General features: G+C 42.5%; 2 long non-coding RNA genes across 3 annotated transcripts; both read left to right on the forward strand.

Moving 5' to 3' along the window:
- The first annotated feature begins 11015 nt into the window (after positions 1-11015).
- On the forward strand, positions 11016-14589 carry LOC135319871 (uncharacterized). Its single transcript, XR_010378863.1, has 4 exons — positions 11016-11103; positions 11394-11440; positions 13996-14124; positions 14468-14589. It is a non-coding gene; the product is annotated as an uncharacterized LOC135319871 (long non-coding RNA).
- A 2666-nt stretch (positions 14590-17255) lies between these two features.
- Positions 17256-37404, forward strand: LOC116151481 (uncharacterized). Of its 2 annotated transcripts, XR_010378864.1 has the most exons (4): positions 17256-17404; positions 18804-19360; positions 22443-22567; positions 37355-37404. It is a non-coding gene; the product is annotated as an uncharacterized LOC116151481 (long non-coding RNA). The 2 variants fall into 2 exon arrangements; XR_010378865.1 differs by lacking the exons at positions 22443-22567; positions 37355-37404 and adding an exon at positions 19911-20143.
- Positions 37405-72089: the final 34685 nt, after the last annotated feature.

Consider the following 72089-nt stretch of genomic DNA (forward strand, 5'->3'; position numbering starts at 1 on the left):
TGTCCTAACCTTTAAAGTGGAACTCACAGTGGTGCCAACTCATTGGATTGTCGTGAACACTGCGTTCCTGGAACAGCAGGACAGAGTTCTGTAAGGGTTTGCTATTGCTTTGGTTACTATTATTATCACCAAGTGAACCCTGAAATGAAGAACAAAGGCAGCAAGAATTTTTATTTTAAAGGATTTTAAAATCCTCTGATGAATACTTCATTTCATCTATTCAAGATTGCACTTGACCCTTATTAACAACTACACAATGGATGACTTTTGAGGAAATGTTGCTTCATGTCTTTAATTCTCACTAATGACACAGGCTATTTAACAGGCAGCAGTTTCTTTTCCAGGAAGTGGGACAAAAAGTTAAAAATGACTCAGTGCCTCTCGGTCCCCAGTGAGTTGGTTGTGACCTGTCAATCCAGCTTTGGGGAAGTGCCCGCTCCCCCTGGTTCCGCTGAGCTGCCCCGCAGCCTCCAGGGGGATCTGTACCCCTACACGAATCCAGTCTCTTTGTTCCTATCTTTGCTTCAGATCCTTCAAGGACTGCCCATGCCCCAGGGCCCCATCTGCCCCGCCAGCCTTGGCTGCTGGACTCCAGGACACTATCCTGGGTCTCAACCATACTCTGTTCCTATGACCACCCCACTACTCTACATTTTGTCCTTCAAGTGTGGGCTTCTGTGGCTCGCCACACAGCAGGGCTCTCCCCGTCCCCCACCTTGGGTAACTGCATTGTCCTGCACAGTGCCTAGCGAAACCGTGTGGAGGCAGAAAGAATACAGAATAACAGGTGCTCAGAGGGGCTGCCTTTCCCACTGCAGGGGCCCTAGAGAGCTTTCTCCCGGCTGGTTATTCACAGGCGCTGAAACTGTGGAATCTCGATCTCACCAATTTAAAGGGCATTATCACTAATTACAAAAGCAATCATTTCTTCAGTAGCAAAAGGAGAAAAGACTTTGTGTTCCCCACCTCCAACTTTTTTCCTCCACCTTCAGATGTTTCTCATCTCTGGACAAGGGTAGAAAGCAACTCACAGAATATTATTTTTCAATGTTTTTTCCCACTCTGAAGATTGCTTTCCCAGAACCGATGAAGGCTAGAATGGTTTAGCTTTCCTGGACTGAGTATTCAGAGGCCTGGGGGTTGAGGGGAAGGGTGGAGGTGAGATAACTCAGGAATATTTAACCTAACAGAGACATTAAAATGTTCTATTCTAAACAGAAAGGAAGCAGGATGCTATAGAAACAGGAAAACCATAGTTGGAAGTGCAATAACGAGTTACAAGAGAATAAACATAAAGATGTAAAAATGAAAAAGGACATCAAAATAAAAAAAGGTGGGAATGGGAGAGGGGAGCAAGAAAATAAAGACTTTTTTCTTTCTTTTTTTTTCTTCGTTATACTTAGGATGTGTTCGAGCCTACGTGTTTATAAGTCTAAAGGAAATAGATATAGTAATGGGTTGATATATTTGAAGAATAAGGTAACCACAAATCAAAAGCATACAATAGAGTTGCAAAAAACCCAAAAAGAAACAAACTCAAAATGGCTTAAAGACTTAAATATTAGACAAGACACTATAAACTTCTCACAAGAAAACATAGGCAATACATTATTTGACATACATCTCAGCTATGGTTTCCTAGGGCAATCCAAGCAACCCAAGCAACAGAAATAAAAGCCAAAATAAATAAATTAGACCTAATTAAACTTATAAACTTTTGCACAGCAATAGAAACCATAAGTAAAACAAAAAGACAACCTATGGAATGGGAGAAAATATTTGCAAAAGATGAGACTGACCATGGCTTAATTTCCAGACTATATAAATAGTTCATACAACTTAATAAGAAAAAAGATAAACAACCAAATCCAAAAATGGGCAGAACACCTAAACAAGCAATTCTCCAATGAAGACACACAAATGGCCAATAGGCATATAAAAAAATGCTCAATATCGCTCAATTATCAGAGAAATGTAGCTCAAAACTACAATGTTATCATCTCACACCAGTCAGAATGGCCATCATTCAAAAGTCCACAAACCATAAATGCCGGAGAGGCTGTGGAGAAAAGGAAACCCTCCTACATTGTTGGTGGGAATGTAGTTAGGTGCAGCCACTGTGGAAAACAGTATGGAGAGTCCTCAAAAGACAAAAAAAAAACAAAACAAAACAAAAAAAACTTATCACCTAATCCAGCAATCCCACTCCTGGGCATATATCCAGAGGGAACCTTAATTCCAAAAGATACCTGCACCTCAATGTTCACAGAAGCACTGTTTACAATGGCCAAGACATAGAAGCAACCTAAACGTCCACTGAAAGATGACTGGATAAAGATGTGGTATTTAGATATAACAGAATATTACTCAGTCATAACAAAGAAGGAAATAAGGCCATTTACAGCAATTTGCATGGAACTGGAGATTATCTCACTAAGTGAAATAAGTCAGACAAAGACAAGTATCATATGATATAATTTATATGTGGAAATTTAAAAAAATGATACAAATGAACTTATTTATAAAACAAAAACAGACTCACAGACTTATAAACAAAACTCAGGAGTTGGGATTAACAGATACAAATTACTATATGTAAAACAGACAAACGACAAGGATTCACTGTAGAACACAGGGAAAATATTCAGTATCTTGCAACCAATAATGGAAAAGAACCTGAAAAAGAATAGACTATGTATATGTACAACTGAATCACTATGCTGTATACCTGAAACTAATAAAAAAGCTATATATCTGAAACTAACAAAACATTGTAAATCAACCACATTTCAATTTAAAAAAAAATTGATAAGCTCTGAATACATTTCTTCAAAGAAAATCTTGAACACTTCCCTCTTACAAAACTTAAAATGGGTAGCTTGAGCAGAACCAAATTATACTGGATGGGCAGTTACATACCTTCTCCAGCACGTGGCCCATGCTACACACACATCGTATTTTCCTACAGGTAAGAACAGCCCTGACTGCACAGGGAGTGAGTCCTTCTGGGACAAGACCTCTGTGGCAGTGGCCTCCTTGTCACTGCTCCATCCCACCAGGAGGCCAGGGTTTTCAGAGGGGAGAGGACATAGAGCTCATACACTTCAAATTAATTTCCTGAAAAAACTATGGAAAAACCAAATTCACCTGCAGTTTGGGAAACATGAGCAGGGCCCCTAAGCAGACCGACAAGCCCGTTGTTCAGATCGGAACCAGAACAACGACCACCTGGCCCCAGTTAAATGACCACCACCTCACCTGCAATGAACTGCTCATACTCAATGTCAGGGATGTTTCTGTTGAGACTTGGGAGGTCAAAGGAGTCAGACCAGGGAATCCAGACCTGGTTGATGTTGGGGCTCTGCCAGTGGTAGGGGTGGCCCCAAGGGGATAGCACCAGTACCGGCTCCTCCATCTTCAGCAGGGTCTTCAGGAGGAAGGCAATGTGGATGCAGACGTTCCTACGGAGGCTGAAGCCCTCTGGAGGGTTGAAGTCACACAGAAGTTACCTGGCAGGGAGCAAAGGAGAGCGGGTCTTCAGGGCCAGGCCTCTGCACAGGAATCCCATCTTAGATAGAACAGATACAACGGGAATCCCTGCACAGCCCATGGCCTAGACTCCAGACACATTCAGCAGCTTCTGGTTTGTAAAGTGGAGGCACTGCCCACCCATTTCCATGTGGCCAATTACTTCAAGTCCGGGAGCAGTTGCGGAAGACATCTTGGCATCCGTCTAACACCGCTAAGCACCTGACTAGCACCTGAGCACAGTTCTCCAGGGGCTCTCAAACTTCTTGTTCTACAGAACCCTATACACTCTTAACAATTACTGAGAACTCCAAAAGGCTGCTATTTATGTGAGTTAAATCTATCAATATTTCCTGTGTTAGAAGTTGAATAAGAAGTTAGAAAAAGTGTATGAATTCACTTAAAAATAGTAACAATCTACTATATGTTACCATTAATACTCTTAAACAAAATATAATTCTATTTTTCAAAACAAAAATCATTAGTGAGAAGAATAGCAGTGATTTTAACTTCTGCAAATCTCTTTTGGACTGGTGAGAGCTGAATTCTCCTATCTGTCTCTGCATTCCCTGTTTTGTGATATCACAGGCCAGGTTTTCCCTGGAAAACCCCACAGGAACTCGGGAGTGCAAGAGAGTGCAAAAGGCAGGTGACATACAGGCTTTTCTATGAAAATGGTCTTACACCTCAGGGGCCTTGGATACACTTTGATAATTGCTGCCCTATCCTAGGTGAGACTCTTCTACACTAGAGCCAGGCAAGGGTCCTGGATTCTGTAATGAGTTACCGCCACCACACCCCTCCCTTCTCTGTGTGTTTCTCACAACCTCCATTATTGCAAATGAGGATGTAATCCTCAGCTGGGGCTTCTAATACCAGAATACTGCTAACTTCAAGAGAGAGGGTCCCATCTACCATCCCTACACCCCGCATAAATTATTTTGAGTCAAGCCCTAGATAACTGCTTATCGGCACTGACCCTTGTGTCTTATTCCTGAGGTTGACTGAAGGAAACAACATTTGGATGGAACTGAAATTTCCCTGCAGATAAACAAGGCTGATAAACCACCCCATTCCAACATCTGATTCTGGGGCTCTTCAAAACCCGGGTAAGGCCCCGCTTCATCTAAGATGGGTCCTCCGCCTGCCCTTCCCGGGGGGTTCTGGGAGGCCGCGGCCACCAAGGGCGACCCAGACTCGCGGCCCCAGCCCCAGGGCCTGAGGGGGAGGAAAGCTTGAGTCTGTGCCCAAGCCCTGCCCCGCCCCACCCCAACACGCTTCCCGGCACCACAGCCCTCCCCGGCCACCACCCCAACCCCGATCCCACCCCGGTTCATGTCCACCGGCCCCGACGACAGCGCGGACGTACGTTTACCATTTGTGGGACGCCGCCCCAGACAGGATGTTCTGACCAAGCCAGAACTAGTCGCCCTGCCGAGCAAGCCGCCATCCCCCGCAGCAAGCACCGCCATGGTCCCTGGAAGCTACACACTTCCGGAGCCCGCTACCCGCCCCAGAAGCGCACGCCGGCCCGCGCTGAGCGCGGCGACTGTAACCATGGCAATGCCGCGGGGCCCTCCCCTAGCAATTGCGTCTGCGTCCTCCCGAGACTAGATGTGCTAGGGCAGAACTTGCGGAGCCAATGGGAGCCAGGGCGCAGCCAGGACGGGGGTGAGGGGAGGTTTAATGGGCAGCTGGGCGGGGCCGGGGAGGGCGGGGCCGCGCAGAAGTCCTGACCTGCAGGTGGCGCCGGCCGGAGGCTGGGGCGGTGCTGCCACCAGTGGGCGGGGCGGCGGGGCAGCGAGGCAGCGGGGCGGGAGCACCCTCACCTGTCCGTGTGTGGGGATCAGCCTGGACTCCGCGGCCTCCTCTTGCACCGGACGTGGACCCAGGCTGCCGGTGTGCAAGATAGAGGACTGAGCCCAGGCACGCACGGCTGGCCAGGTAGGGCACCTGAAGTGCAGATCCGCCAGGCCTGCTGCCGGCCTTGGGTTTGCTCTGTTGGGCAGTTTCCAAGAAGACAGTGTCTGTCCCAAGAGGGGAGGTAGGGCAGGGGTGCCAGATGCCGGGTTAGGTGCGGTCTCACAGGAGAGCCACGGTGAGAGGGTGCAGAGGGGCTCCTGTATTGGCGGGGCTAAGAGTTTGGGGTATAGGGTGGGGGTGGTGTGTGCCTTGCTCTGTGGTCTCCCCAAGAACCCACACTCCAGAGCAAGGGGCTCTGCTCCCCCCACCCCTCACTGCACTCCCTGCCTTCCCCAGCACCACCTGGTGTGTGGTTATGTCAGGGCAGGGAAGGCCCAGGGAAGGGGCTCATTCAAGGGCAGGGGCCACTCTGCAGGGATGCTGGACCTGACAGCAATGTGGTGCTTCGAAACTCCCCTGGGCAGTGTTTCTAATCAGTGGTATGGAAGGGCCTCTCCTTCCTCGGGTGTGGGGGGGGGGAACTAGATCCTTCATGAATGTCAGCCCTGAAAATGGAGGCTGCGCTACATCCATTCCTGGAAAGAAATATGAGGCCCCTCCAGCCCAGGTGACTCAGAAAGTCATTCAGCAATGTTCGGGGTCCCCACTTTAGGCTTTGAATTAGAGCTGAGTGGCTCAGGATGCCAGATCCCTGTCCGTGGCTCCAGGAGTAGGCTTTCTGCTGGGGGACAGGATCCTCACAAACACCTGTGTCTTTGTGGGTCACTCCCCTCTGACAAGCTGGGAGGCAGGATGCAGTTGTGGCAAATCGTGTTTCCATGAGGAGAGGGCCACCAAGTGGTGGGGGCACAGGAGACAGTGAGAATGAATCCCGCAGCCTTTCTGGAATCAAAAAACTGGCAAATGTGAAAAAAGTGCATAATTTGTTTTATTGAACAGGCTGCTTATGTAAGTTTGGAGGGTCAGGTTCAAGGACACTGCATCCCTCCATTAAAATAGCCTCAAGAGAAGAACAGACAGAGCAGGAGGAGATGTGGGGTTTCTCCCAGGAATGAGGTAGAACAGGGATTTCTGCAGATTTGCAAGGAGACCCCGACCGCTGAGCACGGGGTTACAACCCCACGTGACCCCTGTCGTGTTTGGCTTGGGCTCTGGGTCTGGCCTGATCATGTATTCATCCAGCTGAGTTCCAGAAATTCAGAGGGTAGACTTAGAGAGGCTGCTTTTGGAACCCGGTGTGGAGACGGAGGGTCGTTTATCCTGAGTCCCCTCAGCCTAATCACTGTAGCTGAGTTCCAACACCACCCAGGCCCCCAGGGTGGCCTTGGAGGGAAAACAAGCCTGGCAGGTGACCCAGGGATCCCAATGCTGTTCTCCTCCCTTATCTTTGTTCCCTTTCACCCCGGAAGGTGTGATTGTCTCATGTCATGGTGACAAACCATCTCTCTTCTCTGTCAGGTGGGGTCCCCACCCCCACTCAGCCATCTCTCTGCATGGATGCTGAAGGACCAGGCTCACTTGAAGTTCTGAGCTTGAGCAGTAAGGTGGAAACAAAGAAACCAATGGAAACAAAGAAACAAGTCATTGTGGCAAAGCTCCCCACCACAGAGAAGCTGCCCTGAGTGGAAGGGAGGGTTTGGGCATGCCCATTTGTTTCGTGTCTCCCAGTTCTCTTCGCTTTCTTATTGCAGACCTGCATGGTTACAACAAAATGATCTGCAAAACTGAAAATATTTACTCTCTGGCTTTTACAGAAAAGGTTACCAGCCTCTGGTTCCCGTACCGGTCAAGTGATTGGAGTACCTTTCCAGTTTGGAAACATCTGGGCAGGCCCAGGTTTGCAAAATTCTTTAAGAGTAGTTATGGAGTTTTGCTTCTAAACATTTTTACGGCTGTATACTTCTGAGCTGAGGTTGTGCTGTGTAATTCTGAGCCGGGATTTTCTCAAACTCTTTCTCATTTCTTATATCAGACACCCATAAATTCCAAGGGGCATGGGATGTTAAGGAAGCCATGGAGTTTAGGAAAAAGATACAGATTTCATTTCCATTTAAGCATCAATGTATCTCCATCCTAGGCAGTATCGGTTCTGTGGTATTGATAGGAGAACTAAATAGCAACCAAATTTATAGAAAATATTGGGTCATTGGGTACACAAGTTCTTCTTTTCAACATTTTTGTAATGTTTGCAGTTTAAGATGACCATTCCTGAGAATCAGGCAGCCTCTTAGAATGAAATAGCATTTTCCCTGAACCATACTCAATTTTTATTTCATAGACAGCAGTAAGGGCAATCAAACATCCAACAATTGGGGACCTCAAAGATAAAATATAACTTTCTGAGAGCACACTCCCCCTGTCTCCCCCTGCTCTTTTCATTGTCTCATTGTCCCTGAAGGCTCTTTCGTATCTTCTGCTCATGACTCCAATAACTCTTCCTCCTCGTTCCTCAGCTGGTAAGTTTACTTTTCTACTTTGACCAAACAAACTGAAGCCAACAGAAGAGAACTTTCACCAGCAACTCCTAGCACATCCGCTCGCCTTCTGATGCCTGTGACCTCACTCTCGCTGCCCCACCTCTTATTACAGGTGACATCGAAAGCCAGATCATCCAAAAGTCGCCAGGGGGGCCATCCATCCAATCTTCTCTGGGCTGTCACTCCCACATCCATCCTCTCTGTCACTACCTCATCTATTTTGTTCTCCTGCTAGTTGGCTCCCATCAGTATATAAAAGTCCATCCTCTTAAAAGAAACAAACAGCACTCCTTTACCCTAATTCGTCCCCACAAATTGCCACCCCATGTCTTTGCAGCAAATCTTTAATGAGAAGTTTAAACTCACTGTCTGCATATTCTCTTGAGCCATCCCCTTTTGCACCCACTCTGGCTTTTCCCCTGATCCCTCGCTCTATGGAAACTGCTCTGTCAAGGCCATCAGTGACCCCATGTTGCTAAATTTAGTGGTCAGTTTTTAGGCTTCATCATGCGTGGCCCTTTGGCAGCATTTGACCCAGCTCTTCCATCCCTCCTCCCCCGTGTTCCTGCTTTACTTGGCCCCCAGCCCATCGCTCTGCTTTCGATTCACTGGCTGGTCTTTTACCAACGTCTCCTCTTTTTTCCAAACATTTACTGCGAATGTGCCCCGGAGTTGGGTCTTTGGTCTCTCCTGTATCTCTCTGCTATACTTCTGGTGGAAGCAACCAGACTTGGAAATTGACATGCCATGAATTTCTCGATTTGTCCAATCTCCCTGATTTGCCCTTTCCATTTGGAACTCTCTCCCTGATACTCATATTCTTTTTCTTTCATTCATCTTGCTTTCACATTCATACATATGTTCTACTGTGTAAAGTACTTTTCCAAATTTTGAATCAGTCCATACATATCATGTAAAATGCTCAGATCTCTATTATTTCCACTAAGATGCTTATTCTACCTTAGAACCTTTCTGCATTTCTGTATTTATGTCAATAAAGTGAATAGTATTTCTACAAGCCTCATAGATAAACAGTGTGTTTGTTTGGGGCTACTATATAATATGAAATAATGATACATCAACATAGTCTTTTTCATTTATTTTTATGTAACACCGAAATGAGGTTTTCACACTGAAGACTGGTTTTATTGAAATTTTACCTACGTTATGGACAGTCAGTTTATGTGAAAGCCCTCATTTCTCCCCTTTTCTGATACATTTTCCACTTGGCTATTATAACATATGCATTGGCATGAAATAAAATTCCAAATTCATTCACATAATAAAATTAATACATTTAAATTGTATTTTTTAATGTTAAAAAGAAAGGAAAAAAACCCAGACTCCTCTAATTATTAGGCATTTCTGTGGCAATATCTAATAGAATCCTTAACCATGACATTAAAGAACTGAGCTGATTCCAGCCCCTTTCCACCTGCTCAGCCCCACCTTTTCCCATCCCCTCTGGATGGAGAGGACATTCATCCCATTTTCCAGGTCCAGATGTTGGAACAATGTTCTTTCTCTCTCTTTCTCTTACACACACACACACACACACACACACAGCAAATCCAGCTTGTTAGAAAATTCTGGCTACTCTGTCTTCATTAACCACCTACTCCCTGTTCCCCACCCTCCTAGAAGCCACCTTCAGCCCCTTCTTGGACACCAAATAGCCTCCTTCTTCCATCTTTGCTTTTCTACAACCTCATCCACACAGAGTCAGAGGGAGCCTATAAAAGCATACATTGAGGGGGTGGGTGTAGCTCAGTGATAGAGCGCATGCTTAGCATGCATGAGATCCTGGGTTCAAACCACAGCACCTTCACTAAAATAAATAAATTACCCTCCCCCCAAAAATAACCAAAACAAAAGCATAAATTGGACATCACCCATCCCATCAAAACTCACTAAAAGGGTCAACATTTCATTAGGAGCCAAAGTCGTCCCAAAGTCTTCCAGGACCCGGCGTGCTCTGCCTCTCCGCGGACACTTTCCCCATCACTCTGGAGGCCTCTGGCTCTGGCTCTTCCTTCTTCCTCCGGATCTATGCTGCTTCAAGTTCATTACTCTGTGAGATCTCCCAGGATTGCCTTATTCCCTCCTACCTGCCTTGCACCCCACCACCATCACCTGAGTTTGCTCATATCACTCTTATTTTCCCCAAGCTCTTGCTACCCCCAACATGCTGCCTGTTTCCTCTGCTAAAACTCTGAGCCCCCAGTGATGGGGAGTCGTGTCTATTTTGTTGACTAATAAAGCCCAAGACCCTTGGGAATGGGTATAGTTACTAGATTCCCATAAGTAGTAGGAGCTTATACAGATTTGCTGAATGAATGCAGAGGTCCTGGTCCAATCCGATGGAGCACTTCTGTGTCCTGCTGAAAGAATAACTCTCCTTTCCTCCTGAGAGTGGGTGACCACTTCCTTGGTGATCAAAGGCAAGATCTATTTTCTTTATGCTGTTAACCTTAGGTGGGGAGACTGGGGGATCTTCATTTATATTTTAAAATTTGATTCACTCTGCAGTTTGTCTTCTGTCTATGTATCCTTTTGAGAAACCATTTATGAGTGATCATTCTTCCATCAGATTGAACAGGATCCAGGGGGAAATACCAAGCCTGTCCCATCGGCCATTCTGTGTGTCATGTCCTGTGACCCAGTGGATGCTCAGCACGTAAGTGAACAGACAGGAGTGAGTGAAGAGATGGGAGCATCATTATTGTGGCTGCACTCTGTCCAATGCCTTGAGATTTGGGGGTTTACAAGTGCGGAGGGGAGAGGCCAGGTCCTCTGTGCTCTTCCTGAGTCCCCTGGCCTTACCCATTCCCCCAGCCCCCTCTGGGCAGCCAAGCCCAGGAGCTGGGCCACCAGCGATTGTGCTGATCAATAATCCACCTCACACAAATTCCGGGGGTAGGAGCGGCCAGCACTACTGGTTGTAGACTCTGGAGTCATGTCCTTGGAGGAATTCCTCACTGAACGATACTTTGGACATTTTATTTTTCTCTATAGCCTCCAGCTGAAGAAACAGCTTGCCTTAGATACATGAAAGGTGAGGACACCTACTATCCCCATGGAGCCCAGGTGGGGTGGGAGTCTGCCTTTTGTACAGCCGGTGGTATCGTGTTGCTTTGGGCATCCCTGTGGCTGAATTCCTGCAGTACACTCGGTGGTAAGAACCGGAGTGCCTAGCAGGGAGGGAAGAGGGCCAGGAGACTGCACAGCTGGGGAGACGTTACCCTGGGGTGAGCGGGAGCCGGCTGATGCATGGAATCTCGGTGCAGGGAACTCTCCACACTCAGAGATGTTCCCACTCACGCAGGGTCCCTTTGATCAGGGTGCTGGGCTGTCAGGAAAGCAGGGTTCCTGTGAGGATCATGGTGCCTTCAGGAAGTGGGAAGTGAGGGGTCCAGTGGCACTTAAATTAACTGTGCACCCGAAACAAACCCCCGTCTCTTTCAGCCTGTTTCCTAATCTGCAGAACTGGAATGATGTTAACCATCCCGCAGGTTCGTTGATGGGCTGGGACACACTAGACAGCCAGGAGCTGGAATTCCTCTTTCCCCTGATTTTTATCCTTCCTTTCCACTATTTGCTCTCACAAGCTCAGTCTCTCTGTCTCTCTCTCATTCACTTGTAACTTTCTCTCCTGCTCTGGTTTCATTTGATTCCCACCCTCCTCCCAATCCCCAGATGAGTGAAATTAATTTCTGTGTGTCAGTTCCAAATTCCCGGGAAAGATGCTCTGTCCCCTCTGGATTGGTTGTCCAACCCATCAGTTGCAGTCAGAGGAGTGAGTCCCTCTGTGACCAGCGGAGGGGCTCTGCCCAGCCCCCCAGCCACCACTGTGGGAGCACATAGCTCTCCGAGGAGTGGGTACTGGCTGTGACTTGGTGTCACTAAGTGTGAATTTATGTCTCCTCTTGCCCCACCTTCATCCTCCTAAACAAAGATGAAAATTAAACACTCCCGAGATTTGTGTCATGGAACCCTCAGGGTGGGGGCTAATAGGGCTGGATTCCCTGCTGAGTGTAAGGGGCTACAGTGACTCCCCAACGAGAGCCTGTAAAGGGAACAGAACAGGCCCCACTGGACACTTAGAGCGTTGAGTCTGAGTGACATTGAGCCAGGCTTCTGACCACAGCTCAGGGGTCTGGTCCGACCGGTTAGTCTTTGAAACCAATCAGCTTTGGATTTCTCAAACCCTCCCTGAGGTTTTACCTGAACCACCAGCTTCTGTATCTCTGAAGACAGATGTTGAGGACCCTTCACGTAAGCCGTTTGCACAGACCTGTGCGGGAATTTGTGCTGCATGGTCTGCCAGGCGAGCTGACCGAATTTGGTATTTTACTGATCTTAGAAATAGTCTGGCTTCCTGATGCACTGTTTCACTGAACAAGCAACAGAAGCCACCTCTGGCTGATAAAAGCAAAAAGGGACTTAGTGAAAACATACTGGGAGGGTGCATGGAGTGGCCCGGACCAGAGCTGACCCTGGGGCCGTAGGCGATTTTGAGGAGCACCAGGCACAAAGCTAGGCAGGGTGCTACCGGGCCCCCTGCTGCCCCAGCAGGGACCCCCCTCCTCCTGACCATCCACGTCACTGAAGGTTCATGTCCCAGCAGGGCCAGGTCACACTGAAGCCACCAGCACACACCTCAATGGGGGAGTTGGCCCCGTCTCAGCTGGGAGCGTGCCTGGTGTGGGGAGAGGCCCAGGTAGAGGAAGGTGGGTCCCCTACTTTTCCGAGTTAATGTGCAAGTCAGTGCCCGTCACTCAGGAGAGCCAGGCTGGACAGACCTCATTGTGGTGACTAGGCCGTCTGAGTTCACTTATTACTTTTTAGGTTGGAAGGCCCAAGAGGGAGAAAAAGTGGAGGTTCTAGTACTTATTTTATATTTCCCATGTACCAGGTGCGGTAAGCAAGCCACTTTAGACAAGGCCCAGAGCAACCACGTTAATAGGCCACGGAGAAAGTCTTGCAGTCAGGCCTCTGCAGCCCCGAAACCCGTGTCCTCATCAGCTCCGTAGTTACCAGTGGAAGTTGTAGGGATTTATGGGACTGTGTGCTCCTGTAGGGGCTGGGATGTGTATGTTTAAATCCACATCTTCAGAAACTCGGCTAGAACCACAGCCACTGATTGTCTGCACGGAGGCAGAGGAAAGGAAGCTTCCAGCCTCTGGTCCAGCTTGTGAGGAGCTCAGCAGTTGCTCCTTCTGTCCTGAAAACAATACCAAAGCTGAGGGAGCTGAAAACCCACTGCTCTTCTTAGATCCACAAGAAAGCTGAGGGGGAAAGCTGCTCCCAACCCAGAGAGGCAGCCAGGCAGGCTTGGAGAGTCACAGCTCCCAGGGCAGAACCCGCTTTTGTAAGAACCCCGGGGGCAGGCAGATTTAACAGGTCCCTGAGGCCAGCTGGAGGCTCAGCGAGGGGAAACCTGAGTGTGACAACTCCAGGGGGCCAGTCAGATGGGCCCCATGCTCTTTTTCATGCATTTTACCTCCAGGACCGTGCCCTGTTCTCAGAGTGAAGATCATAGGAAAACTCCTCATGCTTCCTGCCAGGAAAGGAAATAATAGCTCTATTGAAATACACCCAGAACATTCTCTTCCATTGTGGGGGTTTGTGTTTAGTTTTGTTTTGTTTTGTTTAATGAGAAAATATTTTACCAGAGCCTAACCTACCTGGGGGAAGGGAAATACCTTCTGTGTCACCCAAATTGGGGTGGGGGAAAGAGACACACTTGTGGAGGTCACAGCTCAGGGCACAGGCTCAATGAGAATTAATCACAGGACTGCAGATGCCCTAATCTGTCGCGCTCCCCCAACACCTCACCTCCATGTCAGTAGGGCCCCTGTGTAATAACAGGAATAAAATTAAAAGAAGTAAATGTCTCAGGAGTGTCTAGGGGAAACCCAAAGACAGCGGGGAGATGAAAACAAGGACACACGGGTGGCTTTAGCCTCTCGCATGAATAGCTGTAGCAAACTACACACAGCCCAGCCCCAGTAGATAAACAGAAAACCTCACAGAAGAAACTATTTATTTTGGTTCTCTTACCCAGTGCATTCCATGCTGCATCCTCGCCTAGAATTGAGTGGAAGCAAGTCCATCTCAGAAGGGACATACCTGAAGAGAAATGGCTTTCCAGACTCTGAAGGGCAGAGAAAGCACCAGCCTGGGTTAGAGAAAGGTGAGGGGTGGGGTAGGGGGTGGGCTGCCTTCTTCCCCAAATAAGGAACCTTCCTGAGGCCAGCACAGTGGGAGGGAGGGCCATGGGGTGGAAGCAGCCAGACTTCTTCCTGAGAAGTGATAGGATGCCTCCAAGGGGCCATTCAGGTGCCCAAACTTGGCCCTGAGGGTGGGAGCCAGTCGTTCTGCCTCAGAGCCCAGGACTGAGGTGGGCGCACAGCAGGCCGGTCTTACTTGGCCGTATCCATTTCACTTCTCCGAAGCCCTGTGTAAAACATGAAGCGTGGACGGCCTGGTGAGCACAGCTCTGCCCTCAAGACCGGTTTCAACTCCTCTCTTCCCAGAGAACAGCATCTCTGAGCCCATCCTGGGTGACCTCACAGAGATCACCCTAGTGGCCCAGGCTAGTGACAGGGAACATGTACCTTCCTGCAGCCAACCCCAGACGTCCACTGATGTATCATATACTGACAAAGATGTGAGTCGCTGTGCATTGGTCTAACAGCAGAGAGTCTGCCACAGGCCCAAGAGGTGGTGTGTGGGACAAGCAGGGGTGCATGAGTGTACGCAGTGCAAAGGTGTAAGTGGTGGCAGGGGTGCAGGGGCTTTGGGGGGTGCAGGCAGTTCAGGGGATGCGTGGGTGCAGGCAGTGCAGAAGTGCAGAGAGTGGCAGGGTTGCAGAGGTACAGGGAGTGTAGGGGTGCAGGGAGGTTCTCAGGCACGTGGCCAGGATCAGAAGGCAAGTGCACATCCTCGCAGTCAGCCTTACCCCGGGAGGCTTGTGCAATGGTTTGGGGCGGCGGAGGTGGCGGCGGCGGCGGCGGCAGTTGGTGGGAGGCTGCCCGGGCAAGCCGGTCGATTTCTTCTCTTCCCTGCAGCCTGGCCTGCGGGGTCCTTGGCAGCCAGAGATTCGCCAGATGTACTCCAGGTAAGCTTGCTCCTGGGAGGTGGGTCGGTTAGGTCAGGGGGCGGCGACAGCGGCAGGGGGGCGGAGCGGGGCTGCCCCTGGCGAACTGGTGGAATAGCTGCCTTGTCCCGGCTGCCAGGCCTGGGAGCGGCCTCTGCTGCCCCAGGTCGCCGGACACACCTGTCCCACTCAGCTTGCTGAGTGGGGAGTGGACGCGGTGTCATTTAGGTGCGGGGCCCACGGGGGTAAGGGGGCTGTCGCGGGGGAGCCGGTCAATTTGCTCCGCTCTCCCCTGCGGTGGAGCCTGGGGGCGGTCTCCGCTGCCCTAGAGGCGGGACGCCGTTCCCCAGGTGAGCTTGCTCCTGGGAGGCGGGGGCGGCGGCGGCAGGGGGAGGGGGGCCGTTCCAGGCAGCTGCTCCATTTCTTCTCTCCCCCTCGGCCTGGCCTGGGGGCGACCTCTGCCGCCGGAGATTTGCCTGAGGTCCGACTCCAGGTGATCTTGCTCCTGGGAGATGGATGCGGTGCGGTCAGGGACCTGGTAAGATGGTGGCTGCGGGGAAAGGGATGCTGCTCTGGGGTAGCTTGTGGATTAGCTCCATGTCTGCACCGCATGGCCTGCAGGCGGCCTCTGCTGCCCCAGGTTCCGGGACACCCCTGTCCCACTTAGCTAACTGGGGGCAGGAGGCAGGGTAGTCAAGGTGCAGTGGTGGCAGTTGTCGGGGTCCTGCAGCGGGGAAGAGGGACCATTTGCTCCCATCTTCCCCGCGGCTTGTCCTGGGGTTGGTCTCTGTTGCCATGGGTTACGGGACACGTGTATCCTAGTCAGCCTGACCCTGGGAGGTGGGCGTGGTACGTTGGGGGTGGTGGAAGCAGCGGCGGGTTTTCCCATGAAGCTGGTCCATTTGCTCCCATTTCCCCTCATGGTTTTCCCTGGGGCAGTCCCTGTTGCCCCAAGTTCGCCGGACGTCCATCTCCAGGTCAGCCTGCTCCCTAGAGGCGGCCACCGTGAGGTCAGGGGGCAGGAGCGGTGGCTGATGCGGGGGGATGGGGATGCCTTGGGGAGTTGGTGGATTGGCTCCCGTCTCCCCGATGGCCTGGTGTGGGAGTGGACTCTCCTGCCCCAGATCACCAGACACACCTGTCCCATTCAGCCTGCTGGGGAGGGGCGCCCTGGGCGGTGCCTTTAAAGTGCGAGGGTTGCGACGGCGGGGGTAGAGGACCTGCACCGCGGAGCTTGTCAATTTGCTCCCCTCTTCCCCATGGCCAAACCTGGGGGCGTCCTCTGCTGCCCAAGAAGCCAGATGCCCGTCTCCAGGTCAGCTTGCCCCTGGGAGGTGCACGCGATGAGGTCGAGGGGCAGGGGCAGCCGGCCGTCGCAGCTGCCTAATGAGGCCACTTCTTCTCCTTTCCCCTGACCTGGCCTGGGGACGGCCTCTCCCGCCCAAGATTCGCCTGACACACTACACCAGGTCAGGTTGCTCCTGGGAGGTGGGCACGGTGAGATCAGGGGGTGGGAAGGAGAGGGGTGCTGCCTATTGTGAGCTGGAGGATAACCTCCCATCTCTGGAGGCCTGACATAGGGGCGGCCTCTGCCACCCCTCGTTCCCAGGTCACAATTCTCAGGGTCATATTGCCCCTGGGGTGTGTTAAGGTGTGGAGGTGGCAGGGTGATGTCAAAGGTATGGAGACTGCAACTTGGGAGCTGGTGGTTTAGCTCCCATCTCCCCAGCAGCTTGGCCTGGGGGCAGCCTCTGTTGCCCCAGGTCGCAAAGCACAGTTTCCCTGACAGCTTAGCCACCTGAGATGGGCAGGATGTGCTGAGGGGGCGGAGGCAGCCGCCAAGGCAGCGACGGAGGGGGCTGTCCCAGGCCAGCTGGTCTATTTGTTCCCATCTCTACCTTTGCTGCCCTAGTTTCACAGGATGTCCTTCTCCAGTTTATCCTTCTCCTGGGAGGTGGGCACAGTGCATGCAGCCCAAGTTCTGGGCTCTCCCCTGGGGAGGGGAAGAACTCTCTTGTTCTCCTTTGTCTTTATTCTTCAGCGAAGGGGTTACTTGACCCAATTCTTAATCTTGAGAAAGTGTAGCCTGTGTTACGGAAGAGCTGCTGGACAGTGAGTTTTCTGGGTGGGTTTTCACATCAGCTGATACCCAAGGCAGGCAGGAAAGCTATTACTCAGAACTTCTTAGTGTGGAGTTGGGGGGTGGCCCTGCTGTCCTCACCATGCTTTTAAAATATGTGTTACTCCCCTCTTTTTCCTAGGTGACATTTTAGGTTATTGGGTCACAGATTGCTGGCACAATCATGCCTGTTCTCAAACATCTTTTAAACTTGGGTGAAGTGATAAGTAGGGGAAGAAGATGACTTACTGAAAGGTAAGAATACTTAAATTTGCATTAAAGCTACATTCTGTCAATCTTTCTCAAATGATTTTTCTCAGATTCAAAATCCACGACCTAATGAATGTTGTACTCCTGTGTAAATCATTGATCTTCACATCAAATTTTTAAATGGTCAATGAGATTTGTTAAGTAGATTATTCCTGAAAGGAAAAGCTCAGGCTTTTGAGAATTCCTTGTCTGATGTCACCCAGGCAGTCACAGTAGAAGACAGAGCTGATATAAAAATCCCTCAGCTGCCTGAACTGCAAAGCTTCTGGGATTACTGATCCCTGAAATGCAGGTGACTCTTGATGATAATCTGGGGGGTGGTTTACATCATCAGATTCTTCCAGTCCTGTAAATGGGTTCCGTGGCCGCAGCCCCGGGAGAGCTGGTCATAAGGGCCATATCGTGAGGGGCGGGATGGGAAGGCAAGGTGTAAGAGCTGGTATCGCTGCGATTCCACACTCGCTAAACACAGACTCCAGAGCCTAATTGATGTCAGGTTCTGTTCTGGATTTGAGAGTGTGTTCAGGCATGATTCTTGCCCTTCAGGAGTCACTGCCTGGGTGGAAGTAACCTTTACACAAATCTGGGGAGGATGACAATTAAGTAGATGGGCTGTTATGGTTCTCAGTGTGCCCAGGCTCGCTCTTCCAGGCACTCGTGGGACTAACGAGAGTCATGTTATTCACTCATTCAGTGATTTATTACCCTTGAATTGATCATTTGTCCCATAGTAAGTGAAACAAGGGATCAGGAACATGAGTTTTGTCCCCTCTCCCATCACTGATTGTATCTGTCAGTAGGGCGCCCTGCGTATGCATTGTGAAATGGTGGTATTTTTTGACCAATGGGGCAGCACTGTCAGTTCTGAGAATCAGGGGAGTCTCGTGGGTAGGACAGCACCCTGACACACATGGCAACCCACCTACCCCGTGAGACAGCATTGTCGATGCTCATGTGACACGATGTAGACCGCGGTGCTAAACCTGAGCGTGTTCAGTGATCTCGGCTGCTTTAAAAATACAGACTACAGGTCCCTACCTCTGGAGACGCTGAGGGTCTGCACACCAGAATCCTGCATTTTAAAAAGCAATTTAACTAATTCTGATGAAGATGATCTGAGTGTTCCAATGAGAAACACTGGTGTGCGATTCAGCAATACTGAGGATTCTCAAGGAACGATGTCTTTTCATGATGGTCCAAGGTCCCTCACTTGAGACTTTTGCCTTGTGTTTAATTGTATGTGTTCAGAAGTGATGTCTCTCACTTCCAGTGCTTGTCAGCATGCTCTGTGCAGGGACTTGCTCTCAGTAGATGGCAAAAACTATGATTCTTCAGGTCACCGAGCTAGAGTGTGAGCGATCTTTTATTTTGGTTTTCTTTATAGCAATGCAGAGTCTCCCGACAAGAGATTCAGACTGAACTGAACAGCTTTGTGTCAGACTTTGGAAGACCGCTGGTGCCCAAGGTGTTCTCTGACAGGGCAATGGCGAATCTAGGTCCCTCTTTCACTGCTACATCAATGAAGTGGGCCACTTGGACAAGGCCAAAACTGCTATCCCAACAATAGCACTTGACAGGGATGTTCGGCTCCAGGAAGCCATCAGATGCAGCAGGTGGCCAGAGGGGGAGCCGAACGGGCTCATGAAATGTGACATCCCCAACTTCATCAACACGGACCATAACTCTTCCTTTGGGGAAGATGATCTCCTGATTTTGTAACCACCAATTGTTCTAGAAGATAAGCCAGTTGCTCAGACCTCACACAAAGACGAATTGAGAAACGTGCTTTGTCAAGTGTCTTTCTGAAGATGTGAATTCTGTCTTTGTATGTCAGGAATTCCCCTTTCAAAAAATTGTATGTGTTTGTGTCTGAGAGAGAGAAATGGAGACAGACAGAAAGACGGAGACAGAAGAGAGCCCCTCAGAAGAGAGCTAGTTAAGGTGAGTTTTGTGCCTTTAAAAAACATTTGGGGTTTTGGGGGGAACAAAGTTTTTACACTGTCTCATTCTCCTAGTTGGAAACCTTGGCCCCATACTCAGTGTTAGTGGCCTTGAACGGGTTTGGCACGGTGCATTTCATCTGGCGCTGCCACTTCCACACTCTGCCTTTAGCACATTGCTTTGCCTCTCAGGGCTGCCACCCTTTTAACTGTAAGGAGAGGAGTCTGGAATAGGTGATCCATCCCAGCTCTGCTGTTTTGCAAGTTTCTGATTTCATATTCGGATGAGGCTGGGATATACCCAGAGCAGTATAAACCAGGCCCTACCTCCTGTCTCTCGCTGGGGCATCCCTCAGGTCTGTGCCTTCTACACAACCCTTTACTGAGCCCAGCTTTTGTCAGGAGCCCAAGTGCCTACCGGGTTGGCAGGAGACTTGTCTCTCGTGGTCACGGTGGCCAATATTTCTATTGGTTGTGCTGAAACAGCTCTTCTGAGATCCCCCGGCCACCCTTGCTCAAACCTGAGGACAATCCTGTCGTTTCTTTCCTAGGAGGAGGATCAATACATGGTGCATTTAATGACAGTCCTGTCCCCAGGAATGCACGGAAGGTTATCAGCTGAGTAAGGGGAGGTGCCTCTGTGTCCCTGTGTCCCTGTATCTCTGTCTGCTCACAGTGCCCTGCCACCGGCTACTGAGCAAGAAAAGTGCTATTCACCATGATGGGTATTTTGCAGATGTGTTGGTGATGGTCGTGTGGCTCGTGTGTGGGCTTCTAGCTGGGATGTTGAAGAGCTTATAAATACCTCGTCAACATCTATTCGAGGTGGCCTGGTGCCACACAGACTTGATTGATGAAGGCATCAAGCCTGCACACTGGTTTGGAAACAACTTGATTTTGATCAGTCACACTGCATGCATGACTCGCTGCTAATCTCTGGGTGTTTTTTTCATTTTAGATTTATTCACCCAGTGTCTTGCTTAAGCTGAAAAATACTTTTATTTCACCAGAATATTCTCTGATTCTTTGTTTTCACACATCCAGTTTTTTAATTCCTTTAAAAATTGTTGTTTATAATGCCTCCTTATTTCTATCATCTCTAGGTTCCCAGTGGCCTGAGCCATGCATCAGATTTTATTTAGAAACTGTACCACCAAAAGTAATACCCTCCCCATAATATATTTTGAGGAAAATATTATTCTTTAAGACTCTAACACTAAATCGTAGAAGAAAGCATGGAACATTTCTTGTAGTTAAAACATGTTCATGCAAAAAGAAATTTGATATTTTCATTGAAAAATCTTGATTTTAATAACTTTTACTAATGTGAATATTATTATTCATAATTTAAGTAACCAAATAAAACCACAGTTATTTATTATTAAGATTGAAAACTATTTACACAGTCTCTTAATTAGAAGACAAGTGTATTTAAAAGATGGAAAAATACCCATGATGACACCAACTTTTTTATTAACTAAATATCAAGAACTGTGCAGGGTTAAGATTTGACCCCCTGCAAGCTGCCAGGTTAGCATGAGGTAGTGTGTGGATGCTGCCAGAAGACAGGACACTCCCCCAGGATCAGAGACAAAGGACTTCCTGCCGCCACAGCAGGCAGCCTGGGGTTTATGTTCATGTTGGTTCCTGAGCTCTATTCCTATTGCTGTTGTAACAAAGGACCGCAGACTCAGTGGCTTAACGTAACACACATCCATTGTCTCACTGTTCTAGGGTGCAGAAATGCAAAGTCAATGTCAGTGGGCTAAAACCAACGTGTGGCCAAGGCTACGTTCCACACTGAGGCTCTTGGGAGGGATTCATCTTACTACCTTTCCCAGCCTGCAGAGGTGCTCACACTCCTTGGCCCAGGGCCCTGTGTCACTGTGACTTCTGCTGCCACATCACATCTCTGTCTCTGACCAAACTGCCTCTCACCACTAAGGACCTCCGTGATGATGTTTGCTTTCCCACAGTGATCTGCCATCCCAAGGTCCTTGACAGTCACACCTGCAGAGTCCCTTTTGCCATGCACAGTGACATTCCTAGGTTCTAGGGATCAGACCGTGGACATATTGGGGCCATTATTCTACCGAGTTCTTCCCTTTGGCCTCACTGGTTCTTGTCCATCCCACATGCAAAGTGCATCCACCTCATCCCAACACCCTCCAGAGTCTCATTTACTACACCATCAAATCAAAGTCCAACATGTAGTCTAACTGTTATCAGCTCAAAATCCTAAATATTTTCATCCTCATCACCTAAGTCAGGCATGATTGAGACCCTGGGTGTGATCTTCTCTGCTCAAAATCCTGCAATGGCTTCTCATTTCACTGAGTGAAGAAGTGAGAGTCCTTATGGTGACCTTACAGATTTCCTCCCCCTCCCCAAGCTGAGCTCATCTCCGGTTTTATCCCTGGCTCACTCCGGTCCAGCCACACTGGCCTCCCTGCTGGCCCTTGAGGACATCAGACATGCACCCACAGGCCTGTTGCCCTGGCCGGTCTCTGTCCAACTCATATGTTGAAGTCCTAACCCCCAGGACTACAGAACATGACACCATTTGGAAATAAGTTTGTTGCAGATGTCATTGGTTAAGAAGAGGTCATTAGGGTGGGCCCTAATCCAGTATGACTTGTGTCCGGATAAAAAGGGGCAATGTGGACACAGAGACACGTGTACATGGGAGATGACGTGATGAGATGTGGAGAGAAGACGGTCATTTCCAAGTCAAGGGGAGAGGCCTGGTCCAGCCTCTCCCTCCCAGCCCTCAGGAGGAGCCTGCCCTGCTGACACCCTGCCTGCAGACTCCCCGCCCCCAGGGCTGTGAGACAGTGAGCCTCTGGGTTCACGTCACCCAGTGTGCGGTGCTGTGTTAGAGGGAGCTCAGCAACTTGCACCCCCTTCTCAAGGTCCTCAGTGAGCCCAGGTCTGGCCATCTCATTTTAAACTGGAAACTGCCTTCCCCTTTTCTCTGCCCCAGAATTCCCCTCTCCCTGATCATATTATTTCTATCACCTTCTAGAATACCATATATTTCACATGACTGTCACAACTGTAGTTTATGTTCTGCTCCTCCACAGTCCTATAGGGACAAGTATCCTTATTTGTTCACTGACGGACCTCAGGTGGCTTGACCAGTACCCATGGCACAGCAGTCAATACAAATTGGCCAGATGGAAGGAGGGATCATTCCTTACATTCACAGGTAAGTGAACGAAGATTCTGGGGGACTGAGAGTTTCGCTCAGGCACAGAGCTGGTAAGTGTCAGGCCAAGGTGGTTTTCAGGTACCTATGAACCTGAGGGAGACTTGAGTGATTTCCATTGATTAATATTTCTCAGGTGTCTCTTTTCCTGGCTCTAACTTTTGACTTCTTTCTGTTATTCTTCTAAGCTTTCAACCAGTTTTAAGTTTTAATTCTGCTTTGTCTCAGGTAAACAAATGAATTCTGTAAATCTTTTAACTCATTATTTATTTCATCTAAATATATTGTGATTAGTGATGATGTTTTATTTCTGGCATCTTGTTTTGTGAATTCTATTTGCTTTGCTCTGCTTTTCTCCTGCCTGTTATATACCTCGCAGTCACGGTTAAGAGCATGGCGTCTAGAGACAGCCTATCCGGGCTTGGTTCCCTCCCTTGCTAACCATGTAACCAGGATATGTAAGCCATTTGAGACTCACTTTCTTCATATACAAAAAGTGGTACTATCCACCTCAAAGACTGTGAGCATTAAGTGATAAAATAGATGAAGAACTTAGAATAGTGACCGGCCTATTTTGCATTCTTCATTTTGACTTCTTTATTTTTATTCTCTTTTTAAACAATTACTTTAGAGATTACTGTTGAATTTTAATGAACACCCTAGATATTGAAGATTAAAATGTTACTTAACCCATACATTGAATTTTATATACCAAATGATATCTGTATTTTGTTTCCATAAGTTCTGTTTAGTTCTTTAAAAAATTGATCTGTTTTCTTTTTCATGATGTCCTGATTTTTCATTATGTTATATAAGATTCAATTTATCTTTTAATGATTCAGTCATACTTATTTTATGCTCTCTCTTAGATTGTTTCATAATTTTAGGCTCTGGAATATTAATCATCCTGTGTTTTACGGTTAGCTCTTTCTTCCCTGTGGCACTCATTTCCTTCTGTTTTTAGTTGTGTGTCTGTGTCTGTGTAGAGCTGTGGGAGCTTCTCTATAGTGAGTACAATTTTTTTCCTATGATTGTCCCTTACATCCTGGTTTTTAAAGTTTCCCTAGAGAACAATTTTGTGTTGCTTATCCTAAGGCTCCAGGTGATATGATCAACCTTGAATTATTATATTTTTCGGTTCGGGAATTCCGGAATCTTAAGTGGAGTATCAATTTGGATTCCACATTCATATAAAGCAGGGGCGTGGAGATTAGATTTTTTTAAGGGAGACTTTGTTTTTCCCTAGAGAACCGGTTGTTTCACCCCTTTCCTGTGTGCACATGTGGAGAACTTTGAGTCTCCCTTTCAGTGAAGAGGCAAGTCTTCCAATACATCTTATGCAGAGGTTTCTATAAAGGAAGACTCTTCTACATCTGGTATGGACCCTTTTTCCTAAATGGACATTGTATCCCTATTTATGTGCAGATGAAAACCCCTTCCCTCCAGGGTGTGGTGGCATCAGCTCACAAGATTACCATTTTGGCGTTTAGTGTCCTCTTTGTATTGTCACCTGGGAACTTCTCTCTCCATAGTTAGTTCTGTGTTACTTTTGTTGTTGTATTTTATCCGGCATTACTGAAAGTTTTACTTAAAAGGGATCCTAATTAGCTCTGTTTACCTGTTTCCAGAGTTGAAAGCTTCAGTTCTAGAGTATCTGTTTGATTTTTCTTAAAAATACATTCCAGTATATTTCTCTGGTGAAAGTCTTGACCCTGTTGTATATTCTCCCATCATTTCCTTATTTTCTTGAATATATTAAAAGTATTTTATAGCCTTTATTGATAACTCTGAACCTACATCACCTGGGGGTTTGCATCCTTTGTCTAATATTTCTTATTCTCATTTTATCCATCATACAATCTTGACATGTTGCATGTCTAGAAATTCTTTATTACATAGCAGACATTGCAAATGAAAAATCCATATCTTATCTTCCGTAAGAGATTTTGTACCTTCCCGTTAGGCAGACAGGGTGAGGGACTGATCATCTCACTCCAATCAGGCCCTGAGTTGTGTCAGGACAGAAGTGCCTTTTTTCTTAAGACAGCTTTGAGGTATACTTGGCAAAATAATTTTCACACATTTAAAGTGTACAACTTAATACGTTTTGACATAAATATATCCCCAAGAAACCATGACCACATTCAAGACAGTGAACATACCCATCACCCACGAAACTCTTCTCCTGCATTTTGTTGTCTCTCCCTCCCTCCCCGTCTATTCCCCTGGAAACCATTGATCTGTTTTCTATCACAACATACTGGTTTGCATTTTGAAGATTGTTGTATGAATGGATTCATGCAGTATCTACTCTATGTTGTCTGACTTCTTTCATTCAGTGTAATTATTTTGAGGGTCATCTGTGTTGCTGTATTAATAGCTTATATTTCTTATAGCAGAGTATTGCTTAATGCTGAGTTTTTCCTGAATATTTTATTGTGAGCAGTGTTTGGATAGACCATCCTTTGTTTCTTCATTTACTTCTTGATGGATGCATGGGTTATTTACAACTTGAGCTATTATAAATAATATTGCAGTGAATATTTGGTTACAAGTCTTTGTATGGACATATGCTTTTATTTTCTAAAGCATCAGATGAGGAAGGTCTGGGTTATATGGCAGATAGGTGTTTACCTTTTTTAAAGAAACTGTTAAACATTTTTCCAAAATGGTTGTGCTATTGTAAATTCCTCGTGGTGTGTATCAGTCCTGGTTGCTCTATTTCCTTGCCAGCAATTTGTAAGGTCAGTCTTTCTAATCATATACATTCTAGTATGTTTGTGCACTAGTATCTCACTGTGGTTTTTAAAAGCATTTCTCTAATGACTAATGGCATCTTTAATCAGCACTTTTCATATGCTTATTATCCATCTGGATATCTTTACTGAAGTGTGTTTTCTGGCCTCATTCATTCATTCAGTTGTTTGAATTATTATTGAGTTTTGAAACCTTTTTATTCTGGATCAGACACAAAGAGAGACCTTTACCAGATATATGATCTGCAAATAGCTTCTGTCTATGGCTTGTCTTTTAATTTGCTTCTCAGTGTTTAGAAGAGCTTTGAAGAGTCTTCATTTTTGTAAAGTTCACTCTATCAGTTACTTTTTAAAATAGATTATACTTTTGGTGTCATAGCAAAGAAATATTTGCCAAACTCAAGGTCATAAAGTTTAAGCTTATGCTTTTTCTTCTAGCTGTTTTATAGTTTTAGATTTCCTATTAAGATCTATGATCCACTTTGAGTTAATTTTTGTATATTTTGTGATTGTGGATCAAAATTCATTTTTGTTTTGCATATCACTATCTAATAATTCCAGCACTACTTGTTGAAAAAATCCTTTTCTCCAATGCATCCTTTTTGAGAATCAATTGTCTATATAAGTGCTGGTTTAGTTCTGAACTTTATTCTGTTCCATTATTCTATTTTCCTGTTTTACACCAACACCATACGTTCTGATTACTGTAACTTTATAAAAATAAAAAGTCTGAAAATCAGATAGTGTAAGTCTTACAACTTTGTTTCTCTTGTTCAAAGTTGTTTTGGATATTTGGGATCCTTTGCATTTTTATATGAATTTTAGTATCAGTTTTTAAATTCCTTACATCCTGTTCTGCCAAAATTCCACACATGTCTTTGGCCATCTCCAAAGCCACATTTTCTGAAGAAGTCTCTCTTGATCCCAGGTGAAAGGAATTTCTCTTTCGTCTGTGCTCCATTCATATTTCATAATATTTGATTACATTTATTCATATTTGGATGTATGTACTTGTCTGATCTTTCCTGCCATATAGTAAACCTCTCAAGATTAGGAATCTTGACTTGGTTCCCTATGTCTGCTGAGAAAACTAGTTCTATGCTTTGCAGGAGTAAGCCCTGTAGTAAGAGGCATCTGCAGCACACATCTAGCTCATTGCTTGCATATCGTCCAGGAATCCTGCAGATTTAGAATTGTTTATTGATTGTTGTCTCCAAGACGGCTCAGTCTTTTTTATTTCTATTACTACTGCTGCAGTTTCAAAGAACAATGGGCTAATTATTTTCCAAATATCAAAACATACTGTAATTGAGTTGTGATGCAAATTATGTGCTGCTGTGTCTTAAAAACCTGCTTAGTGTTCACAGGTTCCTTCACTCATGGAAATTTTGGGAGAATGACATATCCTTAGAGATAGCACTGCTGACTTTGGCAACCTGAGCAGCAGTATCTGAACTCACTCCTGCTGTTTTTTCCAGTGTCCCCTCTAGCCCTCCTCCAGCCCTCCATGGGGGGACCTGCAGTTCTGTCCTTGAAAAGCCTGTTGCTTCTCAGGAAGACTTCCCTATGAAACATAATCGTGTCCTTCTTATGGGGACATTCAGTCCAGTGACCTGACAGCAGGGGAAAATGTTTAGTCTGCTCTTGGTAGAGCCTAAACTCTTCCATACTTTTTAGAAGCAAATCCAATGAGGAAATTGTGTTGGCATCTAACAAATCAACATAAATGTCTGATGAGGAAGATCGGCTTCCCCATCCCACTCAGGCGTCATGTTGATGTGACGCTCAACGTGGCTAACTTTTTCTCCTGTGAGCAACGTAAAGTTCAAGATGTTATGAATGGCTTTTTGTTTTTCTTCCTTGGTCTTTCCACATTCACTGTGTCTGGTGAGATTATATGAATCCTGCTTATTTTCAGCCCAGCACTTACCCTTTTTAAAGGTTCACGTGTTTAAAAGCCTAGTGGACAATTTTTTAGAAGATAGAAATCCTTAGATTTTGGTCCTAGAGTTGAATACTGGTTAGGGGTGAATGAAAATTCCCAGTAAAATTTTAAATTCAGTGTTACAAAGTTTTAAAAATAGTTAAATATTAGTCAATTTCATTAAACACTTTAGCAGTTATTTACTTTTAAGCCTGTTTATGGGGCAATTTTGCAATGATTCCCTCCCTTATTGATTCCCTGTTTATCAGAATCCTTGAAAGGCTCCTGTCATCACTGTCAGTATCATCATCATCATCATCATCATCATCATGGAACTGATTCCTCTGGATGATTCTAGGAAAATAAAGAGATGGGTGGGGTTATGTGGAGGTCAGTGTGTGCATATACATTAAGAACAGTTATCAGACATTAGATGTAAGATATCCATTTTATTTAGAGAAGAATGTGGTCATGAAATCCTAATGTGGTGAATGAAGGAAGCAGTGGGAACAGGATAGTCAATGGAAAGGTGGAGGAAGTGAGCAAAGAGGGGAGCATAGATCCTTGGTTAGCCGATCATCAAATTGGTGTGAATGAGGGGAGTGTGGTGGCAGAATCATGTTCCTCCCCCGCCACAGGTTAGCCAACAGTGACATGTTTCTGTACATGGCAAAAGGGATGACAGATATTTTAGGAGAAAAATCTTAGAGGATTTCTGTCTTCTAAATTGTCTATTAGCCTTTTAAACTCATGATACATTATTAAAGATTAGTGGAGGGCCACAAATAAAAAGGATTCATATAATCTCACCACACATACTGAATGTAGAAAGACTAAGGAAGAAAAACAAAAAGTCATTCATAAGTGCCTTGAACCTTAAATTGCTCATGGGAGGAAATGTCACACAAGGTGAGTGTCACAGCCACGTATATAATGCCTGAATGGGAGGGGAGAAGCAGATCCTGAGATGAGACAATATGGTGAGTAGCCTGGATTGTCCAGCTGGGCCCAATGTAATCACAGGGGTCCTTAAAATGCAGGACATAGGCCAGCTGAGTTTAAAATCAGAGGGAGGTGTAGCCATGGAGCAGTGTTCAGAAAGGCTGCTGACCATGAAAATGGAGGAAGTCGTGGGGCACAAGCTAAGGAAGTTGGGTGACCTCTGGAAACTGGAAAAAAAAAACAAAAACAAGGAAGCATTCTCTTCTAGACCCTCTAGAAGGAAGGAACCCTGCTGGTAACTTGAATTTAGCTCAATGAGAACTGTGTTGGATCTCTGACCTCCAAAGCCATAAGGTGATAAATCTGTGCTGGTTTAAGTTGTTACGCTTATGAAAGTTTATTACAGTGGTAATAGAAAAATAACATAGTGAGTGGTAGTGTAAGGGATTAAAGTTCTAGGCTGGGGTGTGGAGAGAATTCTGACATTTACACCTAAAAATCAACCAGGTGCAGTGGGAAGGTGTTTTAAGGAAGACCTATCTGGCAGGGCTGTTAGGAGGACTGTCTGGTGTGAGGAGAGCATTGGAGTAGAGGAATCAATTAAATCTCTACCAGAAAAATAAGGAATAAAATATAACAGGGCTTCAGTATTAGTGGATTAAGTAATGGAAATGGGCTGAGAGATATAAACATTACTTCGAAATTAGCTACAGGTTTGATGACTGCATGTTGGGGAGAGTTAGCTGATGTGTGGACTGAATGTTTTCATCCCCTCAAAATCCATATGTTGAAACCCCATCTCCCAGAGTGATGGTATTGGGAGGCGGGGCCTTTGGGAGGTGATTAGTAGGATAAAATGAGTTCATGAGATTAGAGCCCTCATGAATGGGATTTGTGCCCTTATAAAGGGCCCCAGAGTGCTTGCTTCTCTCTGCTTTCTGGCCCATGAAGTTAGTGGGAAGACAGCCATCTTCAAGCCATGAAGGCTATCCTCTCCCAGATACATTGACCTCAGCCTCCAAAACTTAACGAATATGCTTGTTGTTTAAGCCACCCGACCCATGGTAATTTGTTACAGCATCCCAGACTGATGAAGAGAGTGGAGAATGTCTCTGAGTTTGACACTGATTGCCTGGAGAATGCTGAAACCCAGGGAAGTGGGCAGCACAGACGTTTACTCATTTAATCCTGGCAACACGGAATGAGATAGGGTCTACATATTCCTCGCTATTTAAAAGGGAAGGAAAAAGAGGCACAAATAACAACAACAACAACAACAACAGCAGCAGCAACAACAATAATTATTCCAAGGTTCACACAGAACCCCCTGGAGGCAGAGTAAGAATTTATACACAGGCAGGCTGACCCCAGAGCCCCTGCTCATAACTACTAAGTCAGATCACCTTGCTTATGTGGATCAATTTTTTTCAAGTGTGATATGAGGGTACTGTGTCCAGTAACTTATAATTTCAAAATAACTCACTGTAAAGGAATCACTAGTCACAGGCATTGCAAACCACAGAAAGCTAGACATACAAAAATAACTCGTTAGGGCAAGATAACCAATAATGTATTTAAATATTAGACTTGCTGAATCTTTGCAATAAAATGTGTATTTATAAATCTGTCTGGCTACAGAATAACTTCATAATCCTGAATGTGGCTGGTGGCTCCCATGGTGGACAGCACGGGCCTAGAGAATTTAAGTGACTTGTCCAGCCTCGCTCAGGAAGCTTGTGGTGGGATCAGAGCTATAGGCTGGGACTTTTCCTTCCTATGCATCAAGTCCCTCATGGAGGCTTAGAAGCTTCTCCTTTGGTTCCCAGCTGTCTATCCGTACTTATGACATCTTGTCAGGTGTCCCAGCCTGCCCCTGAACATCAGCCAGTGACCACTTCTGCTCTTTTCTAGCCAGGTAATACATTCTAGCAACTTCCATTGACTTCTTGGCATCAGTTCTTACCTGGAAGTGTAGTGGCTAGAGATGCAAATGTGTCCACATGACAGGGTTTTCATAAACGTAGCAGGAGTAGTCAAGAGAAGAAAACGTCATGAAGACGAGTGGAAGCAGGTCATTTAATATACCAAATGGGTACTTTCAATGTATGTTTGTGTTTCCAAGTCCAGACTTGTTCTGCTCGTGCATTACAGGCCAATAAATCGGGAGACCAGGTTTTGGGGCAAGAAATAGCGACTTTAATTTGGAAAGCCAGCTGAGAAAATGGAAGTCTAATGTCCTGGAAACCATCTCCCAAAGTCAGAATTCAGGCTCTTTTTATATTAAAAAGGGGAAGCAGGAATGCTTGGTTGTTGCAAACTTGGTGTATGAATTCTTTGTTGTAAGAATCCTTTGTTCTTGCAGCTCTTCACCTGGGTCAGATCCGTGTAAACCTCCAACAAACAAATGTTATTTTCTATTCTGTAACTTGTTATCTTTATATGAATGGGAAAGTGTTAATATCCTTTAAAGTCAGAGCCTTGAGAATAGGGTCTCCTGTATATTTCATGCTCTAGGCAACATTGTTTTACAAAAGGTGCAGAACCAACAAGACTAAACCTAGGAAACAGGGCACAGGGTTAAAGCCAAAGAACAGATCTAATATGGAGTCAGATTTGTTCTCTCCTATTTCAGTAGTGCCATGGAGAAGGCACTTTGGGGAGAGTCACTCATACCATCTTATTTTGACCTGACTGCTTAGAGGTGAGCTCCATCAGCCCATTTAACACATGAAGAAACTGAGGCTATGTGTGGTCATGCTTCCAGTACTTGGTGGAGCCAGGATCCAAACCCGGATCTTTGTCTATAGAGCCTGTGCCTTTACCAGATCACACTAAATTTCTCACTCTTCAAATGCACTCAGTCCCCAAGGTAACACACCTTCCTTGCATTTCTAGGAGTTTTAGGAATTACTGAATTACAAGGACTAATCAGACATTTGTGTGAGCTAATTTTATATTTTCTGATTTTCCTGAATCAGTTCAGGCTGAATTCATTCTACTTACGAGAAGTCCTGAGGCAGAGGAGAGAGGGGAATATAAGCCAGACATAAACAATTTCAAGAGATTCACTTCATCAAGGAAGCAAAGTATTAAGTAAACTATTCTGCAACATGCTTGTCAATAAAACTTGGTGTCTCTATCTCAGCCTGAAGGAGGGTAAGCCCTCCAGCCCATCTGCCTTCCAGCCACATACCCTGGATGATCTTGGTTCCCTCACCGGTGACACATGGGTTCTCCTGGGACTCTTTGTAGAGATTAAATGATAAAACTGTATGCAAAGGGGCTACTTCATTGCCAGACAGTAGGCACTAAACAAATAATAAAATTATTTTGTTTCATGAAAATGGGAGGCAAGTCTCCCAATTAAACATTCCTGATAGAATCCCAACAAGCACTTTAATTTATCTACAAGAAATTGTAAAATAGCATTTCTTTTTTGAAGGCCGTATCCATTCTCCCTACTTTTTACCAATCCTGGCTGTTATCCTGAAAATCTATTCCAAGAACGTGGCATCCATCTCCCATATTTAAATCCTTTAAGTTTGAAATTATGATGAAGCTTGGGCACATAAATATTCACACCATAATTCACAGAATAAACAAAGACCACAGGAACAGGGCCACCTCCAGACCCCATGTGCTCAGGACAGGCTCCAAACTTCACAAAATCAGAAGCATACTGTTTGAAGAGAAAGAAAATTGAATGTGATCAAGGAGGCTGACATAGAGCACTGGCCGGCTCACGAGAAGACCCCGTCGCCCCCTCGTCTGACCTAAGTCATCGAACACAGTTATCCGTTGATCTCTAACTAAAACTAGAACACGGGTAGTGTTGGAAAGTAACATTTTTTCTACAATATATACATATTGTCAACTAAATTTGGCACTTGTCATCTGCCTCTGATTTGGTTAAGTCATGAGCCACTGCAGCTGCTGACCTTCAACACCCTCTGAAAGTAGTTAAGTGTGGAGATCAGGAATGGGGCGCTCTGTGCTCTGGGAAAATGGTCAGAAGAGTCTTCAGATAGTTAGACATTTTCAGGAAATTTTATGCGCCCAAATTCTTGCATCCTCTCCTATCTAGAAAAGCACTAAAATCATTAACAGAGACACCTGCTTCTTGACTAGCAGCAGCCTCTGCCTAAACTTGTATTGGACCGCACGTCCCCCTTCACTGAAATCTTATATAATTCTGAGCTCCCCCTCTTCTTCAGAGCAGTTCCTCTGAGCTCTCTGAGATGCTGTCACCTGGGCTCTGGTCCTTATTTTGCCCCAGATAAACTTTAACCAACAACTCTCACGTTTTGTGGTTTATCGACAGTACCACAAAAATTAAGCTTACATACTTGAACTCAGAGTAAACATTCAGTATCAAATATTTCTTGACTTAAATTCCTAATTAAATGTAAATAAATATTCCATTTCTTAAATATAATATCTTTAAATATAAATTAACAGATATTTGTGAATCTTTGAAAAATATAGTCTAGAAAAAAATTTTAGCAATTAAAAAAGCTATTGTGTGGAGCTTTAGAATTTCAAAAGTGGAAGAGAATAGTATTGTAACTCAAGTTCTTGATTTAAATGCAGAGATCCTGAGGCCTCAAAAGACATATCAATTTGCCTGATTTTGTACACTGTCCTTTAACAGAAAACCTTGAACTAAGTTCCTGGTCTTTGAGAAACCAAGACTTGCTCTGCTGGTGCAGGGCTGAACTTTATGAAAATGGGTGGTGAGAAAGAACCAGAATGCGGGGGCCTGGACGAGGCAGCAGAGGAAAGGAGGGTCTCACCTTGTCGTGGGTGAGAAATAGGCTCCCGCAGTGCTGGTGTGATGGGCATCCCTCAAGTGCCTGAAAACTACTATTTAGCACACCTGCCACCGAAACGCACACAAGCTGTTTAACTAGAAGGCTGACCAGGAGGCTTTCTCAGTGACACAACAAGCTATTTTCAAGTTAACTCTACAACTACAGGAAGAGAAAGAATAGAAAGCTGATATTAATTATTAAAAATTTACACCAGGAACCAAGGAAATTCCAGGAGAAATATAAAGACGTTGGAAGTTTCATTATGCGAACTTACTGCCAATTCATTTGTCTTAAAAGCTGTGCTATAAAATATATTGTCCTTTGTTGTTCCATATCACATTTGAAAGAAATAATGTTTCTTAAGGGTGCTTCTGTAAATTTCTTCTATTTCCTAACACCAAATCTCAGACACTTAAAGAAATGGGGAGTTGGCATTTCGTCCACTGTTCTCTAGGCAATTTGTTATTCCTTCAAAGAACAAGGGGAGAATCACAAAGAAAAGCATTTGAGCATCAGGCTGCTTACATTTCCTCCGGGAGTCTTGGAAAATAAGGTGGAAATGAACAGCAGGACAGAAACATGGCGGGAGAGTCACTGGCTAGAAGGTGAGAACAAATGTGTTCTCCAACGTGCTCTGGTAGCCACTAGTTTAAATGAACTGAGCAATTGTTCGAGCATACACGCACTTCTACGGGAAAATCTCAACCGTTACCAACCGATCAGTGCAGCCCGAAGCAATGGACGGACTGCGGAGGCCCCCGGCGTCTCATCGTGGTGTCTTACACCATGTGCAGGATGAGCAGTGCCTCCCCGCCCCCTCCCTCCCCTCCCCTCGAAGGAGATGGCTGGTCTTGAGCTGAGCTTACCTCATAGCAAGCTGTCTCTCAGCCCTCTGTCTAAAGCAAGATAAAAGCAGGAAAGCTACCTGGGACATTATAGAATGAACCCAAAAGGAGCTGAAGCCCCTTTCTTCCCTCCTTTCTGCTACCTGGAATGTGGGCCTGATTTTTGACCCTCAGGCAGACACTTTGGGCCATCAAGTTGACGGGCTGAAAATAAGAGGCATCTGGTTCTCTGACCCTGGGACCTTCATGCAAACCAGCCCAGTGGTACCGATTGCTTGACTTCTTTATGTAAGAGGGAAATACAAGTTTAGCATGTGTAAGCTACTGCTGTTATCTGGGGAAGTAGGTGTTGTACATTGCCACGGTAAGTCCTAATAATAAAGTTAAAGATTCACCAAAAACTATTTACCAAATAGCTAATAAATGATAAAGAGTTCCTGATTTTTGTTTTAATGCTATGAAATGTAAATCAAGTTACAGCATATGCTAGTAAAACAAGACACTGTGGAGAAAAAGCAAAACAGAGATTATAGAACAGAGACACAAAGCATCCTCTTCTCCAAGGCACAGGAGGACAGCCGTGACTCTACGTGCCAAGGTTGGAGTCTTATGGGCTACCTGTTTTCCTTGCCTTGGATTGTCTTTTCTTTCCAGCCTTGGGAAAAATGGATAAGGCTGCTGGTCAAATCATTTCAGGAGCAGCTTCCATCGTGTAGAACCCCTGTCTCTTCCTTTCCTCTGCCTCCTGGAATGTTCTGACACAATTAATCAGTCCAGCCTTCTAAATTGAGAAAATGGAGCTCAATCAATCTGCTTTTAGACAGAGTTAGGAAACAGACATTAAAAATCATAACTAGGAAATCTTATCTTCCAGAGGTCATTGCACAGATGAAATAGGACAATACCTGTGAATCACTCTGTAAACACTAAGTGCAATACAAACAATAGTAGTACTGTTTCTATGTCACATTCATCAAAAAAGGAAAACAGAACCCTTTTCACCAGATGGAGTAGGTGCTTTGCAATTTTCTGTCAGTTTAATTCTTCAAATTTTCTATAAAATTGATGCCTTTAAAAAAATCAATGCACATTAGGGACTAAATTTAATTTCTTCATCTTCCCCTGTTTAACAGATTTCAAGAATGATACCATTTCTAGACATTTTATCTAGGAAAGCCTTTGGTATACATGAGGCACAGAGCATGACAAATTGTCAGTATCACTCAGGATAGGAAACCCATGTTTGATACCCGAACTTGAAGACATGAAGAAGATGCCTGGCATGTCCCACTGACCTTTCAAGCTATTATTTTTGAAACACTTGTTTCTTCTTGGTCCAGAACAGACTCGCATTTGTTGATGTGTGACTCTTTAAGTGAAAAGGTAAACCCATCATTACACTTTAGAGACTGAATCCTTACCCTCCTCATCCATGTGGACATAGCATCCTTACTGATTCCTAACATGAAAAATGACCACCAATGACATCTCAGGTTGCTCCAATGCAGAGGTTCTCTGCTGCAGTGAGGAGGAAAGAGCCGTGTGCTTCAAGATGTACTTACTGTCTGTAGCTCACTTGGCAAGACACGGCAACTTGTCTAAGCTAAAGCTTAAAAGTGGAAAATAGAGAACATCCATGGCAAAGGGCATTCGGAGGCTAATTCCTTGGCCCCACTTCATCGCTTCTCAAGAGCCGTGGGCAATACCTTGAGAAAGGCAGCAATACGTTACCCAACTCATCAAAAAGCTGTGCCTCCTACTAATTGACAGTAAAGCAAGTGTCATCTGGCTCAACAGATCTCCCTGTGTCTCTAAAGTGTATGTCTACTTTTTCTTTATTTTCTCGGTTGGGGGACACTCCTTTTTTGAAAATCCTCCTCCCTGCAGTAGAAGTTCTTATTTTCCCAACCAGAATGCAGGCTTGAAGGGGGGCAACAGAGCTGAGAACACACAAATCAGTATTTATTCCTTGATATATTTTTTACACATGGACTAAAAATCATTAGGGTCAGTTGGACATCAATATCATATCTAATTTACACTGTTGTCAACTTTCATTTTACTACCAGCTCCTGAAACAGTCACGTGGTCACTAGGTTTTTTTTCCTTCCCTTGACCCATGGATTCGATGATTTCTAACCAGACACAATAGCTTTTTGAAAAGAAGTCTGTTTCACCTTTTGCTTTTAAACTAAACTTGTGTGCTTGACCCTGATTTCATTCTAACATTCACAAAAATCTATCCAAGGACAACCACATTTAACATCATCTCTAGATGTCTTGAATAAAATGGTGAGTGATTCTCCCAGATCATTAAACTATATATGCACATTATACTGTGGTCCTCTTCAATTTGTGGTGTTTACAGTAATCATTACCTCTTTGGATACTTTATTACACATTTAGCATTTCTTTATCCAATTTAGTTACATTAATATATAAGATTTCAAAAGATCTGCTTTCTCAAAATGATGATATTTAACATCTATAGTCTATTTTAAATCAAGTAATTCAATAAGGTTGTCAAGGACAGCAGTGAAGGTTGTGTGTGGTGATTGCTGCTTCAGAGTCTCCGGTTCTGTCCCTTGATCTTACAGGTGTTTACGCATCCTTGTCAATGTCATTACATCAGTCTATTAGGAGCTGAAATTAAACTACCTGGATGCTAATTTTTTTTAAAAAACCATATACTCAATTTCCCCTTCTAATACTTTATTGTTTCTCATACGGAGGCTCACCAGTTTTCCTAATATATATATTTGGTTGGGAGGGGGGCCCAGCCCTGAATGCCTGCAGACAGCACCAACTCTATAAGATTAACCAGAGGTGGCCGTGGATGTTCTGTGACTTCAGCCACTGAGCACGAGCACCTGCTGTCCTTCCAACTGTTCTGCCTCCATTATTGACAGCTCTGAAGGTCACTGCCTCTTGTAAAATTCTACAACATTACAGTTCATATATTTTTAAAAGTTATAAATTTGTGAAAGTCGTCTGCTGTTTGTGTAAAAAGAGGGGTACTTCCCTTTGCTCATTACAGGCTAAACTAAGTCCAGAAGGACACACACACACACACACACACACACACAGACACACGCAGTTCTGAGTGCCCCCAAGGAAAAGTTTGAAAGGCTTCGGGACAGTGGTGGCGCTCAAACCTTTGAAATTTTGAGCTCTATGAAAGCATCACTTATTCAGAAATTAAGCATTATAATTCTAGACAAAGAGAATCAGAATCACCCACAAGATACTTACCAGAATTTTTTTAAAGAAAGTATCTTCCCTAAAATCCAATGATAATTCAAATATCCATGGAAAGAAAGTAGATCAGTAATATCAAGCAATAATTTCTACACTATTGCTGATTAGACTTCAGCCCCAACCAAAGAACATAGAAATAAGATACCTGGAGATAAAGAGATGGAAATGAGGTATTAAAAACAAGAATATAAAAGAAGTAGTGGCCTTATGGAAACCTGCTCATTTTCTTTGAAATAATTTCTTGGTTACAGGAACTCACTCATGAGGATCTGGAAATGCATGAAGAGGAAATCTAGCAGGGAAAAGAAGCAGAAGCAGAAGCAGGTCTCAGTTTTCTCCGAGGCTGATCCTAAATGAAAAAACTTTCCTTGGCTTCCAGAATAGACAACCTGCATGGTTCCCTTAGCAGAAGAGTGAGGAGGAGAGAAAACCGAATATGTTTGCAAATCATCCTTCACCAACCCTGTTGGAACACAGAATTTTGGTGTTAGGGGCACTGACCGACCTATAAATATAAGAGAAGGAAAAAGCTCTAATAAAGTTTTTGAGCGAAAAATGCTTTTAGCTTTAAACCTACTCTAGAAATCATGCTGAGAAATCATGGTAAGTGCTTGAGGTGTAGCCTTGCTGTTTACGTTACATAAAAGAATGCGTCCCCACATGTACCATTTTGGGAACTGAATATGTGTTGCAGCCTCTTTCACTTAGGTTTTTGGAAACCCAGAGTTTCTGGGCACGGGGAATTAGGCTAGTTACATATCAAAGGGGAGGCAAAAACTCCAGCGCGCTTTTCCATTGCAAACCAATTTTACTAGAGACCAGCTTTAAGAATCATGCTGAGAAAAGAGAGAAAGTGTTTCTACATGTCACTCTACCTTTTATGATGGATGTAACAACGCCTCTCTACATGATCACTTCTGACATCTCAATCTGTGTGGAAGCTGTTATAAAACTAGATTTTTGGGTAAACAGAGCTTCTGTCTTAGAGCATCTACACAACTTATATATGTAAAGGGAGGCACAATCTACAAAACGGTTATCCAGAGGAAACGGCTTTAACTTGCAAACTGGCATCAGGAAACATTCTGAGAAATCAGAGAATGTGTCTCTATGAATCCCCTTGTATTTTAGGCTGGATGACATAATGCCTCTATACATGCAAAATGTTTAGGTCTGTATGCGTATGGAAGCCGCGTTTCCACTGGCTTGTTGGGAAACCAGAGTTTTTGGCCAGGGGAAACTACACTGCTTTCATATATATGGGTATGTATTAGAACCAAATCGGTTTTCCAGTGCAAAAAACTTTTCTTGGAAACCGGCTTTGAGAAACAAACAGAGAAAACAGAGTAAGTGTTTCTGTATGTCATATAACTTTAATGCTGGATGATAGAACGCCTCAGCACATGGTGAATTCCCACATCAGTATGTGTGTTGGAGAAGTCCTTCACATAAATTCTTGTAAAGTCAGAGTTTCTGGTCTAGAGAAAATAGATTACTTACATATCACAGGGCAAGCACTACTGCAAAAGAAATTTAAACTGCAAACAAGATTTACATTAAAACATATCATTGAATCCTTACAGAGAAATCAGAGAAGGTGTTAATAAAATACAACCTACTTATTAACTGGATAAAAGAACGTATCACCACATGATGAAATATGAAAGAAAGTCTCTTCACATGCTAAGTTCTGAGAGATAAATGTGTGTGAAATCCGTACTTCACCTAAATTGTTGGGAACACAAAGATTCTGTTAAGTTGCAGACTACAATCCATGCATATATATGGGGAGGAAATAGGTCCAACACGGATTTGCACTCAAAATTGCAGGAAATTCAAACCGGCACTAGAAAAATGACGGAGAAACCAGAGAAAAAGTTTCACCTACAAAAAGTTACATTTGTGCTAGATGAAAGAACATCTCTCCACATAATCAGTTCTGAGAGAAAAGTGTGTGTGAAAGCCGTCATTAACATAAATTGTTGGGAACAAAAAGTTTCCTTTCAGTTGCAAACTACACTCCATAAATATAAATGGGGAAGTACTAGCTCCAAAACTTTTTAACATACAAAACTGCAGGAAATTCAACCAGGCACTAAGAAAAAGACTGAGAGACCAAAGTAAAAGTTTCTCCTGCAAACCGATCAATTTGTACTAGATGAACAAAAGTCTCCCCACATTTTCAGTTCTGAGAAATAAGTGTGTGTGAAAGCCGTCTTTCACATACCCAGTTGGGACCGTAAAGATCCTTTACAGATGAAGACAACACCACAGAACTATATAGGGGTGTACTAGCTCAGAAACTGATTTCATAAAATACTGCAGAAAATACAAAGCGGCACTAGGAAACAGACCCAGAAACCAGAGAAAAAGTTTCTAATGAAATCCGTTCCATTTCTGCTAGATGAAAGAAAGACTCTCCACATGCTCAGTTCTGAGAGATAAGTGTGTGTGAAAACCGTCTTTCAAATACCTTGTTGGGTAAACAAAGTTTATATTTAGATGCAAATTACAATCCATACATATATATGGGGGTGTACTAGCTTCAAATTGGTTCTAAAGTGAAAACTGGAGGAACTTCTTATAGACACTAGGAAACAGACAGCTAAACCAGAGTAAACTTTCTCATGCAACCAGTTCACTTTGTGCTAGATGAATGAATGTCTCTCCACATGCTCACTTCTGAGAGATAATTGTGTGTGAAAGCCTTCCTTCACATAGCTTGTTGGGAACACAATGGTTCTTTCAGCTGCAAACTAAAATCCATACATATATACGGGGATGTACTAGCTCCAAATCGGATTTGAAGTGAAAACTGTAGGATCTTCAAACCAGTACTAGGAAAAAGACTGAGAAACCAGAGTAAAAGTGTCTCCTGCATCATGATCTTTTTGTGCTAGATGAACGAATATCTCTCCACATGCTCAGGTCTGAGAGATAACTGTGTGTGAAAGCGGTCCTTCACCTAGCTTGTTGGGAACACAAAGTTTCATTTCAGTTGCAAACAACAATCCATACATTTATATGTAGAAAGTACTATCTCCATCTCTGTTTTAGAGTGAAAACTGCAGGGGTTCAAACCGGCAATAGGAAACAGACTGAGAAAGCAGACAATTAATTTCTCCATTATCCCGTTCCATTTGTGCTAGATGAACGAACGCCTCTCCTCATGCTCAGTTCTGAGAGATAAGTGTGTGTGGAAGCCGTCATTCACCTAGCTTTTTGGGAACACAAAGTTTCTTTTCAGTAGTAAACTACACTCCAAAAATATATACGGGGATGTACTAGCTCCAAATCGGTTTTAAAGTGAAAACTGAAGTATCTTCAAAACGGCACTAGGAAACATTCTGAGAAACCAGACTAAAAGTTTCTCATGCAACTCGTTCATGTGTGCTACATGTACGAACGTAGTTTCACATACTCAGTTCTGAGAGATAATTGTGTGTGAAAGCCGCCTACACATAGCTTGTTGGAACACATAATTTCATTTCAGTTGCAAACAACACTGCATAAATATATATGGGGAGTTACTAGCTCCAAATTGGTTTTACACTGAAAACTGCATGAACATCAAACCGGCACTAGGAAACAGACTGAGAAACCAAAGTAATATATTCTACTGCAAACCGTTCCCTTTGTGCTAGATGAACGAAAGTCTCTACACATGCTCAGTTCTGAGAGATAAGTGTGTGTGAAAGCCGTCCTTCAAATAGCTTGCTGGGATCACAAAATTTCTTTCCAGTTGCAAACTAAATTCCATACATATATATGGGGAGGTACAAGTTCCAAATCGGTTTTACAGTGAAATCTAGAGGAACTTCTAACCGACAATAGGAAACAGACTGAGAAACCAGAGTAAACTTTCTCCTTATTTCCGTTCACTTTGTGCTAGATGAACGAACGTCTCTCCACATGCTCCGTTCTGAGAGATAAGTGTGTGTGAAAGCCGTCCTTCACCTAGTTTGTTGGGAACACAAAGATAGTTTTCAGTTATAACTACACACCATAAATATATACGGGGATGTACTAGCTCCAAATCTGTTTTAAAGTGAAACTGAAGTATCTTGACACTGGCACTAGGAAACATATTGAGAAACCAGACTAAAACTTTCTCATGCAAACCGATCCCTTTGTGATACATGTACGAAATTCTTTTCACATGCTCAGTTCTGAGAGATAAGTGTGTGTGAATGCCGTCCTTCACATAGATTGTTGGGAACGAAAAATTCCTTTTCAGTTGCAAACTACACTCCATACATATATATTGGGAGTTACTAACTCCAAATCGTTTTTACACTGAAAACTTAAGTAACTTCAAACCGGCACTAGGAAACAGACTGAGAAAACAGAGTAATAGTTTCTCCTGCAAACCGATCCCTTTGTGCTACATGAACGAACGTCTCTCCACATGCTCAGTTCTGAGAGATTAATGTGTGTGAAAGCCGTCCTTCACATAGCTTGCTGGGATAACAAAATTTATTTTCAGTTGCAAACTAAATTCCATACATATATATGGGGAGGTAAAATCTCCAAATCGCTTTTAAAGAGAAAACTGCAGGAATATCAAACATGCACTAATAACAGTCTGAGAATACAGAGTAAAACTTACTACTGCAAACCTTACCATTTGTGCAAGATGAATGAACGTCTCTCCACATGCTCAGGTCTAGAGATAAGTGTGTGTGAAGCTGAACTTCACATAGCTTGTTAGGAATACAATCTTTCTTTTCAGTTGCAAATAACACTCCATACATATATATGGGGATGTTCTAACTCCAGCTCGGTTTTACAGTGAAAATTACATGAACATCAACTCGGCATTAGGAAACAGACAGAGAAATCAGAATATATGTTTCTCTTGCAAACCGTTCCCTTTGTGCTAGATGAACGAAAGTCTCTCCATAAGCTCAGTTCTGAGAGATAAGTGTGTGTTAAAGCCGTCTTTCAAATAGCTTGTTGGGAACACAAATATTCTTTTCAGTTTCAAACTACACTCCATATATATATACGGGGAGGTACAAGCTCCAACACCATTTTACAGTGAAAACTGCAAGAAATTCAAACCGGAACTAGGAAACAGACTGAGAACCCAGAATAATCTTAGCTCCTGCAAACCATTCCCTTTGTGCTAGATGAATGAACGTCTCTCCACTTGCTCAGTTCTGAGAGATAAATATGTGTGAATGCCGCCCTTCACCTAACTTGTTGGGAACACAAAGTTTCTTTTCAGATTCTAACTACACTCCATATATTTTATGGGGAGTTACTAGCTCCAAATCGGGTTTATAGTGAAAACTGGAGGAAATTCTAACCGTTACCAGAAAACAGACTGAGAAACCAGAGTAAACTTTCTCCTGCAACACTTTCACTTTGTGCTAGATGAACGAACGTCTCTCCACATGCTCAGTTCTGAGAGATAAGTGTGTGTGAAAGCCGTTCTTTACCTACCTTGTTGGGAACACAAAATTTCTTTTCACTTGCAATCTACACTCCATAAGTATATACGGGGATGTACAAGCCCCAAATCGGTTTTAAAGTGAAAACTGTAGGATCATCAAACCGGTACTAGGAAACAGACTGAGAATCCAGAGTAAAGGTTTCTCCTGCACCATTTACCTTTGTGCTAGATGAATGAACGTCTCTCCACATGCTCTCTTCTAGAGATAAGTGTGTGTGAAGTCGAACTTCACCTTGCATGTTAGGAATACAAATTTTCTTTTCAGTTGCAATCTACACACCATACATATATATGAGGAGGTAATAGCTCCAACTCGGGTTTACAGTGAAAACTGCAAAAACATCAACTTGGCACTAGGAAAGAGACTGAGAACCAGAGTAAATGTTTCTCTTGCAACCCGTTCCCTTTGTGATAGATGAACGAACGTCTCTCCACATGCTCAGATCTGAGAGATAAGTGTGTGTGAAAGCCGTCCTTCACCTAGATTGTTAGAAACACAAAGTTTCTTTTCAGTGGCAAACTACACTCCATACATATATATGGGGAGGTACAAGCTCCAAATCGTTTTTACTGTGAAAACTGCAGGAACATAAAACAGGCACTAGGTAACTGAATGAGAATCCAGAGTAAAAATTTCTCCTGCAAACCTTTCCCTTTGTGCTAGATGAATGAACGTCTCTCCACATCCACATTTCTGAGAGATAAGTGTGTATGAATGTCGTCCTTCAACTAGCTTGTTGGAAACACAAAGTTTCTTTTCAGTAGCAATCTACACTCCATACAAATATATGGGGATGTACTAGCTCCAAATCGGTTCTACAGTGAAGACTGGAGGAACTTCTTACCGACACTAGGAAACAGACTGAGAAACCAGAATAAAATTTCTCCTTCAAACAGTTCACTTTGTTCTAGATGAAAGAATGTCTCTCCACATGCTCAGTTCTGAGAGATAATTGTGTGTGAAAGCCGTCCTTCACATAGCTTGTTGGGAACACAAAGATACTTTTCAGTTGCAAACTAAAATCCATTCATATATACGGGGATTTTCTAGCTCCAACTCGGTTTTAAAATGAAAACTGTAGGATTTTCAAACCGGTAATAGGAAAAAGACTGGAAACGAGAGTTAAAGTGTCTTCTGCAACATATTCTTTTTGTGCTTGATGAACGAATATGTCTCCACATGCTCAGGTCTGAGAGATATTTGTGTGTGAAAGCCGTCCTTCACCTAGCTTGTTGGGAAAACAAAGTTTCTTTCCAGTTGCAAACTTCATTCCATACATATATATGTAGGAAGTACTAGCTCCATCTCTGTTTTAGAGTGAACACTGCAGGGGTTCAAACCGGCAATAGGAAAGAGACTGAGAAAGCAGAAGACTAATTTCACCAATATCCCGTTCCATTTGTGCTAGATGAACGAACGTCTCTCCACATGCTCAGTTCTGAGAGATAAGTGTGTGTGGAAGCCGTCCTTCACATAGCTTGTAGGGAACACAAAATTACTTTTCAGTTGCAAACTACACTCCATACATATATATGGGGAGTTACTACCTCCAACTCTTTTTTACACTGAAAACTGCAGTAACTTCAAACCGGCACTATGAAACAGACTGAGAAAGCAGACGATTAACTTCTCCATTATCCCGTTCCATTTGTGCTAGATGTACGAACGTCTCTCCACATGCTCAGTTCTGAGAGATATGTGTGTGTGAAAGCCGTCCTTTACATAGCATCCTGGGATCACAAAATTTCTTTTCAGTTGCAAACTAAATTCCATTCATTTATATGGGGAGGTAAAAGCTCCAAATCGGTTTTATAGTGAAAACTGCAGGAACTTCAAACAGGCACTAGGAACAGTCAGAGAATCCAGAGTAAAAATTACTCCTGCAAACCTTACCCTTTTTGCTAGACGGATGACCGTCTCTCCACATGCTCATTTAGAGAGATAAGTGTGTTTGAAGCTGAACTTCACATAGCTTGTTAGGAATACAAATTTTCTTTTCATTTGCAAACTACAATCCATAGATATATAAGGGGAGGTTCTACCTCCAGCTCGGTTTTACAGTGAAAACTACAGGAACATCAACTTGGCACTAGCAACAGACTGAGAAAACAGACTATATGTTTCTCTTGCAACCCGTTCCATTTGTGCTAGTTGAACGAAAGTCTCTCCATATGCTCAGTTCTGAGAGATAAGTGTGTGTTAAAGCCGTCTTTCAACTAGCTTGTTGGGAACACAAAAATTCATTTCAGTTTCAAACTACACAATATACATATATACGGGAAGGTACAAGCTCAAACACCATTTTACAGTGAAAACTGCAAGAAATTCAAACCAGAACTAGGAAACAGACTGAGAAACCATTGTAAAATTTTCTCCTGCTACCCATTCCATTTGTGCTAGATGAACGAACGTCTCTCCACATGCTCAGTTCTGAGAGACAAGTGTGTGTGGAAGCCGTCTTTCACCTAGCTTGTTGGGAACACAAAGTTTTTTTCATTTGCAAATTACACTCCATACATTCATATTGGTAGGTACTAGTTCCAACTCGGTTTTAATGTGATATCTGTAGGATCTTCAAACAGGTACTAGGAAAAAGACTGAGAAAACAGAGTAAAAGTTTCTCCTGCAATCAGTACCCTTTGTGCTAGACGAAAGAACGTCTCTCCACATGATCAGTTCTGAGAGATAAGTGTGTGTGGAAGCCGTCCTTCACCTAGCTTGTTGGGAACACAAAGTTTTTTTCAGTTGCAAAATATAATCCATACATTTATATGGGGAGGTACTAGCTCCAAATCGGTTTTACAGTGAAAACTGGAGGAAATTCTAACCGCTACCAGGAAACAGTCTGAGAAACCAGAATAAACTTTCTCCTGCAAACCTTTCATTTTGTGCTAGATGAACGAACGTCTCTCCACATGCTCAGTTCTGAGAGAAAATTGTGTGTGAAAGCCGTACTTCCCAGTGCTTGTTGGGAACACAAATTTTATTTTCTGTGGCAAACTTCACTCCTTATATTTATATTGGTAGGTACTAGTTCCAACTCAGTTTTAATGTGATATCTGTAGGATCTTAAAACAGGTACTAGGAAAAAGAATGAGAAAACTGTGTAAAAGTTTCCCTGCAACATGTTCCCTTTGTGCTAGATGAACGAATGTCTCTCCACATGCTCAGTTCTGAGAGATATGTGTGTGTGAAATCCGTCCTTTAACTAGCATGTTGGGAACACAAAGTTTCCTTTCAGTTGCAAACTACACTCCATAAATATAAATGGGGAAGTACTAGCTCCAAAACTTTTTAACATACAAAACTGCAGGAAATTCAACCAGGCACTAAGAAACAGACTGAGAGAACAGAGTAAAAGTTTCTCCTGCAAACCGATCAGTTTGTACTAGATGAACGAAAGTCTCCCCACATTTTCAGTTCTGAGAAGTAAGTGTGTGTGAAAGCCGTCTTTCACATACCCAGTTGGGACCGTAAAGATCCTTTACAGATGAAGACAACACCACAGAACTATATAGGGGTGTACTAGCTCAGAAACTGATTTCATAAAATACTGCAGAAAATACAAAGCGGCACTAGGAAACAGACCCAGAAACCAGAGAAAAAGTTTCTAATGAAATCCGTTCCATTTCTGCTAGATGAATGAAAGACTCTCCACATGCTCAGTTCTGAGAGATAAGTGTGTGTGAAAACCGTCTTTCAAATAACTTGTTGGGAAAACAAAGTTTATATTTAGATGCAAATTACAATCCATACATATATATGGGGAGGTACTAGTTCCAACTCGGTTTTACAGTGAAAAATGCAGAAACTTTAAATCGGCACTAGGAAACAGACTGAGAAACAAGAGGAAATGTTTCCCTTGCAAACCGTGAAATATTCATAGATGAACGAAGGCCTATCCACATGCTCATATCTGAGAGAAAAGTGTGTGTGAAATCGGTCATTCAACAAGCTTGTTGGGAACAAAGTTTCTTTTCAGTTGCAAACTACACTCCATACATATATATGTAGGAAGTAATAGCTCCATCTCGGATTTAGAGTGAAAAATGCAGGGAGTTCAAAACGGCAGTAGGAAACAGACTGAGAATCAGACAATTAATTTCTCCAATATCCCGTTCCATTTGTGCTAGATGAATGAACGTATCTCCACATGCTCAGTTCTGAGAGATAAGTGTATGTGAAAGCCGTCCTTCACCTAGCTTGTTGGGAACACAAAATTTCTTTTCAGTTCCAAACTACACTCCATATATGTATATGGGGAGGTACTAGCTCCAAATCGGTTTTACAGTGAAAAATGCAGGAACATCAAACAGGCACTAGGAAACAGACTGAGAATCCATAGTAACTGTTTCTCCTGCAACCATTTCCATTTTGCTAGATGAATGAAAGTCTCTCCACATGCTCTGTTCTAGAGATAAGTGTGTGTGAAGCCGAACTTCAACTTGCTTGTTAGGAATACAAATTTTACTTACAGTTGCAAACTACACTCCATACATATATATGGGGAGGTAATAGCTCCAACTCGGGTTTACAGTTAAAACTGCAAAAACATCAAATTGGCACTAGGAAAGAGACTGAGAAACCAGACTAAATGTTTCTCTTGCAACCCGTTCCCTTTGTGTTAGATGAAAGAATATCTCTCCACATGCTCAGTTCTGAGAGATAAGTGTATGTGAAAGCCGTCCTTCACCTAGCTTGTTGGGAACACAAAATTTCTTTTCAGTTGCAAACTACACTCCATACATATATATGGGGATGTACTAGCTTCAAATCGGTTCTACAGTGAAAACTGGAGGATCTTCAAACTGGTACTAGGAAAAATACTGAGAAACCAGAGTAAAAATGTCTCCTGCATCATGATCTTTTTGTGCTAGATGAACGAATATCTCTCCACATGCTCAGGTCTGAGATATAACTGTGTGTGAAAGTGGTCCTTCACCTAGCTTTTTGGGAACACAAAGTTTCATTTCAGTTGCAAACAGCAATCCATATATTTATATGTAGAAACTACTATCTCCATCTCTGTTTTAGAGTGAAAATTGCAGGGGTTCAAACCGGCACTAGGAAACAGACTGAGAAAGCAGACAATTAATTTCCCCAATATCCCGTTCCATTTGTGCTAGATGAACGAACGTCTCTCCTCATGCTCAGTTCTGAGAGATAAGTGTGTGTGGAAGCCGTCATTCACCTAGCTTTTTGGGAACACATAGTTTCTTTTCAGTTGGAAACTACACTCCATAAATATATACATGGATGTACTAGCTCCAACTCGGTTTTAACATGAAAACTGAAGTATCTTCAAACCGGCACTAGGAAACTTTCTGAGAAAACAGACTATAAGTTTCTCATGCAACTCGTTCATGTGTGCTACATGTACGAACGTAGTTTCACATACTCAGTTCTGAGAGATAATTGTGTGTGAAAGCCGTCCTTCACATAGCTTGTTGGGAAAACATAACTTCTTTTCAGTTGCAAAGTACACTGCATACATATATATGGGGAGTTACTAGCTCCAAATCTGTTTTAAACTGAAAACTGCAGGAACATCAAACCGACACTAGGAAACAGACTGAGAAACCACAGTAATATATTCTACTGCAAACCGTTCCCTTTGTGCTAGATGATCGAACGTCTCTACACATGCTCAGTTCTGAGAGATAAGTGTGTGTGAAAGCCGTCCTTCACATAGCTTGCTGGGATCACAAAATTTCTTTCCAGTTGCAAACTAAATTCCATACATATATATGGGGAGGTACAATATCCAAATCGGTTTTACAGTGAAAACTGCAGGAACATCGAACAGGAACTAGGAACAGTCTGAGAATCCAGAGTAAAAATTACTCTTGCAAACCTTACACTTTGTGGTAGATGAATGAACGTCTCTCCACATGCTCATTTCTAGAGATAAGTGTGTGTGAAGCTGAACTTCACATAGCTTTTTAGGAATAAAAATTTCTTTTCAGTTGCAAAATGCACTCCATACATATATATGGGGAGGTTCTACCTCCAGCTCGTTTTTACAGTGAAAACTACAGGAACATCAAATCAGCACTAGGAAACAGACTGAGAAACCAGAATATATGTTTCTCTTGCAAACCGTTCCATTTGTGCTAGATGAACGAACGTCTCTCCATGTGCTCAGTTCTGAGAGATAATTGTGTGTAAAAGCCGTCTTTCAACTAGCTTGTTGGGAAAACAAAAATTCTTTTCAGGTTCAAATTACACTCCTTACATATATACGGGGAGGTACAAGCTCCAAAACCATTTTACAGTGAAAACTGCAAGAAATTCAAACCGGCACTAGGAAACAGACTGAGAAACCATTGTAAAAGTTTCCCCTGCTACCCGTTCCATTTGTGCTAGATGAACGAACGTATCTCCAAATGCTCATTTCTGAGAGATAAGTGTGTGTGGAAGCCGTCCTTCACCTAGCTTGTTGGGAACACAAAGTTTTTTTCAGTTGCAAAATATAATCCATACATTTATATGGGGAGGTACTAGCTCCAAATCGGTTTTACAGTGAAAACTGGAGGAAATTCTAACCGCTACCAGGAAACAGTCTGAGAAACCAGAATAAACTTTCTCCTGCAAACCTTTCATTTTGTGCTAGATGAACGAAGGTCTCTCCACATGCTCAGCTCTGAGAGAAAATTGTGTGTGAAAGCCGTACTTCCCAGTGCTTGTTGGGAACACAAATTTTGTTTTCTGTGGCAAACTACACTCCTTATATTTATATTGGTAGGTACTAGTTCCAACTCGGTTTTACAGTGAAAAATGCAGAAACTTTAAATCGGCACTAGGAAACAGACTGAGAAACAAGAGGAAATGTTTCCCTTGCAAACCGTGAAATATTCATAGATGAACGAAGGCCTATCCACATGCTCATATCTGAGAGAAAAGTGTGTGTGAAATCCGTCATTCAACAAGCTTGTTGGGAACAAAGTTTCTTTTCAGTTGCAAACTACACTCCATACATATATATGTAGGAAGTAATAGCTCCATCTCGGATTTAGAGTGAAAAATGCAGGGAGTTCAAAACGGCAGTAGGAAACAGACTGAGAATCAGACAATTAATTTCTCCAATATCCCGTTCCATTTGTGCTAGATGAATGAACGTATCTCCACATGCTCAGTTCTGAGAGATAAGTGTATGTGAAAGCCGTCCTTCACCTAGCTTGTTGGGAACACAAAATTTCTTTTCAGTTGCAAACTACACTCCATATATGTATATGGGGAGGTACTAGCTCCAAATCGGTTTTACAGTGAAAAATGCAGGAACATCAAACAGGCACTAGGAAACAGACTGAGAATCCATAGTAACTGTTTCTCCTGCAACCATTTCCATTTTGCTAGATGAATGAAAGTCTCTCCACATGCTCTGTTCTAGAGATAAGTGTGTGTGAAGCCGAACTTCAACTTGCTTGTTAGGAATACAAATTTTACTTACAGTTGCAAACTACACTCCATACATATATATGGGGAGGTAATAGCTCCAACTCGGGTTTACAGTTAAAACTGCAAAAACATCAAATTGGCACTAGGAAAGAGACTGAGAAACCAGACTAAATGTTTCTCTTGCAACCCGTTCCCTTTGTGTTAGATGAAAGAATATCTCTCCACATGCTCAGTTCTGAGAGATAAGTGTATGTGAAAGCCGTCCTTCACCTAGCTTGTTGGGAACACAAAATTTCTTTTCAGTTGCAAACTACACTCCATACATATATATGGGGATGTACTAGCTTCAAATCGGTTCTACAGTGAAAACTGGAGGATCTTCAAACTGGTACTAGGAAAAATACTGAGAAACCAGAGTAAAAATGTCTCCTGCATCATGATCTTTTTGTGCTAGATGAACGAATATCTCTCCACATGCTCAGGTCTGAGATATAACTGTGTGTGAAAGTGGTCCTTCACCTAGCTTTTTGGGAACACAAAGTTTCATTTCAGTTGCAAACAGCAATCCATAAATTTATATGTAGAAACTACTATCTCCATCTCTGTTTTAGAGTGAAAATTGCAGGGGTTCAAACCGGCACTAGGAAACAGACTGAGAAAGCAGACAATTAATTTCCCCAATATCCCGTTCCATTTGTGCTAGATGAACGAACGTCTCTCCTCATGCTCAGTTCTGAGAGATAAGTGTGTGTGGAAGCCGTCATTCACCTAGCTTTTTGGGAACACATAGTTTCTTTTCAGTTGGAAACTACACTCCATAAATATATACATGGATGTACTAGCTCCAACTCGGTTTTAACATGAAAACTGAAGTATCTTCAAACCGGCACTAGGAAACTTTCTGAGAAAACAGACTATAAGTTTCTCATGCAACTCGTTCATGTGTGCTACATGTACGAACGTAGTTTCACATACTCAGTTCTGAGAGATAATTGTGTGTGAAAGCCGTCCTTCACATAGCTTGTTGGGAAAACATAACTTCTTTTCAGTTGCAAAGTACACTGCATACATATATATGGGGAGTTACTAGCTCCAAATCTGTTTTAAACTGAAAACTGCAGGAACATCAAACCGACACTAGGAAACAGACTGAGAAACCACAGTAATATATTCTACTGCAAACCGTTCCCTTTGTGCTAGATGATCGAACGTCTCTACACATGCTCAGTTCTGAGAGATAAGTGTGTGTGAAAGCCGTCCTTCACATAGCTTGCTGGGATCACAAAATTTCTTTCCAGTTGCAAACTAAATTCCATACATATATATGGGGTGGTACAATATCCAAATCGGTTTTACAGTGAAAACTGCAGGAACATCGAACAGGAACTAGGAACAGTCTGAGAATCCAGAGTAAAAATTACTCTTGCAAACCTTACACTTTGTGGTAGATGAATGAACGTCTCCCCACATGCTCATTTCTAGAGATAAGTGTGTGTGAAGCTGAACTTCACATAGCTTTTTAGGAATAAAAATTTCTTTTCAGTTGCAAAATGCACTCCATACATATATATGGGGAGGTTCTACCTCCAGCTCGTTTTTACAGTGAAAACTACAGGAACATCAAATCAGCACTAGGAAACAGACTGAGAAACCAGAATATATGTTTCTCTTGCAAACCGTTCCCTTTGTGCTAGATGAACGAACGTCTCTCCATGTGCTCAGTTCTGAGAGATAATTGTGTGTAAAAGCCGTCTTTCAACAAGCTTGTTGGGAAAACAAAAATTCTTTTCAGGTTCAAATTACACTCCTTACATATATACGGGGAGGTACAAGCTCCAAAACCATTTTACAGTGAAAACTGCAAGAAATTCAAACCGGCACTAGGAAACAGACTGAGAAACCATTGTAAAAGTTTCCCCTGCTACCCGTTCCATTTGTGCTAGATGAACGAACGTATCTCCAAATGCTCATTTCTGAGAGATAAGTGTGTGTGGAAGCCGTCCTTCACCTAGCTTGTTGGGAACACAAAGTTTTTTTCAGTTGCAAAATATAATCCATACATTTATATGGGGAGGTACTAGCTCCAAATCGGTTTTACAGTGAAAACTGGAGGAAATTCTAACCGCTACCAGGAAACAGTCTGAGAAACCAGAATAAACTTTCTCCTGCAAACCTTTCATTTTGTGCTAGATGAACGAAGGTCTCTCCAAATGCTCAGCTCTGAGAGAAAATTGTGTGTGAAAGCCGTACTTCCCAGTGCTTGTTGGGAACACAAATTTTGTTTTCTGTGGCAAACTACACTCCTTATATTTATATTGGTAGGTACTAGTTCCAACTCAGTTTTAATGTGATATCTGTAGGATCTTAAAACAGGTACTAGGAAAAAGAATGAGAAAACTGTGTAAAAGTTTCCCTGCAACATGTTCCCTTTGTGCTAGATGAACGAATGTCTCTCCACATGCTCAGTTCTGAGAGATATGTGTGTGTGAAATCCGTCCTTTAACTAGCATGTTGGGAACACAAAGTTTCCTTTCAGTTGCAAACTACACTCCATAAATATAAATGGGGAAGTACTAGCTCCAAAACTTTTTAACATACAAAACTGCAGGAAATTCAACCAGGCACTAAGAAACAGACTGAGAGACCAGAGTAAAAGTTTCTCCTGCAAACCGATCAGTTTGTACTAGATGAACGAAAGTCTCCCCACATTTTCAGTTCTGAGAAGTAAGTGTGTGTGAAAGCCGTCTTTCACATACCCAGTTGGGACCGTAAAGATCCTTTACAGATGAAGACAACACCACAGAACTATATTGGGGTGTACTAGCTCAGAAACTGATTTCATAAAATACTGCAGAAAATACAAAGCGGCACTAGGAAACAGACCCAGAAACCAGAGAAAAAGTTTCTAATGAAATCCGTTCCATTTCTGCTAGATGAATGAAAGACTCTCCACATGCTCAGTTCTGAGAGATAAGTGTGTGTGAAAACCGTCTTTCAAATAACTTGTTGGGAAAACAAAGTTTATATTTAGATGCAAATTACAATCCATACATATATATGGGGAGGTACTAGTTCCAACTCGGTTTTACAGTGAAAAATGCAGAAACTTTAAATCGGCACTAGGAAACAGACTGAGAAACAAGAGGAAATGTTTCCCTTGCAAACCGTGAAATATTCATAGATGAACGAAGGCCTATCCACATGCTCATATCTGAGAGAAAAGTGTGTGTGAAATCGGTCATTCAACAAGCTTGTTGGGAACAAAGTTTCTTTTCAGTTGCAAACTACACTCCATACATATATATGTAGGAAGTAATAGCTCCATCTCGGATTTAGAGTGAAAAATGCAGGGAGTTCAAAACGGCAGTAGGAAACAGACTGAGAATCAGACAATTAATTTCTCCAATATCCCGTTCCATTTGTGCTAGATGAATGAACGTATCTCCACATGCTCAGTTCTGAGAGATAAGTGTATGTGAAAGCCGTCCTTCACCTAGCTTGTTGGGAACACAAAATTTCTTTTCAGTTGCAAACTACACTCCATATATGTATATGGGGAGGTACTAGCTCCAAATCGGTTTTACAGTGAAAAATGCAGGAACATCAAACAGGCACTAGGAAACAGACTGAGAATCCATAGTAACTGTTTCTCCTGCAACCATTTCCATTTTGCTAGATGAATGAAAGTCTCTCCACATGCTCTGTTCTAGAGATAAGTGTGTGTGAAGCCGAACTTCAACTTGCTTGTTAGGAATACAAATTTTACTTACAGTTGCAAACTACACTCCATACATATATATGGGGAGGTAATAGCTCCAACTCGGGTTTACAGTTAAAACTGCAAAAACATCAAATTGGCACTAGGAAAGAGACTGAGAAACCAGACTAAATGTTTCTCTTGCAACCCGTTCCCTTTGTGTTAGATGAAAGAATATCTCTCCACATGCTCAGTTCTGAGAGATAAGTGTATGTGAAAGCCGTCCTTCACCTAGCTTGTTGGGAACACAAAATTTCTTTTCAGTTGCAAACTACACTCCATACATATATATGGGGATGTACTAGCTTCAAATCGGTTCTACAGTGAAAACTGGAGGATCTTCAAACTGGTACTCGGAAAAATACTGAGAAACCAGAGTAAAAATGTCTCCTGCATCATGATCTTTTTGTGCTAGATGAACGAATATCTCTCCACATGCTCAGGTCTGAGATATAACTGTGTGTGAAAGTGGTCCTTCACCTAGCTTTTTGGGAACACAAAGTTTCATTTCAGTTGCAAACAGCAATCCATATATTTATATGTAGAAACTACTATCTCCATCTCTGTTTTAGAGTGAAAATTGCAGGGGTTCAAACCGGCACTAGGAAACAGACTGAGAAAGCAGACAATTAATTTCCCCAATATCCCGTTCCATTTGTGCTAGATGAACGAACGTCTCTCCTCATGCTCAGTTCTGAGAGATAAGTGTGTGTGGAAGCCGTCATTCACCTAGCTTTTTGGGAACACATAGTTTCTTTTCAGTTGGAAACTACACTCCATAAATATATACATGGATGTACTAGCTCCAACTCGGTTTTAACATGAAAACTGAAGTATCTTCAAACCGGCACTAGGAAACTTTCTGAGAAAACAGACTATAAGTTTCTCATGCAACTCGTTCATGTGTGCTACATGTACGAACGTAGTTTCACATACTCAGTTCTGAGAGATAATTGTGTGTGAAAGCCGTCCTTCACATAGCTTGTTGGGAAAACATAACTTCTTTTCAGTTGCAAAGTACACTGCATACATATATATGGGGAGTTACTAGCTCCAAATCTGTTTTAAACTGAAAACTGCAGGAACATCAAACCGACACTAGGAAACAGACTGAGAAACCACAGTAATATATTCTACTGCAAACCGTTCCCTTTGTGCTAGATGATCGAACGTCTCTACACATGCTCAGTTCTGAGAGATAAGTGTGTGTGAAAGCCGTCCTTCACATAGCTTGCTGGGATCACAAAATTTCTTTCCAGTTGCAAACTAAATTCCATACATATATATGGGGAGGTACAATATCCAAATCGGTTTTACAGTGAAAACTGCAGGAACATCGAACAGGAACTAGGAACAGTCTGAGAATCCAGAGTAAAAATTACTCTTGCAAACCTTACACTTTGTGGTAGATGAATGAACGTCTCTCCACATGCTCATTTCTAGAGATAAGTGTGTGTGAAGCTGAACTTCACATAGCTTTTTAGGAATAAAAATTTCTTTTCAGTTGCAAAATGCACTCCATACATATATATGGGGAGGTTCTACCTCCAGCTCGTTTTTACAGTGAAAACTACAGGAACATCAAATCAGCACTAGGAAACAGACTGAGAAACCAGAATATATGTTTCTCTTGCAAACCGTTCCCTTTGTGCTAGATGAACGAACGTCTCTCCATGTGCTCAGTTCTGAGAGATAATTGTGTGTAAAAGCCGTCTTTCAACTAGCTTGTTGGGAAAACAAAAATTCTTTTCAGGTTCAAATTACACTCCTTACATATATACGGGGAGGTACAAGCTCCAAAACCATTTTACAGTGAAAACTGCAAGAAATTCAAACCGGCACTAGGAAACAGACTGAGAAACCATTGTAAAAGTTTCCCCTGCTACCCGTTCCATTTGTGCTAGATGAACGAACGTATCTCCAAATGCTCATTTCTGAGAGATAAGTGTGTGTGGAAGCCGTCCTTCACCTAGCTTGTTGGGAACACAAAGTTTGTTTCCAGTTGCAAACTACACTCCATATATTTCTATTGGTAGGTACTAGTTCCAACTCGGATTTAATGTGATAACTGTAGGATCTTCAAACAGGTACTAGGAAAAAGACTGAGAAAACAGAGAAAAAGTTTCTCCTGCAACATGTTCTCTTTGTGCTACATGAACGAATGACTCTCCACATGATCAGTTCTGAGAGATATGTGTGTGTGAAATCCGTCCTTCAACAAGCTTGTTGGGAACACAAAGTTTCTTTTCAGTTGCAAACTACAGTCCATACATATATATGGGGATGTACTAGCTCCAAGTCGATTTTAAACTGAAAACTGCAGTAACCTCAAAACGGCACTAGGAAAGAGACTGAGAAACCAGAGTAATAATTTCTCCTGCAAACCGTTCCCTTTGTGCTAGATGAATGAACGTCTCTCTACATGCTCAATTCTAGAGATAAGTGAGTGTGAAGCCAAACTTCACCTAACTTGTTGGGAACACAAAGTTTCTTTTCAGTTGCAAACTACAGTCCATACATATATATGGGGATGTACTAGCTCCAACTCGATTTTACCGTGAAAATTGCAGGAAATTCTACCCGGTCCTTGGAAACAGGCTGAGAAACCAGAGTAAAAGTTTCTCCAGCAACCCGTTCCTTTGTGCTAGATGAACGAACGTCTCTCCACATGCTCAGTTCTGAGAGATAAGTGTGTGTGAAAGCCGTCCTTCACATAGCTTGCTGGGATTACAAAATTACTTTTCAGTTGCAAACTACACTCCATACACATATATGGGGAGGTACTACTTCCAACACGGTTGTAAATTGAAAACTGCAGGAAAATCCACTAGGCTCTAGGAAACAGACTGGAAACCAGACTAAATATTTCCTTGCAACCCAATCCCTTTGTGCTAGATGAACGAAAGTCTCTCCACATGCTCAGTTCTGAGAGATAAGTGTGTGTGAAAGCCACATTTCACCTAACTTGTTGGGAACACAAAGTTTGTTTTCAGCTGCAAACTAAAATCCATACATATATACGGAGTTGTACTAGCTCCAACTCGGATTTAAAGTGAAAAATGTAGGATCTTCAAACAGGTACTAGGAAATAGACTGAGAAACCAGAGTAAAAGTGTCCCCTGCAACATGTTCTTTTTGTGCTAGATGAACGAATATCTCTCCACATGCTCAGGTCTGAGAGATAATTGTGTGGGAAAGCCGTCCTTCACCTATCTTGTTGGGAACACAAAGTTTCTTTTCAGTTGCAAACTACAGTCCATACATATATATGTATGAATTACTAGCTCCATCTCTGTTTTAGAGTGAAAAATGCAGGGGTTCAAACCGGGACTAGGAAACAGACTGAGAAAGCAGACAATTAATTTCTCCAATATCCCGTTCCATTTTTGCTAGATGAACGAACGTCTCTCCATATGCACAGTTCTGAGTGATATGTGTGTGTGGAAGCCATCATTCACCTAGCTTCTTGGGAAAACAAAGTTTCTTTTCAGTTGCTAACTACACTCCATACATATATATGGGGAGGTACAAGCTCCAAGTCTATTTTACTATGAAAACTGCAGTAACTTCAATACGGCACAAGGAAACAGACGTAGAAACCAGAGTAATAGTTTCTCCTGCAAACCGTTCCCTTTGTGCTAGATGAATGAACATCTCTCCACATGCTCAATTCTAGAGATAAGTGTGTGTGAAGCCAAAGTTCAGCTAACTTGTTGGGAACACAAATTTTCTTTTCAGTTGCAAACTATACACCATACACATATATGGGGACGTACTAGCTCCAACTCGGTTTTACAGTGAAAATTGCAGGAATTTCAACCCGGTACTAGGAAACAGGCTGAGAAACCAGAGTAAAAGTTTCTCCTGCATCCCGTTCCCTTTGTGCTAGATGAACGAAAGACTCTCCACATGCTCAGTTCTGAGAGATAAGTGTCTGTGAAAGCCGTCCTTCACATAGCTTGTTGGGAACACAAAGTTTCTTTTCAGTGGCAAACTACACTCCATAAGTATATATTGGGAGGTACAAGCTCCAAATCTGTTTCACAGTGTAAACTGCAGGAACATAAAACAGGCACTAGGAAACAGACTGAGAATCCAGAGAAAAAATTCCTCCTGCAAACCGTACCATTATTGCTAGATGAATGGACGTCTCTCCACATGCTCAGTTCTAGAGATAAGTGTGTGTGAAGCCGAAATTCACCTAGCTTGTTAGGAATACAAAGTTTATTTTCAGTTGCAAACTCCACTCCATATATATATATGGGATGTACAAGCTCCAACTCGGGTTTAAAGTGAAAACTGCAGGATCTTCAAACCGACACTAGGAAACAGACTGAGAAACCAGACTAAAACTTTCTCCTGCAAACCGTTCCCTCTCTGCTACATGAACGAAGGTCTCGCCACATGCTCAGTTCTGAGATATAAGTGTGTGTGAAAGCCGTCCTTCACATAACTTGTTGGGAACACAAAATTTCTTTTCAGTGGCAAACTACACTCCATACATATATATGGGGAGTTACAAGCTCCAAATAGTTTCTACAGTGAAAACTGGAGGAAATTCTTACCGACACTAGGAAACAGACTGAGAAACCAGAGTAAAATTTCTCCTCCAAACAGTTCACTTTGTTCTAGATGAAAGAATGTCTCTCCACATGCTCAGTTCTGAGAGATAATTGTGTGTGAAAGCCGTCCTTCACATAGCTTGTTGGGAACACAAAGATAATTTTCAGTTGCAAACTAAAATCCATACATATATACGGGGATTTTCTAGCTCCAACTCGGTTTTAAAATGAAAACTGTAGGATTTTCAAACCGGTAATAGGAAAAAGACTGGAAACCAGAGTTAAAGTGTCTCCTGCAACATATTCCTTTTATGTTAGATGAAGGAAAATCTCTCCACATGCTCAGGTCTGAGAGATATGTGTGTGTGAAAGCCGTCCTTCACCTAGCTTCTTGGGAACACAAAGTTTCTTTTCAGTTGCAAACTTCACTCAATACATATATATGTAGGAAGTACTAGCTCCATCTCAGTTTTAGAGTGAACACTGCAGGGTTTCAAACCGGCACTAGGAAACAGACTGAGAAAGCAGACGATTAATTTCACCAATATCCCGTTCCATTTGTGCTAGATGAATGAACGTCTCTCCACATGCTCATTTCTGAGAGTTAAGTGTGTGTGAAAGCCGTCCTTCACATAGCTTGCTGGGATCACAAAATTTCTTTTCAGTTGCAAACTAAATTCCATTCATATATATGGGGAGGTAAAAGCTCCAAATCGGTTTTATAGTGAAAACTGCAGGAACATCAAACAGGCACTAGGAACAGTCAGAGAATCCAGAGTAAAAATTACTCCTGCAAACCTTACCCTTTGTGCTAGACGAATGAACGTCTCTCCACATGCTCATTTATAGAGATAAGTGTGTTTGAAGCTGAACTTCACATAGCTTGTTAGGAATGCAAATTTTCTTTTCAGCTGCAAACTACACTCCATAGTTATATATGGGGAGGTTCTACATCCAGCTCGGTTTTACAGTGAAAACTACAGGAACATCAACTCGGCACTAGCAACAGACTGAGAAAACAGTATATATGTTTCCCTTGCAAACCGTTCCCTTTGTGCTAGATGAACGAAAGTCTCTCCATATGCTCAGTTCTGAGAGATAAGTGTGTGTTAAAGCCGTCTTTCAACTAGCTTCTTGGGAACACAAAAATTGTTTTCAGTTTCATACTACACAATATACATATATACGGGGAGGTACAAGCTCAAACACCATTTTACAGTGAAAACTGCAAGAAATTCAAACCGGAACTAGGAAACAGACTGAGAAACCATTGTAAAATTTTCTCCTGCTACCCGTTCCATTTGTGCTAGATGAACGAACGTATCTCCACATGCTCAGTTCTGAGAGACAAGTGTGTGTGGAAGCCGTCATTCACCTAGCTTGTTGGGAACACAAAGTTTGTTTTCACTTGCTAATTACACTCCATACATTCATATTGGTAGGTACTAGTTCCAACTCGGTTTTAATGTGATATCTGTAGGATCTTCAAACAGGTATTAGGAAAAAGCCTGGGAAAACAGAGTAATAGTTTCTCCTGCAACATGTTCACTTTGTGCTTGATGAATGAAATTCTCTCCACATGCTCAATTCTAGAGATAAGTGTGTGTGGAAGCCGTATTTCACCTAGCTTGTTGGGAACACAAAGTTTGTTTTCAGTTGCAAACTACACTCCATATATTTCTATTGGTAGGTACTAGTTCCAACTCGGATTTAATGTGATAACTGTAGGATCTTCAAACAGGTACTAGGAAAAAGACTGAGAAAACAGAGAAAAAGTTTCTCCTGCAACATGTTCTGTTTGTGCTAGATGAACGAATGACTCTCCACATGATCAGTTCTGAGAGATATGTGTGTGTGAAATCCGTCCTTCAACAAGCTTGTTGGGAACACAAAGTTTCTTTTCAGTTGCAAACTACAGTCCATACATATATATGGGGTTGTACTAGCTCCAAGTCGATTTTAAACAGAAAAATGCAGTAACCTCAAAACGGCACTAGGAAAGAGACTGAGAAACCAGAGTAATAATTTCTCCTGCAAACCGTTCCCTTTGTGCTAGATGAATGAACGTCTCTCCACATGCTCAATTCTAGAGATAAGTGTGTGTGAAGTCAAACTTCACCTAACTTGTTGGGAACACAAAGTTTCTTTTCAGTTGCAAATTACAGTCCATACATATATATGGGGATGTACTAGCTCCAACTCGATTTTACCATGAAAATTGCAGGAAATTCAACCCGGTCCTTGGAAACAGGCTGAGAAACCAGATTAAAAGTTTCTCCTGCAACCCGTTCCCTTTGTGCTAGATGAACAAACGTCTCTCCACATGCTCAGTTCTGAGAGATAAGTGTGTGTGAAAGCCACATTTCACCTAACTTGTTGGGAACACAAAGTTTGTTTTCAGCTGCAAACAAAAATCCATACATATATACGGAGTTGTACTAGCTCCAACTCGGATTTAAAGTGAAAAATGTAGGATCTTCAAACAGGTACTAGGAAATAGACTGAGAAACCAGAGTAAAAGTGTCTCCTGCAACATGTTCTTTTTGTGCTAGATGAACGAATATCTCTCCACATGCTCAGGTCTGAGAGATAAGTGTGTGGGAAAGCCGTCCTTCACCTAGCTTGTTGGGAACACAAAGTTTCTTTTCAGTTGCAAACTACAGTCCATACATATATATGTATGAATTACTAGCTCCATCTCTATTTTAGAGTGAAAAATGCAGGGGTTCAAACCGGCACTAGGAAACAGACTGAGAAAGCAGACAATTAATTTCTCCAATATCCCGTTCCATTTTTGCTAGATGAACGAACGTCTCTCCATATGCACAGTTCTGAGTGATATGTGTGTGTGGAAGCCATCATTCACCTAGCTTGTTGGGAACACAAAGTTTCCTTTCAGTTGCAAACTACACTCCATAAATATAAATGGGGAAGTACTAGCTCCAAAGCTTTTTAACATACAAAACTGCAGGAAATTCAACCAGGCACTAAGAAACAGACTGAGAGACCAGAGTAAAAGTTTCTCCTGCAAACCGATCAATTTGTACTAGATGAACGAAAGTCTCCCCACATTTTCAGTTCTGAGAAATAAGTGTGTGTGAAAGCCGTCTTTCACATACCCAGTTGGGACCGTAAAGATCCTTTACAGATGAAGACAACACCACAGAAATATATAGGGGTGTACTAGCTCAGAAACTGATTTCATAAAATACTGCAGAAAATACAAAGCGGCACTAGGAAACAGACCCAGAAACCAGAGAAAATGTTTCTAATGAAATCCGTTCCATTTCTGCTAGATGAACGAAAGACTCTCCACATGCTCAGTTCTGAGAGATAAATGTGTGTGAAAACCGTCTTTCAAATACCTTGTTGTGAAAACAAGGTTTATGTTTAGATGCAAATTACAATCCATACATATATATGGGGAGGTACTAGTTCCAACTCGGTTTAACAGTGAAAAATGCAGAAACTTTAAATCGGCACTAGGAAACAGACTGAGAAACAAGAGGAAATGTTTCCCTTGCAAACCGTGAAATATTCATAGATGAACGAAGGCCTATCCACATGCTCATATCTGAGAGAAAAGTGTGTGTGAAATCCGTCATTCACCAAGCTTGTTGGGAACAAAGTTTCTTTTCAGTTGCAAACTACACTCCATACATATATATGTAGGAAGTAATAGCTCCATCTCGGATTTAGAGTGAAAAATGCAGGGAGTTCAAAACGGCACTAGGAAACAGACTGAGAACCAGACTATAAATTTCTCCAATATCCCGTTCCAATTGTGCTAGATGAATGAACGTCTCTCCACATACTCAGATCTGAGAGATAATTGTGTATGAAAGTCGTCCTTCACATAGCTTGTTGGGAAAACAAAATTTCTTTTCAGTTGCAAACTACACTCCATACATATATATGGGGAGTTACTAGCTCCAACTCGGTTTTACATTGAAAACTGCAGTAACTTCAAACCGGCACTAGGAAACAGACTGAGAAACCAGAGTAATAGATTTTCCTGCAAACCTTTCCATTTGTGCTAGATGAACGAACGTCTATCCACATGCTCAGTTCTGAGAGTTTAGTGTGTGTGAAAGCCTTCATTCACCTAGCTTGTTGGGAACACAAAGTTTCTTTCCAGTTGCAAACTCCTCTCCATATACATATATGGGGAGAAGTAGCACCAACTGGGTTTTACAATGAAAACAGAAGGAACTTCAAACCGGCACTAGGAAACAGACTGAGAAACCAGAGTAAAAGTTTCCCTTGCAAACCATTCCCCTTGTGCTAGATGAACGAACGTATCTTCACATGCTCAGTTCTGAGAGATAAGTGTGTGTGAAAGCCGTCCTACACATAGCTTGCTCGATCACAAAATTTCTTGTCAGTTGAAAACTAAATTCCATACGTATATATGGGGAGGTAAAAGCTCCAAATCGGTTTTACAGTGAAACCTGCAGGAACGTCAAACACGCACTAAGAAAAATCTGAGAATCCAGAGTAAAAATTACTCTTGCAAACCTTACCCTTTTTGGTAGATGAATGAACGTCAATCCACATGCTCATTTCTAGAGATAAGTGTGTGTGAAACTGAACTTCACATAGCTTGTTAGGAATACAAATTTTCTTTTCAGTTGCAAACAACACTTCATACATATATATGGGGAGGTACTAGTTCCAACTCAGTTTTACAGTGAAAACTGGAGGAACTTCTAACCGTAACCAGGAAACAGACTGATAAACCAGAGTAAACTTTCCCCTGCAAAACGTTCACGTTGTGCTAGATGAACGAACGTCTCTACACAAGCTCTGTTCTGAGAGATAAGTGTGTGTGAATGCCGTACTTCAACAAGATGTTGGGAATTCAAAGTTTCTTTTCAGTTGCAAACTTCACTCCTTACATATATATTTAGGAAGTACTAGCTCCATCTCGGTTTTAGTGTGAAAACTGCAGGGAGTTCTAACCGGCACTAAGAAACAGACTGAGAAAGTAGACAAATAATTTCTCCTAAATCCCGTTCGATTTGTGCTAGATGAACGAACGTCTCTCCATATGCTCAGTTCTGAGAGATAAGTGTGTGTTAAAGCCGTCTTTCAACTAGGTTGTTGGGGACACAAAAATCCTTTTCAGTTTCAAACTACACTCCATAAATATATACGGGGATGTACAAGCTCCAACACCATTTTACAGTGAAAACTGCAAGAAATTCAAACCGGAACAAGGAAACATACTGAGAAACCATTGGAAAAGTTGCTACTGGTACCTTTTCCGATTGTGCTAGGTGAACGAACGTTTCTCCACATGCTCAGTTCTGAGAGATAAGTATCTGTGGAAGCCGTCATTCACCTAGCTTGTTGGGAACACAAAGTTTGTTTTCAGTTGCAAACAACACTCCATACATTTATATTGGTAGGTACTAGTTCCAACTCGGTTTTAATGTGATATCTGTAGGATCTGAAAACTGGTACTAGGGAAAAGAATGAGAAAACTGTGTAAAAGTTTCCCTGCAACATTTTCCAATTGTGCTAGATGAACGAATGTCTCTCCACATGCTCAGTTCTGAGAGATATTTGTCTGTGAAATTCGTCCTTAAAATAGCTTCTTGGGAACACAAAGTTTCTTTTCAGTTGCTAACTACACTCCATACATATATATGGGGAGGTACAAGCTCCAAGTCTATTTTACTATGAAAACTGCAGTAACTTCAATACGGCACTAGGAAACAGACTTAGAAACCAGAGTAATAGTTTCTCCTGCAAACCGTTCCCTTTGTGCTAGATGAATGAACATCTCTCCACATGCTCAATTCTAGAGATAAGTGTGTGTGAAGCCAAAGTTCAGCTAACTTGTTGGGAACACAAATTTTCTTTTCAGTTGCAAACTATACACCATACACATATATGGGGACGTACTAGCTCCAACTCGGTTTTACAGTGAAAATTGCAGGAATTTCAACCCGGTACTAGGAAACAGGCTGAGAAACCAGAGTAAAAGTTTCTCCTGCAAACCGATCCCTTTTTGCTAGATGAACGAATGTCTCTCCACATGCTCATTTCTGAGAGATAAGTGTCTGTGAAAGCCGTCCTTCACATAGCTTGTTGGGAACACAAAGTTTCTTTTCAGTGGCAAACTACACTCCATAAGTATATATTGGGAGGTACAAGCTCCAAATCTGTTTCACAGTGAAAACTGCAGGAACATAAATCAGGCACTAGGAAACAGACTGAGAATCCAGAGAAAAAATTCCTCCTGCAAACCGTACCATTATTGCTAGATGAATGGACGTCTCTCCACATGCTCAGTTCTAGAGATAAGTGTGTGTGAAGCCGAAATTCACCTAGCTTGTTAGGAATACAAAGTTTATTTTCAGTTGCAAACTCCACTCCATATATATATATGGGATGTACTAGCTCCAACTCGGGTTTAAAGTGAAAACTGCAGGATCTTCAAACCGACACTAGGAAACAGACTGAGAAACCAGACTAAAACTTTCTCCTGCAAACCGTTCCCTCTCTGCTACATGAACGAAGGTCTCGCCACATGCTCAGTTCTGAGATATAAGTGTGTGTGAAAGCCGTCCTTCACATAACTTGTTGGGAACACAAAATTTCTTTTCAGTGGCCAACTACACTCCATACATATATATGGGGAGTTACAAGCTCCAAATAGTTTCTACAGTGAAAACTGGAGGAAATTCTTACCGACACTAGGAAACAGACTGAGAAACCAGAGTAAAATTTCTCCTCCAAACAGTTCACTTTGTTCTAGATGAAAGAATGTCTCTCCACATGCTCAGTTCTGAGAGATAATTGTGTGTGAAAGCCGTCCTTCACATAGCTTGTTGGGAACACAAAGATAATTTTCAGTTGCAAACTAAAATCCATACATATATACGGGGATTTTCTAGCTCCAACTCGGTTTTAAAATGAAAACTGTAGGATTTTCAAACCGGTAATAGGAAAAAGACTGGAAACCAGAGTTAAAGTGTCTCCTGCAACATATTCCTTTTATGTTAGATGAAGGAAAATCTCTCCACATGCTCAGGTCTGAGAGATATGTGTGTGTGAAAGCCGTCCTTCACCTAGCTTCTTGGGAACACAAAGTTTCTTTTCAGTTGCAAACTTCACTCAATACATATATATGTAGGAAGTACTAGCTCCATCTCAGTTTTAGAGTGAACACTGCAGGGGTTCAAACCGGCACTAGGAAACAGACTGAGAAAGCAGACGATTAATTTCACCAATATCCCATTCCATTTGTGCTAGATGAATGAACGTCTCTCCACATGCTCATTTCTGAGAGTTAAGTGTGTGTGAAAGCCGTCCTTCACATAGCTTGCTGGGATCACAAAATTTCTTTTCAGTTGCAAACTAAATTCCATTCATATATATGGGGAGGTAAAAGCTCCAAATCGGTTTTATAGTGAAAACTGCAGGAACATCAAACAGGCACTAGGAACAGTCAGAGAATCCAGAGTAAAAATTACTCCTGCAAACCTTACCCTTTGTGCTAGACGAATGAACGTCTCTCCACATGCTCATTTATAGAGATAAGTGTGTTTGAAGCTGAACTTCACATAGCTTGTTAGGAATACAAATTTTCTTTTCAGCTGCAAACTACACTCCATAGTTATATATGGGGAGGTTCTACATCCAGCTCGGTTTTACAGTGAAAACTACAGGAACATCAACTCGGCACTAGCAACAGACTGAGAAAACAGTATATATGTTTCCCTTGCAACCCGTTCCCTTTGTGCTAGATGAACGAAAGTCTCTCCATATGCTCAGTTCTGAGAGATAAGTGTGTGTTAAAGCCGTCTTTCAACTAGCTTGTTGGGAACACAAAAATTGTTTTCAGTTTCATACTACACAATATACATATATACGGGGAGGTACAAGCTCAAACACCATTTTACAGTGAAAACTGCAAGAAATTCAAACCGGAACTAGGAAACAGACTGAGAAACCATTGTAAAATTTTCTCCTGCTACCCGTTCCATTTGTGCTAGATGAACGAACGTATCTCCACATGCTCAGTTCTGAGAGACAAGTGTGTGTGGAAGCCGTCATTCACCTAGCTTGTTGGGAACACAAAGTTTGTTTTCACTTGCTAATTACACTCCATACATTCATATTGGTAGGTACTAGTTCCAACTCGGTTTTAATGTGATATCTGTAGGATCTTCAAACAGGTATTAGGAAAAAGCCTGGGAAAACAGAGTAATAGTTTCTCCTGCAACATGTTCACTTTGTGCTTGATGAATGAAATTCTCTCCACATGCTCAATTCTAGAGATAAGTGTGTGTGGAAGCCGTATTTCACCTAGCTTGTTGGGAACACAAAGTTTGTTTTCAGTTGCAAACTACACTCCATATATTTCTATTGGTAGGTACTAGTTCCAACTCGGATTTAATGTGATAACTGTAGGATCTTCAAACAGGTACTAGGAAAAAGACTGAGAAAACAGAGAAAAAGTTTCTCCTGCAACATGTTCTGTTTGTGCTAGATGAACGAATGACTCTCCACATGATCAGTTCTGAGAGATATGTGTGTGTGAAATCCGTCCTTCAACAAGCTTGTTGGGAACACAAAGTTTCTTTTCAGTTGCAAACTACAGTCCATACATATATATGGGGTTGTACTAGCTCCAAGTCGATTTTAAACAGAAAAATGCAGTAACCTCAAAACGGCACTAGGAAAGAGACTGAGAAACCAGAGTAATAATTTCTCCTGCAAACCGTTCCCTTTGTGCTAGATGAATGAACGTCTCTCCACATGCTCAATTCTAGAGATAAGTGAGTGTGAAGTCAAACTTCACATAACTTGTTGGGAACACAAAGTTTCTTTTCAGTTGCAAACTACAGTCCATACATATATATGGGGATGTACTAGCTCCAACTCGATTTTACCATGAAAATTGCAGGAAATTCAACCCGGTCCTTGGAAACAGGCTGAGAAACCAGAGTAAAAGTTTCTCCTGCAACCCGTTCCCTTTGTGCTAGATGAACGAACGTCTCTCCACATGCTCAGTTCTGAGAGATAAGTGTGTGTGAAAGCCACATTTCACCTAACTTGTTGGGAACACAAAGTTTGTTTTCAGCTGCAAACTAAAATCCATACATATATACGGAGTTGTACTAGCTCCAACTCGGATTTAAAGTGAAAAATGTAGGATCTTCAAACCGGTACTAGGAAATAGACTGAGAAACCAGAGTAAAAGTGTCTCCTGCCACATGTTCTTTTTGTGCTAGATGAACGAATATCTCTCCACATGCTCAGGTCTGAGAGATAAGTGTGTGGGAAAGCCGTCCTTCACCTAGCTTGTTGGGAACACAAAGTTTCTTTTCAGTTGCAAACTACAGTCAATACATATATATGTATGAATTACTAGCTCCATCTCTGTTTTAGAGTGAAAAATGCAGGGGTTCAAACCGGCACTAGGAAACAGACTGAGAAAGCAGACAATTAATTTCTCCAATATCCCGTTCCATTTGTGCTAGATGAACGAACGTCTCTCCATATGCTCAGTTCTGAGAGTTATGTGTGTGTGGAAGCCTTCATTCACCTAGCTTGTTGGGAACACAAAGTTTCCTTTCAGTTGCAAACTACACTCCATAAATATAAATGGGGAAGTACTAGCTCCAAAACTTTTTAACATACAAAACTGCAGGAAATTCAACCAGGCACTAAGAAACAGACTGAGAGACCAGAGTAAAAGTTTCTCCTGCAAACCGATCAATTTGTACTAGATGAACGAAAGTCTCCCCACATTTTCAGTTCTGAGAAATAAGTGTGTGTGAAAGCCGTCTTTCACATACCCAGTTGGGACCGTAAAGATCCTTTACAGATGAAGACAACACCACAGAAATATATAGGGGTGTACTAGCTCAGAAACTGATTTCATAAAATACTGCAGAAAATACAAAGCGGCACTAGGAAACAGACCCAGAAACCAGAGAAAAAGTTTCTAATGAAATCCGTTCCATTTCTGCTAGATGAACGAAAGACTCTCCACATGCTCAGTTCTGAGAGATAAATGTGTGTGAAAACCGTCTTTCAAATACCTTGTTGTGAAAACAAGGTTTATGTTTAGATGCAAATTACAATCCATACATATATATGGGGAGGTACTAGTTCCAACTCGGTTTAACAGTGAAAAATGCAGAAACTTTAAATCGGCACTAGGAAACAGACTGAGAAACAAGAGGAAATGTTTCCCTTGCAAACCGTGAAATATTCATAGATGAACGAAGGCCTATCCACATGCTCATATCTGAGAGAAAAGTGTGTGTGAAATCCGTCATTCACCAAGCTTGTTGGGAACAAAGTTTCTTTTCAGTTGCAAACTACACTCCATACATATAAATATAGGAAGTTATAGCTCCATCTCGGATTTAGAGTGAAAAATGCAGGGAGTTCAAAACGGCACTAGGAAACAGACTGAGAACCAGACTATTAATTTCTCCAATATCCTGTTCCATTTGTGCTAGATGAATGAACGTCTCTCCACATACTCAGATCTGAGAGATAATTGTGTATGAAAGTCGTCCTTCACATAGCTTGTTGGGAAAACAAAATTTCTTTTCAGTTGCAAACTACACTCCATACATATATATGGGGAGTTACTAGCTCCAACTCGGTTTTACATTGAAAACTGCAGTAACTTCAAACCGGCACTAGGAAACAGACTGAGAAACCAGAGTAATAGATTTTCCTGCAAACCGTTCCATTTGTGCTAGATGAACGAACGTCTCTCCACATGCTCAGTTCTGAGAGTTTAGTGTGTGTGAAAGCCTTCATTCACCTAGCTTGTTGGGAACACAAAGTTTCTTTCCAGTTGCAAACTCCTCTCCATATACATATATGGGGAGAAGTAGCACCAACTCGGTTTTACAATGAAAACAGAAGGAACTTCAAACCGGCACTAGGAAACAGACTGAGAAACCAGAGTAAAAGTTTCCCTTGCAAACCATTCCCCTTGTGCTAGATGAAGGAACGTATCTCCACATGCTCAGTTCTGAGAGATATGTGTGTGTGAAAGCCGTCCTACACATAGCTTGCTCGATCACAAAATTTCTTGTCAGTTGCAAACTAAATTCCATACGTATATATGGGGAGGTAAAAGCCCCAAATCGGTTTTACAGTGAAACCTGCAGGAACGTCAAACACGCACTAAGAAAAATCTGAGAATCCAGAGTAAAAATTACTCTTGCAAACCTTACCCTTTTTGGTAGATGAATGAACGTCAATCCACATGCTCATTTCTAGAGATAAGTGTGTGTGAAACTGAACTTCACATAGCTTGTTAGGAATACAAATTTTCTTTTCAGTGGCAAACAACACTTCATACATATATATGGGGAGGTACTAGCTCCAACTCAGTTTTACAGTGAAAACTGGAGGAACTTCTAACCGTAACCAGGAAACAGACTGAGAAACCAGAGTAAACTTTCCCCTGCAAAACGTTCACGTTGTGCTAGATGAACGAACGTCTCTACACATGCTCTGTTCTGAGAGATAAGTGTGTGTGAATGCCGTACTTCACCAAGATGTTAGGAACTCAAAGTTTCTTTTCAGTTGCAAACTTCACTCCTTACATATATATTTAGGAAGTACTAGCTCCATCTCGGTTTTAGTGTGAAAACTGCAGGGAGTTCCAACCGGCACTAAGAAACAGACTGAGAAAGTAGACAAATAATTTCTCCTAAATCCCGTTCGATTTGTGCTAGATGAACGAACGTCTCTCCATATGCTCAGTTCTGAGAGATAAGTGTGTGTTAAAGCCGTCTTTCAACTAGCTTGTTGGAAACACAAAAATCCTTTACAGTTTCAAACTACACTCCATAAATATATACGGGGAGGTACAAGCTCCAACACAATTTTAAAGTGAAAACTGCAAGAAATTCAAACCGGAACAAGGAAACATACTGAGAAACCATTGTAAAAGTTGCTACTGGTACCTTTTCTGATTGTGCTAGGTGAACGAACGTTTCTCCACATGTTCAGTTCTGATAGATAAGTGTCTGTGGAAGCCGTCATTCACCTAGCTTGTTGGGAACACAAAGTTTGTTTTCAGTTGCAAACAACACTCCATATATTTATATTGGTAGGTACTAGTTTCAACTCGGTTTTAATGTGATATCTGTAGGATCTTAAAACTGGTACTAGGAAAAAGAATGAGAAAACTGTGTAAAAGTTTCCCTGCAACATTTTCCCATTGTGCTAGATGAACGAATGTCTCTCCACATGCTCAGTTCTGAGAGATAAGTGTCTGTGGAAGCCGTCATTCACCTAGCTTGTTGGGAACACAAAGTTTGTTTTCAGTTGCAAACAACACTCCATAGATTTATATTGGTAGGTAATAGTTCCAACTCGGTTTTAATGTGATATCTGTAGGATCTTAAAACTGGTACTAGGAAAAAGAATGAGAAAACTGTGTAAAAGTTTCCCTGCAACATTTTCCCATTGTGCTAGATGAACGAATGTCTCTCCACATGCTCAGATCTGAGAGATATGTGTGTGTGAAATCCTTCCTTCAACTAGCTTCTTGGGAACACAAAGTTTCTTTTCAGTTGCTAACTACACTCCATACATATATATGGGGAGGTACAAGCTCCAAGTCTATTTTACTATGAAAACTGCAGTAACTTCAATACGGCACTAGGAAACAGACTTAGAAACCAGAGTAATAGTTTCTCCTGCAAACCGTTCCCTTTGTGCTAGATGAATGAACATCTCTCCACATGTTCAATTCTAGAGATAAGTGTGTGTGAAGCCAAAGTTCAGCTAACTTGTTGGGAACACAAATTTTCTTTTCAGTTGCAAACTATACACCATACACATATATGGGGACGTACTAGCTCCAACTCGGTTTTACAGTGAAAATTGCAGGAATTTCAACCCAGTACTAGGAAACAGGCTGAGAAACCAGAGTAAAAGTTTCTCCTGCATCCCGTTCCCTTTGTGCTAGATGAACGAAAGACTCTCCACATGCTCAGTTCTGAGAGATAAGTGTCTGTGAAAGCCGTCCTTCACATAGCTTGTTGGGAACACAAAGTTTCTTTTCAGTGGCAAACTACACTCCATTAGTATATATTGGGAGGTACAAGCTCCAAATCTGTTTTACAGTGAAAACTGCAGGATCATAAAACAGGCACTAGGAAACAGACTGAGAATCCAGAGAAAAAATTCCTCCTGCAAACCGTACCATTATTGCTAGATGAATGGACGTCTCTCCACATGCTCAGTTCTAGAGATAAGTGTGTGTGAAGCCGAAATTCACCTAGCTTGTTAGGAATACAAAGTTTATTTTCAGTTGCAAACTCCACTCCATATATATATATGGGATGTACAAGCTCCAACTCGGGTTTAAAGTGAAAACTGCAGGATCTTCAAACCGACACTAGGAAACAGACTGAGAAACCAGACTAAAACTTTCTCCTGCAAACCGTTCCCTCTCTGCTACATGAACGAAGGTCTCGCCACATGCTCAGTTCTGAGATATAAGTGTGTGTGAAAGCCGTCCTTCACATAACTTGTTGGGAATACAAAATTTCTTTTCAGTGGCAAACTACACTCCATACATATATATGGGGAGTTACAAGCTCCAAATAGTTTCTACAGTGAAAACTGGAGGAAATTCTTACCGACACTAGGAAACAGACTGAGAAACCAGAGTAAAATTTCTCCTCCAAACAGTTCACTTTGTTCTAGATGAAAGAATGTCTCTCCACATGCTCAGTTCTGAGAGATAATTGTGTGTGAAAGCCGTCCTTCACATAGCTTGTTGGGAACACAAAGATAATTTTCAGTT

This window comes from Camelus dromedarius, chromosome 33 (assembly GCF_036321535.1).
Source record: "Camelus dromedarius isolate mCamDro1 chromosome 33, mCamDro1.pat, whole genome shotgun sequence".
NCBI lineage: Eukaryota > Metazoa > Chordata > Mammalia > Artiodactyla > Camelidae > Camelus > Camelus dromedarius.